Source organism: Petromyzon marinus, unplaced genomic scaffold (genome assembly GCF_048934315.1).
Source record: "Petromyzon marinus isolate PM22_M1 ecotype Great Lakes invasive population unplaced genomic scaffold, UKy_Petmar_22M1.pri1.0 PM_G_Scaffold_4, whole genome shotgun sequence".
Classification (NCBI taxonomy): domain Eukaryota; kingdom Metazoa; phylum Chordata; class Hyperoartia; order Petromyzontiformes; family Petromyzontidae; genus Petromyzon; species Petromyzon marinus.
In genome coordinates, this window is record NW_027422983.1 from 3,485,726 (window position 1) to 3,557,814 (window position 72,089).

At 50.6% G+C, this 72,089-nt stretch overlaps 2 protein-coding genes and 1 long non-coding RNA gene across 3 annotated transcripts in view; all 3 read left to right on the top strand.

Moving 5' to 3' along the window:
- The first annotated feature begins 30,810 nt into the window (after nucleotides 1-30,810).
- LOC142916536 (uncharacterized) lies at nucleotides 30,811-39,223 on the top strand. The gene is made up of 4 exons (XR_012936538.1): nucleotides 30,811-30,867; nucleotides 31,159-31,224; nucleotides 34,526-34,570; nucleotides 38,315-39,223. It is a non-coding gene; the product is annotated as an uncharacterized LOC142916536 (long non-coding RNA).
- A 4,198-nt stretch (nucleotides 39,224-43,421) lies between these two features.
- Nucleotides 43,422-55,068, top strand: LOC142916606 (uncharacterized). Its single transcript, XM_076061751.1, has 8 exons — nucleotides 43,422-43,433; nucleotides 43,748-43,813; nucleotides 47,143-47,582; nucleotides 48,160-48,322; nucleotides 49,369-49,521; nucleotides 50,345-50,497; nucleotides 51,237-51,511; nucleotides 54,928-55,068. The coding sequence occupies exons 3-7, from the start codon at nucleotides 47,172-47,174 to the stop codon at nucleotides 51,497-51,499; spliced, it is 1,143 nt and encodes a 380-aa protein (XP_075917866.1). The 5' UTR covers nucleotides 43,422-43,433; nucleotides 43,748-43,813; nucleotides 47,143-47,171; the 3' UTR covers nucleotides 51,500-51,511; nucleotides 54,928-55,068.
- Nucleotides 55,069-69,883: 14,815 nt separating this feature from the next.
- LOC142916607 (protocadherin Fat 1-like) overlaps nucleotides 69,884-72,089 on the top strand; it is an 18,121-nt gene continuing 15,915 nt past the window's right edge. The window contains exons 1-3 of the mRNA XM_076061752.1: nucleotides 69,884-71,243; nucleotides 71,501-71,625; nucleotides 71,758-71,989. Of these exons, the coding sequence (XP_075917867.1) occupies nucleotides 69,992-71,243; nucleotides 71,501-71,625; nucleotides 71,758-71,989 (1,609 nt within the window). The 5' untranslated portion in view covers nucleotides 69,884-69,991. The remainder of the gene's footprint in view (nucleotides 71,244-71,500; nucleotides 71,626-71,757; nucleotides 71,990-72,089) is intronic.

Consider the following 72,089-nt stretch of genomic DNA (forward strand, 5'->3'; position numbering starts at 1 on the left):
ACACACACGGTGCACACACAGTACACACAGTACACACACACAGTACACACACACAGTACACACACGCACAGTACACACACACGCACAGTACACACACATGCACGGTACACACAGACACAAAGTACACACACACGGTGCACACACGCACAGTACACACGCACACACAAACTCACAGTACACACACACGCACAGTACACACACACAATACACACGCACGACACACACGCACGGTACACACGCGCGGCACGCCCACACTCCTTCAGTCACGTGACTAAGGTTGACGCCCCGCCACCGTCTCCCGAGGTGACCTCTTGGCTCTCTCGTCTCTCCTCGACACGTAGATTCATTTCTTACTCTTACCTAGAAACGTCATTGTCTGTCTCTGTGGACGAAACTTGCGAGGAATTGTACTCACAAACTGTGGGGTTTACGTTTCAAATAAAGTGCCCAGATACCACGCGATAAGCCCCGTGGTGAGCCAGTGCTATTCGTATTTCTAATCCGTCAACATGAAAGTAGTTAAATTAACAATTTATTACCAATCTCCATATATATCAAAGGCAAGTTGTGAATGTGTGTCTGTTCAAAATGTTTAGCGTACTTGCCGATACGCACCAAGCTTGAAATTTGCCATGTGGGTAATTTCCAGACTGTACACCATGCAAACATAAAAATACACTTTTGTATATATATTTTTTGGGGGGGGGCCCAAATAATGGATAAGCATGAAAGCACCACGATACATAGGACTTACTTTGATTAGAATCTTGGAATTGATTGTGTACATGTTGAAATTGGTCAATTTGCATTTTGAGCATACTGCTGTTTTAATAAATGTTCATGATTCTGAGAATATAATTGTAATTCTGAGCATCATAATGACCATATTGGAATTGTCATCATGAATGGGAGTTCAATTATTTTTTATAATAGGAATGCGGTTTTGAGCATGACTATTGATATTTCAGACTCATTTATGACAATAGATTCACGATTAAATTGCGATTTTGTTTTGCTCATCAATCAGGATACTGTTAATGATGTGCATGCCCATAAATTGTTGAAATGACTAGAAATGCAAGTTGTGTATACTCTCCAACCCCATTCCTCTACCTACCCATTCCCTTGACGGGCTCCGTGCCCACTTAAACCCATGGCGGTGATGATTCCACCTCTCGCTGTAACAATCAAAGCACGTCCAACTTCTGAATGCAAAGGTGCTGGGTTGGTGCAACGCCAAAACACATCGTCAACGCCGCTCCCAAGCCCGCCCTACGTTAGTTAAAGCGTTATGATCAACAAAATAAAAAGTATAATGGTGCGGCGACTGGAGATGTCACTGTGTGTGGTGCCGGGCCTGCGAGGCCACGGCGGGATGGACACTGTCGTGGGTACACCCCGGACACACGTGGTGTAGCACAGCCCTAGTGGGGGGCTCGGGTGAGCGCTGGTTAAGCGCCGTGGCTCCCGTTGAGAGAGCGAGAGAGCGTCAGCCCAGCCAGGGTTACGTTGGGGGCGTGGTACCTCTGGCTGACCTGGGGACGCGTGACCGGATTATACTGGAGGGGGGCCACCGGCGGAGGGGGGCCAATGGGTGGTCACGTGGTCCGGGAAGAACTCTCGAGAGCTTTCAGGCAAGGGCGAGAGAGTTCTAGAAGGTGGGCGGGGCAAGAGGCGGAGCCAGCCCCATATAAGGGGGGGGGGGCCCTGGGAGGGGCTCGGGGCCCTTACTGTTGGAGAGGCAGCAGATCCACGTCAAGCTTGAAGAAGCCTCCAGCCACGTGGTCCGGGACCCAGCTTTTGGTCCGGACCGGGATAGTGGAGCCGTGTCTAGTTCTGCCGTAGCGTGGTTAGTTGGGTGGTCACCACCCCAGAGTTTGTTGTGTCAATAGCCCTAGAGTGTGTTGTGTTAATAGCCTGGAGTGTGTTGTGTTAATAGCCTGTAGTGTCTTGTGTTAATAGCCCTGTAGTGTGTTGTGTTAATAGCCCTGTAGTGTGTTGTGTTAATAGCCTGGTGTTGTGTTAATAGCCCTGGAGTGTTTGTGTTAATAGCCTGGAATATGTTGTGTTAATAGCCTGGAGTGTGTTGTGTTAATTGCCTGGAGTGTGTTGTGTTACTAGCCTGGAGTGTGTTGTCTTAATAGCCTGGAGTGTGTTGTGTTAATAGCCTGGAGTGTGTTGTGTTAATAGCCTGGAGTGTGTTATGTAAATAGCCTGGAGTGTGTTGTGTTAATAGCCCTGGAGTGTGTTGTGTTAATAGCCCTGGAGTGTGTTGTGTTAATAGCCTGGAGTGTGTTGTGTTAATAGCCTGGAGTGTGTTGTGTTAATAGCCTGGAGTATGTTGTGTTAATAGCCTGGAGTGTGTTGTGTTAATAGCCTGGAGTGTGTTGTGTTATTAGCCTGGAGTGTGTTGTGTAAATAGCCTGGAGTGTGTTGTGTTAATAGCCTGGAGTGTGTTGTGTTAATAGCCTGGAGCTTGTTGTGTTAATAGCCTGGAGTATCTTGTGTAAATAGCCTGGAGTGTGTTGTGTTAATAGCCTGGAGTGTGTTGTGTTAATAGCCTGGAGTATGTTGTGTTAATAGCCTGGAGTATGTTGTGTTAATACTTGGAGTATGTTGTGTTAATAGCCTGGAGTGTGTTGTGTTAATAGCCTGGAGCTTGTTGTGTTAATAGCCTGGAGTGTGTTGTGTTAATAGCCCTGGAGTGTGTTGTGTTAATAGCCTGGAGTGTGTTGTGTTAATAGCCTGGAGTGTGTTGTGTTAATAGCCTGGAGTGTGTTGTGTTAATAGCCTGGAGTGTGTTGTGTTAATAGTTAATAATCGTGTTGCTCCTAAGATGTCTGCGACTCAGTTACACCCCACCTGCTGGTTATACACAACAACAACCGCCATTCGCCACAAGTGTCGGTGACGTCACCACGGCGCTTGTGCCAGGCTAAGTGCACGCACGTTAAGGCAGCATGAAGTATCGAACGCCCGTCATTATGTTCGGGCACACGTATCAGCAGCATTTGCAACAACTGCGGTCCGTGTTTGCCAAAGTGCAGGCAGCCAATCTCAAATTTAAACTTGCAAAAGTGCCACCTCTTGCAAACATCGATGCAGTATTTGGGCCACATCGTTAGCGAGTCCGGGTTAGCCATGGCTCCCGACAAAACGGCGCGCGTGCACACATGGCCAACCCCCAAGTCGGTGGGTGAAGTTCCCAATTTTGTCGGGGTTTCACGTCATTATCACCACTTTGTTCCCCAAGTTCGCGACGATCCCAAAACCGCTCCACACGCTCGCTGCTAAGGGCCAGAGATTTCGGTGGGGGGGGGGGGGGGGGGGGGGTGGGGGGAGGAGGCCGCGTTTGTCGCCTCGCGCGAAGGCCTCGTCAGCGCGCCGACCCCTCGGTGGCCGTTTACCACCGAGTGACCAGCGTGCGTGCTTAATGGGTGCTGGTTGACGTAAGCCATCGTGCGCGAGGTTGCCACGTGCTGTAGTGGCATCTGTCGACGCGCCGCCACCCGAGGCGGATGCACGTAGGTGACGGCACGTTGGGTCTCACGCGCGCTGAATGGGGACGCCTCCAGATGGAGGACGCCTCGCTGTTGAAATTGCTCCACCGCGTTGGTACGAGAGGCAGTAAAAGCAAGCCATCGGGGATGCATGTCCCTAATAGTCCTCCACGAATGACTTTTGATAAGACGGGTTGAAGAGCTGCAGTGTTATTGCACGGTGGTGCCGAATGCTCTGCAGGGTAAACTCACGCGCCGGGTGGTCCCATGAGAAATTAATGCACCTCGGAATCCGTGAAACCTTGCTGACACTAAAGCGTTGAATTCTATTGGCCCTTGGTGACGGACAAAGTATACCACATGGTAAAAGGTTGTACTGATTGCACACCCCGCAAGCCACCAACGAGGCAGGCCCAGCCTCCGTTACGATCTATCACGGTGTCTCATATCAATGAGCTCATCGCACTGGACATTCTCGGGCCGTTCCCTGCCACTCAGAGGGGAAACAAATGTATCCTGGTCGGGGTAGAATACCTGTTCCGGGGGCCGGTGGCATCGCCTCTGCCAGACCAGCCAGCCGCATCCATTGCGGACACGTTCTTGCACGGCTACGTCATGGACAAGGGGGCTCCTGAACAACTTCCTGCAGACCAGGGGCGGAATTGTTCTTCTCGATTGTTACGGGAGGTGTGCAACTCCCTGGGTGCAAAAACAAATCAGGACCCTGCCCCACCATCCTCAGACGGACGGGGTGGCGGAGCGCTTCCACAGAACCCATACGTCCACGTTGTGCCAACGGATCAATGAGGCGAACTGGGGTTTGCACATTCCCGGTGTCCTGCCCACTATATAGCATGGCCCATTAATGCCTCAACAGGATTCTCCCCGTTTTACCTCGTGTATGGGAGGGAGAATGAGCCACCCATGCAAGCTCAGCCGGGCATGGATTTGGGAGGGAAGAGAGCCGTCATGCCCATGCAGGCCACACTCGGGCGTTTGACGGAGGCGTGGGAGGCGTCTCGGGGGAATTCGGCCAAACGGCAGGCCGCAAACGAGAAGCCGGTGGGACCGCGGGAGGTCCAGGACCCCGTGGACCGCTGGGGCTAAGGCATGGCCGCAGTTTCCCCGTGTGCCCTTGGGTACATCGCCTAAATTACACCGAGCGTGGCAGGGCCCTGTCGAGGTGATCGAGGCCAAGGGGCCGCAGCGTGTCCGTACGCAGGTCGCTTGCCGCCGCTGGTTTGTGCCTCCGTCGTGGTTAAAGCCCCCCCCTACATCCCGCCACATGTAGACGGTTCGTCTCCGGCTCCAGAGCGGCGGGTGTCTGATGCGTCCGACGTGCCGGGGCGGGTGAGCCCGGAAGTTGTGCTTCAGGAGGATTCTGCTGCGTCGCCCGCAGGATCCCATCACTCCCTGTGATGGACCACGTGTGGAGGCCGGGTTGCCATCTTCTCCTCCAAGGCAGGGGCTGCGCCCATTAGGCCATCTGCGTAATGTCCCAGTGGTCCCCAGTGCGCAAGTTCCTGCTCGAGATGGGGGGACTGGCGGCGATGGCTCGTGCAAAGAGTTGCTTCGGTCCGCTGGACCGCTCCCTCCTGTCATTCAATTGTGTTCCCACGCCATCTGGCGGGTGGTCGCAGCCGCGAGCCGGGCCGTGGCTTCTGGTTGATCCGTCGGAAATTGTTACGCTTCCCTCGCGGTTCAGGGGTTAATCGTTAAAAGGGTTTTTGTTTCGAACGTTCGGTAGCCCTCCCTGTTAGGTAAATTGCGTTAGCGCACATTCCTGTTAGTGTTACCCCTCCTTACGGTGAGGGAAAAAAAGTATTTGATCCCCCTGCTGATTTTGTACGTTTGCCCACTGACAAAGAAATGATCAGTCTATAATTTTAATGGTAGGTTTATTTGAACAGTGAGAGACAGAATAACAACAAAATCCAGAAAACGCATGTCAAAAATTTATTTGCATTTTAATAAGGGAAATAAGTATTTGACCCCTCTGCAAAACATGACTTAGTACTTGGTTGCAAAACCCTTGTTGGCAATCACAGAGGTCAGACGTTTCTTGTAGTTGGCCACCAGTTTTGCATGTTCGGTCGACCTTTTGAAGACAGAATATTTGAAACTCAAAATAGTTTTTAGCAACCACCAAATAATTTCCTCTGAACCTTAACCTGAACATCAAGTCGAGCGTTGGGGTTATGCTCCCTAGGTTTTACGTAAAACTCCATATCGGCAATCTAGTTCTACCCTCCACACATTTTGCACTGCTTTTAATCAACGCGCGCCCAGCGACAATCGGCGCGTTCAGCAAAGGCAACTTCAAACGTGACGTTAAAACAATCGCCGTCAACAAATGATAACCGTCGAACGACGATGAAGGGTGTCAGTTCAATCCCTGGTCGGGGGTCGACTCGGCCCGCCATCGTCACCGTCGTCGACACCTCCCGGCCGTCGCGAAGCGAGCACCACTTTCTGCGAGTGAAGTCAACCAGCCCCACCGTAGGAACGAGGCGGCCTTCGTGTCCACAACGAACACGGCCGTGCGTGTGCACGTCGTTCACCCCTCTCCCGCTCCGGCCCCCTCACCGGCTCGCAACGGCGGCGACCGCCGACGGCGGCGGCCATGCGACATCCGAGGCGACCGAACGCAAAGAGGCGGAAACCTCCTCAGGGTTCCACGCGGAGACCTGGGGACACTTGGAGGCATTCAATCAAGATTCTAGGTTTTCGTGACTGCAGGGGAGCCACACCCTTTGGTTCTTTCGGTAAAAGTCATCACGTAGGTATAAAGTCAGGTAGGTATAAAATAAAGTAAATTAAATCACGTGACGTTTCGGGTGCAACACGACAAGCGTCCGTCATCAGGTGGGACAACCACAGCAAGAGACAGTTGCTGAAGTGGGCAAAAGGGTTGCCGTGACAAGAGGCTACGTAGGTGAGAGAGGGAGGAGGAGCCAGGGAGGAGAGATAGAGAGGGGGGTGTGGGGGGTAGGGGAGTGGAGTGCTGCTAGAGGGATTAGGAAACTAGCAAGGAAATGCCGGGGGGGGGGGGGTGGGGGGGGAGTGAGCGGGTCAGGGAGTGGGAGGCTGAATAAACTGGAGATGCGGATATGAAGGCAACACCATAAAGCAGTTAAGGTTTTACCTGGTTAATAACATCCTTCCAATGATTGCTCAATTTGTATCCATCTTCTCAGTTGAAGTTATGTCTATGTTTAGATATCTGGATGGCTTCATGAACAAACCTTTGATAGTGGTTTGCAGAGTACCTTGGTCTTGGAAAAAAACTAAATCATGAGAGCCCACAGCGTTATAGCAATGGTCAGCCACGGCGGAGGTATTGGTTCTGCCGTGTTTCAGATCTGACTTGTGCTCGCGAACACGGTCCGAGATATGTCGTTTCGTTTCCCCAATGTAACAGCCACCACAGGTGCAACTTAGTTTGAAGACTCGAGGATATTGCATGTCAGGAATGACATCCTTCACCGATGGGATTAGATCACGGATTTTGTGTACTGTACTGAATCGGACCTGGATCTTGTGTTTAAGATTTTGGAAATATTTTTGGTAACGCCTGCTATGTATGGTAACGTCATGGTGTTGATCGGCGTCTCAGGGGGTTGTTTCTCCATGGTTGGAGAAACAGCTTTGCGAATAATACGGTCCGAGTACCCATTCCCTCATCAAAACACTACACCATAGGGCCCACTGTATTTCTGACCAACACCACCTAGCCAGTGAACTGGAACACGTACACCAGGCCCTCAAGATGAATGGGTACTCGCAAAGCTGTTTCTCCAACCGTGTTTCTCCAATCATGTTTCTCCAACCATGGAGCAACAACCCCCTGAGACGCCGATCAAAACCATCACGTTATCATACATAGCAGGCGTTACCAAAAAGTTTTCCAAAATCTTAAACAAACACAAGATCCAGGTCCAATTCAGTACAGCACACAAAATCCGTGATCTAATCCCATCGGTAAAGGATGTCATTCCTGACATGCAATATCCTGGAGTCTACAAACGAAGTTGCACCTGTGGTGGCTGTTACATTGGGGAAACGAAACGACATATCTCGGACCGTGTTCGCGAGCACAAGTCAGATCTGAAACACGGCCGTGGCTGACCATTGCTATAACGCTGTGGGCTCTCATGATTTCGTTTTTTCCGAGACCACGGTACTCTGCAAACCTTCAGGCTACTATCAAAGGTTTGTTCATGAAGCCGTCCAGATATATAAACTAAGACGTAACTTCAACCGAGAAGATGGATACAAATTGAGCAATCATTGGAAGGATGTTGCCTTCATATCCGCATCTCCAGTTTCTTCAGCCTCAGACTCCCAGCCCCGCCCACTCCCCCCCCCCCCCGGCATTTCATTGCTAGTTTCTTAATCCCTCTAGCAGCACTCCACTCCCCCTACCCCATGCCCCCCTCTCTCTATCTCTCCTCCCTGGCTCCTCCCCCCCTCTCTTACCTACATAGCCTCTTGTCACGGCAACCCGTTTGCCCACTTCAGCAATTGTCTCTTGCTGTGGTTGTCCCACCTGATGACGGACGCTTGTTGTGTTGCGCCCAAAACGTCACGTGATTTAATTTATTTTATTTTATACCTACCTACGTGATGACTTTACCGAAAGAACTTGGAGACATCACGACACCAAACAGCACGGTGCGAAGCCGAGACGCTTGGAGCGAGCCGCACACCTACACCCCCTCCCTCCCCCCCATGGTGAACTGGCCTCACCCATGTCAGAGTGAACCCCCTACCTCCCCCCCATGGTGAACTGGCCTCTCCCATGTCAGAGTGAACCCCCTCCCTCACCCAGTGCCCGCCCCTCCTGACCCCCCCCTCCCGGAATGACGATTCCATCTCGGCGTCACGACCTGTCTCAGTCGGTCCATCCACTCACCCACCCTCCCACCCCTCTCCCTGCCCCCTCCTCCCTCGGCTCTCCCTCCTCCCCCCGCTCCACCCCCCGCCTCCCTCCCCGATCTTCTCTGCGCCTCCCCCCTCGCCCGTCCCCCCACCCCTCCCTCCGCTCCCCCCGCCCCTCCTCTCGCCGCCTCCTCTCTCACCCCCCCTCCCCCCGCTCTGCTCCTCCCCCCCCCTCTCCCCCCCCCCGCCCCGCCATGCCCCCCCCGGCGGCCGTCCACGCCTCCTCCGCCGGGTTGAAGTAAACGTTGACCCCCCGCCTCTCGGCGAACCTCTGGTTCATCGCATGCTGCTCCCTCAGGAAAGCGTCGTGCTCCCTCGCCTCCCTCGCCCGCTCCGCCGCGTCCCTCTGCCTCGCTCGTTCGCTCCTCTCCCGCCTCGATTCCCCGCGGCCCGTGGCTCCGCCGGCGCCCTCCGGGTGCCGGCCCTCCCTGGCCAGTGGCCGCCCCCTGTCGGGGACAATCAGCTGCCTCAGCCTGGCCGAAATGTCGGTGATCCTTCTCGGGTCTCCTCCTCCTCCGCCTCCTCCGCCTCCTCCGCCTCCGCCTCGGCCCCTGTCCATGGCCGGCGGTTGTCACCGCTCGGATTCTCGCTCGGCCCTCCTGTGCTGTCACAAGCAGTGGGTCTCTGTGAGTGTGGGTCTCTGTGGGTCTCTGTGAGTGTGGGTCTCGGTGGGTCTCTGTGAGTATGGTTCTCTATGAGGGTGGGTCTCTGTGAGGGTGGGTCTCTGTGGGTCTCTGTGAGTATGGGTCTCTGTGGGTCTCTGTGAGTATGGGTCTCTGTGGGGCTCTGTGGGTCTCTGTGAGTGTGGGTCTCTGTGGGTCTCTGTGAGTGTGGGTCTCTGTGGGTCTTTCTGCGTGTGGGTCTCTGTGGGTCTCTGTGGGTCTCTGTGAGTGTGGGTCTCTGTGGGTCTCTGTGAGTGTGGGTCTCTGTGGGTCTCTGTGAGTAGGGGTCTCTGTGAGTGTGGTTCTCTGTGAGTATGGGTCTCTGTGGGTCTCTGTGAGTGTGGGTCTCTGTGGGTCTCTGTGAGTATGGGTCTCTGTGAGTGTGGGTCTCTGTGAGTATGGGTCTCTGTGGGTCTCTGTGAGTGTGGGTCTCTGTGAGTATGGGTCTCTGTGAGTATGGGTCTCTGTGAGTATGGGTCTCTGTGGGTCTCTATGAGTATGGGTCTCTGTGAGAATGGGTCTCTGTGAGTGTGGTTCTCTGTGAGTATGGGTCTCTGTGGGTCTCTATGAGTATGGGTCTCTATGAGTGTGGTTCTCTGTGAGTATGGGTCTCTGTGAGTATGGGTCTCTATGAGTATGGGTCTCTATAAGTGTGGGTCTCTGTGAGTATAGGTCTCTGTGAGTGTGGTTTTCTCTGAGTCTCTATGAGTATGGGTCTCTATGAGTATGGGTCTCTGTGAGTATGGGTCTCTGTGGGTCTCTATGAGTATGAGTCTCTGTGAGTATGGGTCTCTGTGGGTCTCTGTGAGTATGGGTCTCTGTGGGTGTGGTTCTCTGTGAGCATGGTTCTCTGTGAGTATGGGTCTCTGTGGGTCTCTATGAGTATGGGTCTCTATGAGTGTGGTTCTCTGTGAGTATGGGTCTCTGTGAGTATGGGTCTCTATGAGTATGGGTCTCTATAAGTGTGGGTCTCTGTGAGTATGGGTCTCTGTGAGTGTGGTTCTCTGTGAGTCTCTATGAGTATGGGTCTCTATGAGTATGGGTCTCTGTGAGTATGGGTCTCTGTGAGTATGGGTCACTGTGGGTCTCTATGAGTATGGGTCTCTGTGAGTTTGGTTCTCTGTGAGTATGGGTCTCTGTGAGTGTGGTTCTCTGTGAGTCTCTATGAGTATGGGTCTCTATGAGTATGGGTCTCTGTGAGTGTGGGTCTCTGTGGGTCTCTGTGAGTGTGGGTCTCGGTGGGTCTCTGTGAGTATGGTTCTCTATGAGGGTGGGTCTCTGTGAGGGTGGGTCTCTGTGGGTCTCTGTGAGTATGGGTCTCTGTGGGTCTCTGTGAGTATGGGTCTCTGTGGGGCTCTGTGGGTCTCTGTGAGTGTGGGTCTCTGTGGGTCTCTGTGAGTGTGGGTCTCTGTGGGTCTTTCTGCGTGTGGGTCTCTGTGGGTCTCTGTGGGTCTCTGTGAGTGTGGGTCTCTGTGGGTCTCTGTGAGTGTGGGTCTCTGTGGGTCTCTGTGAGTAGGGGTCTCTGTGAGTGTGGTTCTCTGTGAGTATGGGTCTCTGTGGGTCTCTGTGAGTGTGGGTCTCTGTGGGTCTCTGTGAGTATGGGTCTCTGTGAGTGTGGGTCTCTGTGAGTATGGGTCTCTGTGGGTCTCTGTGAGTGTGGGTCTCTGTGAGTATGGGTCTCTGTGAGTATGGGTCTCTGTGAGTATGGGTCTCTGTGGGTCTCTATGAGTATGGGTCTCTGTGAGAATGGGTCTCTGTGAGTGTGGTTCTCTGTGAGTATGGGTCTCTGTGGGTCTCTATGAGTATGGGTCTCTATGAGTGTGGTTCTCTGTGAGTATGGGTCTCTGTGAGTATGGGTCTCTATGAGTATGGGTCTCTATAAGTGTGGGTCTCTGTGAGTATAGGTCTCTGTGAGTGTGGTTTTCTCTGAGTCTCTATGAGTATGGGTCTCTATGAGTATGGGTCTCTGTGAGTATGGGTCTCTGTGGGTCTCTATGAGTATGGGTCTCTGTGAGTATGGGTCTCTGTGGGTCTCTGTGAGTATGGGTCTCTGTGGGTGTGGTTCTCTGTGAGCATGGTTCTCTGTGAGTATGGGTCTCTGTGGGTCTCTATGAGTATGGGTCTCTATGAGTGTGGTTCTCTGTGAGTATGGGTCTCTGTGAGTATGGGTCTCTATGAGTATGGGTCTCTATAAGTGTGGGTCTCTGTGAGTATGGGTCTCTGTGAGTGTGGTTCTCTGTGAGTCTCTATGAGTATGGGTCTCTATGAGTATGGGTCTCTGTGAGTATGGGTCTCTGTGAGTATGGGTCACTGTGGGTCTCTATGAGTATGGGTCTCTGTGAGTTTGGTTCTCTGTGAGTATGGGTCTCTGTGAGTGTGGTTCTCTGTGAGTCTCTATGAGTATGGGTCTCTATGAGTATGGGTCTCTGTGAGTATGGGTCTCTATGGGTCTCTATGAGTATGGGTCTCTGTGAGTTTGGTTCTCTGTGAGTTTGGTTCTCTGTGAGTATGGGTCTCTGTGAGTATGGGTCTCTGTGGGTCTCTGTGAGTATGGGTCTCTGTAGGTGTGGTTCTCTGTGAGTATGGGTCTCTATGGGTCTCACTCAGTGTGGGACCTTACCTGGTCAAATTAAAATGCTTGTGAGGTGATGTGTGATGATGATGGTTGGCTTGGATCACACGGCCTACGCGGAGGGTGGGGGGATGCGTGACATCATCAGGTGACATCACAGATGTGACGTCACCGCTCACTTGCCGTGACTAATATTAATATATACAAAAGTCTATTTTTATACTTGTTGCATTGTGTACAGTCTGGAAGCTACCCAGGTGCCAAATTTCAAGTTTGTTGCATCTTGGAAAGTAAGCTAAACATTTCGAACAGACACACATATTCACAAATTTCCCTTTTATACATCATAAACTGTATATTATGTGTGTATATATAAACTGTATATTACGTGTGTATAAACTGTATATTATGTGTGTGTATATAAACTGTATATTATGTTTATATATAAACTGTATATTATGTGTATGTATAAACTGTATATTATGTGTGTATATAAACTGTATATTAAGTGTATATAAACTGTATATTATGTGTGTATATAAACTGTATATTATGTGTGTATATAAACTGTATATTACGTGTATATAAACTGTATATTATGTGTGCATATAAACTGTATATTAAGTGTATATAAACTGTATATTATGTGTATATATAAACTGTATATTGTGTGTATATAAACTGTATATTACGTGTGTGTATGAACTCTATATTATGTGTATATGAACTGTATATTACGTGTGTATATAAACTGTATATTATGTGTATATATAAACTGTATATTATGTGTATATAAACTGTATATTATGTGTATACAATCTGAATATTATGTGTATATAAACTGTATATTATGTGTATATAAACTGTATATTATGTGTATGTATAAACTGTATATTATGTGTATATATAAACTGTATATTATGTGTGTATATAAACTATATTACGTGTATATAAACTGTATATTGTGTGTATATAAACTGTATATTATGTGTGTATATAAACTATATTACGTGTGTATATAAACTGTATATTATGTGTGTATATAAACTGTATATTATGTGTGTATATAAACTGTATATTATGTGTGTATATAAACTGCATATTACGTGTGTATATAAACTGTATATTATGTGTATGTATAAACTGTATATTATGTGTATATATAAACTGCATATTATGTGTGTATATAAACTGTATATTATGTGTGTATATAAACTGTATATTACGTGTGTTTATAAACTGTATATTATGTGTATGTATAAACTGTATATTATGTGTATATATAAACTGCATATTACGTGTGTATATAAACTGTATATTATGTGTGTATATAAACTGTATATTACGTGTGTTTATAAACTGTATATTATGTGTGTATAAACTGTATATTACGTGTGTATATAAACTGTATATTGACGATGACGACGATGCCACGTGTCTACTGATGACGATGATGATGATGCCACGTGTCTACTGATGACGACGATGCCACGTGTCTACTGGTGACGACGATGATGACGATGCCACGTGTCTACTGATGATGACGATGCCACGTGTCTACTGATGACGACAATGATGATGATGATGATGACGATGCCACATGTCTACTGATGACGATGATGACGATGCCACGTGTCTACTGGTGACGACAATGATGACGATGATGACGATGCCACGTGTCTACTTATGACGATGATGATGCCACGTGTCTACTGATGATGACGATGCCACGTGTCTACTGATGACGACGATGATGACGATGCCACGTGTCTACTGATGATGACGATGCCACGTGTCTACTGACGATGATGACGATGCCACGTGTCTACTGATGATGATGATGACGATGCCACGTGCCTACTGATGACGACGATGATGACGATGCCACGCGTCTACTGGTGACGACGATGATGACGATGCCACGTGTCTACTGATGATGACGATGCCACGTGTCTACTGATGACGACAATGATGACGATGATGACGATGCCACGTGTCTACTGGTGACGACAATGATGACGATGATGACGATGCCACGTGTCTACTGATGACGACGATGATGATGCCACGTGTCTACTGATGATGACGATGCCACGTGTCTACTGATGACGACGATGATGACGATGCCACGTGTCTACTGATGATGACGATGCCACGTGTCTACTGACGATGATGACGATGCCACGTGTCTACTGATGATGATGATGACGATGCCACGTGCCTACTGATGACGACGATGATGACGATGCCACGCGTCTACTGGTGACGACGATGATGACGATGCTACGTGTCTACTGATGATGACGATGCCACGTGTCTACTGATGATGACGATGCCACGTGTCTACTGATGACGACGATGATGATGCCACGTGTCTACTGATGATGACGATGCCACGTGTCTACTGATGACGACGATGATGACGATGCCACGTGTCTACTGATGATGACGATGCCACGTGTCTACTGACGATGATGACGATGCCACGTGTCTACTGATGATGATGATGACGATGCCACGTGCCTACTGATGACGACGATGATGACGATGCCACGCGTCTACTGGTGACGACGATGATGACGATGCCACGTGTCTACTGATGATGACGATGCCACGTGTCTACTGATGACGACAATGATGACGATGATGACGATGCCACGTGTCTACTGGTGACGACAATGATGACGATGATGACGATGCCACGTGTCTACTGATGACGACGATGATGATGCCACGTGTCTACTGATGATGACGATGCCACGTGTCTACTGATGACGACGATGATGACGATGCCACGTGTCTACTGATGATGACGATGCCACGTGTCTACTGACGATGATGACGATGCCACGTGTCTACTGATGATGATGATGACGATGCCACGTGCCTACTGATGACGACGATGATGACGATGCCACGCGTCTACTGGTGACGACGATGATGACGATGCTACGTGTCTACTGATGATGACGATGCCACGTGTCTACTGATGATGACGATGCCACGTGTCTACTGACGATGATGATGACGATGCCACGTGTCTACTGATGATGATGACGATGCCACGTGCCTACTGATGACGACGATGATGACGATGCCACGTGTCTACTGATGACGACGATGATGACGATGCCACGTGTCTACTGATGATGACGATGACGATGCCACGTGTCTACTGATGACGATGATGACGATGCCACGTGTCTACTGATGATGACGATGTCACATGTCTACTGATGACGACGATGACGACGATGCCACGTGTCTACTGATGACGACGATGACGATGCCACGTGTCTACCTGATGACGACGATGATGACGATGCCACGTGTCTACTGATGATGACGATGATGACGATGCCACGTGTCTACCTGATGACGACGATGATGACGATACCACGTGTCTACTGATGACGACGATGATGACGATGCCACGTGTCTACTGATGATGACGATGCCACGTGTCTACTGACGACGATGATGACGGTGCCACGTGTCTACTGATGACGACGATGACGATGCCACGTGTCTACTGACGACGATGATGACGGTGCCACGTGTCTACCTGATGACGACGATGATGACGATGCCACGTGTCTACTGATAATGACGATGACGATGCCACGTGTCTACTGACAACGATGATGACGGTGCCACGTGTCTACTGATGACGACGATGATGACGATGCCACGTGTCTACTGATGATGACGATGACGATGCCACGTGTCTACTGACGACGATGATGACGATGCCACGTGTCTACTGATGACGACGATGATGACGAACGCCGACGAACGGCGGCAGTCGCCCGACTCGGCACAGGGACTCACCAAACGTGGCGGCAGTCTTAGCGACGCTTTGCACGCGGCAACTTCTTCACGCAAACAGCCACCCCGTCTACAACACGCGGCAGGGGCAGCGATCAAGCGGGCAGCAGCAGTCAGTCAGTCTCTCTCTGTGTGTCTCTCTCTGTCTATCCCTGTGTGTCTCTCTGTGTGTCTCTCTCTGTCTATCCCTCTCTCTGTCTCTGTTTCTATCCCTGTCTCTCTCTCTCTGTCTATCCCCGTCTCTCTCTCTGTGTGTGTCTCTCTCTGTGTCTATCCCTGTGTGTCTCTCTGTGTGTCTCTCTCTGTCTATCCCTCTCTCTGTCTGTGTCTCTCTCTGTGTCTATCCCTGTCTCTCTCTCTCTCTCTATCCCCGTCTCTCTCTCTCTCTGTTTCTCTCTCTGTCTATCCCTGTGTGTCTCTCTGTGTGTCTCTCTCTCTGTCTATCCCTCTCTCTGTCTGTGTCTCTCTCTGTCTCTGTGTCTATCCCTGTCTGTCTGTCTATCCCTGTGTGTCTCGGTGTCTCTGTCTCTATCTGTGTCTCTGTCTGTGTCTTTTGTGTTTTTCTCTGTGTCTCTCTCTCTGTGTCTCTCTCTCTGTCTATCTCTCTCCGTCTCTGTCTCTCTCTCTGTCTGTCTCTCTGTGTCTCTCTGTCTATCTCTGTGTTTCTCTCTCTGTCTGTCTCTCTGTTTCTCTCTGTCTATCTCTCTGTGTCTCTCTCTGTCTATCTCTCTGTGTCTCTCTCTGTCTATCTCTGTCTCTCTCCGTCTCTCTGTTTCTCTTTGTCTGTCTCCCTGTGTCTCTGTCTCTCTCTGTTTCTCTCTGTCTGTCTCCCTGTGTCTCTGTCTCTCTCTGTTTCTCTCTATCCGTCTCTCTGTGTCTCTCTATCTATCTCTGTCTCTCGCTGTTTCTCTCTGTCTCTCTGTGTCTCTCTCTTTGTGTCTATCTCTGTGTCTCTGTCTCTCTGTGTCTCTCTCTCTCTGTGTCTCTCTCTCTGTCTCTCTCTGTGTGTCTCTCTCTGTGTCTGTGTGTCTCTGTCTCTCTCTGTGTGTCTCTCTCTGTGTGTGTGTCTCTCTCTCTGTGTGTCTCTCTGTGTGTCTCTCTGTGTGTCTCTCTGTGTGTCTCTCTCTGTGTGTCTCTCTCTGTGTGTCTCTGTGTCTGTCTGTGTGTCTCTCTGTGTGTCTCTGTCTGTGTGTCTCTCTCTCTCTGTGTCTGTCTGTGTCTCTCTCTCTGTGTCTCTGTCTGTGTGTTTCTCTCTCTGTCTGTCTGTGTCTCTCTCTGTGTCTCTCTGTGTGTCTCTGTGTCTCTCTGTGTGTCTCTGTGTCTCTCTCTGTCTCTCTCTGTGTCTCTCTCTGTGTGTCTCTCTGTCTCTCTCTCTGTGTCTCTCTCTGTGTCTCTCTCTCTGTGTCTCTCTGTCTCTCTGTGTCTCTCTCTCTGTGTGTCTCTCTCTGTGTGTCTCTCTCTGTGTCTCTCTGTGTGTCTCTGTGTGTCTCTCTCTGTCTCTCTCTCTGTGTCTCTCTCTGTGTCTCTCTGTCTCTCTGTGTCTCTCTCTGTGTGTCTCTCTCTCTGTGTCTCTCTCTGTGTGTCTCTCTCTCTGTGTCTCTCTCTGTCTCTCTGTGTCTCTCTCTGTGTCTCTCTCCTTGTGTCTCTCTCTCTGTGTCTCTCTGTCTCTCTGTGTCTCTCTCTCTGTGTCTCTCTCTCTGTCTCTCTCTGTCTATCTCTGTGTCTCTCTCTGTGTCTGTCTGTGTGTCTATCTGTGTGTCTCTCTGTCTGTGTCTCTCTGTCTGTCTCTCTCTGTGTGTCTCTCTGTGTCTCTGTGTGTCTCTCTCTGTGTGTCTCTCTCTGTGTCTCTCTCTGTGTCTGTCTGTGTGTCTCTCTGTGTCTCTCTGTCTCTCTCTGTTTCTCTCTCTGTGTTGAACTTCGCACTCAGATCGTCAGCGAGGCGACTGCGACCCGAGCGATTAGCTCGGGTCGCATTGGGGCGGGGGGAGGGGCCAACCAGCGAGGCAACGCCGCGATTGGACAGAGGGAGGAGGAGGGGGAGGGGCCTCTATCACTTCCCCAACGAGGCAAAGATTGTGAATATTAATTCACGTTTTGGGGAAATGGCAATTCTTCGTACAGCAGAGAGATCTCTCCAGAATTATTTAAGACAATATTTGGGCATTGAGGCTTTATTCATGACAGAGAGCAATATCCCTTCTTTATTAGAGATGTCTTTGCGGTTAAAGTAAACAATTAAACGAAACTATATATACTTTTTATTTTACCAGGAAAAGCTGTAGTAGTGTACAGGCCCTTTTCACAAGCGACCTGGCCAGAAATGATAGCTCAGCTAAATGTCTTCTTACGCGGAAATTGACAGAAGCCGAATATCTTCTTTGGTTCTTTCGGTAAAGTCACCACGTAGAATGAGAATAAAATTATAAATTGATAAAATAAAATAACACAATACAATTCTCACGACGTTTCGGCCACAACACAAGCGACCTTCAGGTGAAGGGACGAGACTGTCTGGCCGAAACGTCGTGATAATTTTATTGCGTTATTTTATTTTATCAATTTATTATTTTATTCTCATTCTACGTGGTGACTTTACCGAAAGAACCAAAGAAGATGAATCCTTGCAGTCACGAAAGCTTTAAATCGACAATTTAACCTTAAAAAACCTTCGGCGCAAGCCCTTGAAACTTACCTACAAGCAAGGGGTCCACTGAGCTGTTAGCTTCTCTTCTTTTAGGAGCGACCTGTCCACAAATGATCGCCCCCCCAAGCAAGCGGCGTGTTGTCGCGTGGACAATGTCGGCAGCCAAACGACGTGAATGCGCCGTGGTGATGTTGACTTTAAATGTGGGGCGAAAAAACCGGAGGGCCCGGAGAGAAATCCACGCGACCATGGGGAGAGACGCAAACTCCAAATATACAGCAGCAGCAGCAGGCGTCAGGGTCGGGATCGAACCCACTACCTCCTGTAGACCAGGCGACGTAGTTAACATCTCGTGTGTGACACGTGTCTCAACACACACGCGAGTGAGGACACACACACGGAATACACACACACACTGGGGAACAAACACACACATAAAACACACACACACGGAACACACACACGGGACACACACGGAACACACACACGGAACACACACACGGGACACACACACGGGACACACACACGACACACACACACAGAACACACACGGAACACACACACGGGACACACACACGTAACACACACACGGAACACACACACACGGAACACACACACGGAACACACACACCAAACACACACACGTAACACACACACGGAACACACACACGTAACACACACACGGAACACACACACGGAACACACACACGGAACACACACACGGAACACACACACGGAACACACACACACGTAACACACACACACGTAACACACACACGGAACACACACACCGAACACACACACATAACACACACACACACGGAACACACACACGGGACACACACACACGGAACACACACACACCGAACACACACACGGAACACACACACGGGACACACACACACAAAACACACACACGTAACACACACACACCGAACACACACACGGAACACACACACGGAACACACACACGTAACACACACACGGAACACACACACCGAACACACACACGTAACACACACACACGGAACACACACACGGAACACACACACGGAACACACACACACACGGAACACACACACGGAACACACACACGGAACACACACACGGAACACACACACACGTAACACACACACACGTAACACACACACGGAACACACACACCGAACACACACACGTAACACACACACGGAACACACACACGGGACACACACACACGGAACACACACACACCGAACACACACACGGAACACACACACGGGACACACACACACCAAACACACACACGTAACACACACACACCGAACACACACACGGAACACACACACGGAACACACACACCAAACACACACACGTAACACACACACACCGAACACACACACGGAACACACACACCGAACACACACACGTAACACACACACATGGAACACACACACGGAACACACACACGGAACACACACACACACGGAACACACACACGGAACACACACACGGAACACACACACGGAACACGACTGGGTGAGTGGGTGAGTGTGTGGGTGGGTGAGTGTGTAGGTGAGTATGTGAGCGACTGGGCGAGTGATTGGGTGAGTGAGTGTATGAGTGGTTGGGTGAGTGGGTGGGTGAGTGTGTTTCTGGGTGAGTGTGTGGGTGGGTGAGTGGGTGGGTGAGCATGTGAGTGAGTGAGCGACTGGGTGAGTGGGTAGTGAGTGTGTGGGTGAGTGTGTGAGCAACTGGGTGAGTATGTGAGCGACTGGGTGAGTGAGTGTGTGTGTGAGTGAGCTACTGGGTGAGTGGGTGGGTGTGTGAGTGTGTGAGGTGAGTGTGTGAGCGACTGGGTGAGTGTGTGAGTGAGTGAGCGACTGGGTGAGTATATGGGTGGGTGAGTGTGTGGGTAGGTGAGTGTGTAGGTGAGTATGTGAGAGACTGGGCGAGGGATTGGGTGAGTGAGTGTATGAGTGGTTGGGTGAGTGGGTGGGTGGGTTAGTGTGTGAGTTTCTGGGTGAGTGTGTGGGTGGGTGAGTGGCTGAGTGAGTGGGCGAGTAAGGTAGCGAGTGGGTGGGTGAGTGGGTGAGAGTGTGGGTGGGTGAGTGTGTGAGCAACTGGGTAAGTGAATGTGTGTGGGTGGGTGAGCGTGTGAGTGAGTGAGCGACTGGGTGAGTGGGTAGTGAGTGTGTGGGTGAGTGTGTGAGCGAGTGTGTGAGCAACTGGGTGAGTATGTGAGCGATTGGGTGAGTGAGTGTGTGTGAGTGAGCGACTGGGTGAGTGGGTGGGTGTGTGAGTAAGTGTGTGAGGTGAGTGTGTGAGCGACTGGGTAAGTGAGTGTGTGTCTGTGAGTGGGTAGGTGAGCGTGTGAGTGAGTGAGCGACTGGGTGAGTGGGTAGTGAGTGTGAGTGCCGGACGGGTAACTCTGTCGTGGACAGTGCTGTGGGGGGAGGTCCAATTTCGATTGGCTCCTCCCCTCATGGCATCTGTGTCCACCACAGGGGCTAAACGGGGGCTCTGGACGGGTGCGAGGGGCTGGTAACCCCTCCACCTTCAATTAATTACCACTAAACCACGAGTTAAACTGAAATATGTAACTAATAAGCTTGTGCCGGAGGCCCCGGGGGCCAGGCGTCTATGACGTCTCCTGGCCAAACCCCAATTGGCGGAGCCAGGAGATTGAATATCTACCCTCGGGGCTCCTCCATAAACAACGAAAAACCACTACGGGTGGCCACGTGGAATGTTCGAACGCTCACTGCGGAGGAGAGGCTGCCACTCCTCTGTCGGGAGGTGGACCGGTACCGCCTGGATCTATGTGACATTCCGGAGGTCCGGTGGACCGGTTCTGGCTCCTGCCACCATGAGGGGTGGACAGTCCTCTACTCGGGGCAGCAGACTGCCAAACAACAGGGTGTGGCTCTTTTGAACAAAAGAATGAAGGGGGCGTGGGAGCATGGCGGTGAGGTGTGGGAAGCTGTAAGCCCCAGGCTACTTTGGGCTCGCCTTCCCATCAACCGGAGGCGAGGAATGGTGGTCGTGGTTACTTATGCCCCCACCGAAGATGAACATCCGTGGAGGGATGCAGGCAAAGCCGATGAGTCAGATGCCTTCTATGACCTCCTGTCACAGGTGCTGGCTAAAGTGGCCCCTCGGGATAGAGTCATCATGTTGGGTGACTTCAATGCCCGAGTTGGTCATGATGCTGGCACCTGGTCTGGAGTGATTGGAGGGCATGGACCAGATCAGCTCAATAACAACGGTAGGAGGCTGCTATATTTTTGTGCAGCCCATGGGCTTGTAATTACCAACACGCTGTTCCGGCATCGGCGCATTCACACAACATCATGGATGCATGCCGGGTCCAAGCAAGAACATCTGCTGGACTACATAGTGACGGACCAGCGGATGCGAGCCCATGTCCTTGACACCAGGACCTACCGTGGAGCTTATCTGCCCTCTGACCATCGACTAGTCATCTGTAAGATGCGCCTGCCATTCTTCTACTCCGGTGGTGGGTGTACACCCAGGACCCCATTCCAACCTAAAGTGGCCTGATCTCAGTTATCTGATGAAAGTTGCAAGCGAGAATTTAATCATTGCTTGTGGCTGGGATTGGCATCGTCCCCGACTCCTCCTGATGTCGAGGGTAAATGGGCGAGGTTTAGGACTGTGACTCATGCAGCTGCAATGGCTGCTTTGGGCACGCGGTCCAGACCTCCCCAGAGACCCTGGCTGACAGAGGAGGTGTTCAGGATGGTTGAGAAAAAGCGACAGGCCCACTGTCATTGGCTACAGAATCCCACGTCAGAGAATGAGGAGGCTTACCGCAGCCTTCGCTCGGAGGTTCGGAGAGCCGTGAGGCGCTGCAAGGATGGGTAGTGGTCACGGGTTGCTGAGGAGATGGAGTCTGCCTCAGTGGCCCGTGATCACAAATCTCTATTTAACTCCATCAAAAAAGTAACCTGCAGCGCCACACCTATTACCATTATTAGGGGAAAAAATGGTGATCCAATCTCCGACCCCCAGGAACAGGTTTGCAGATTTGCTGAGCATTTCTGTGAGGTCCTGGGGGAGGGAAAATCCCTCAGCCAGGAAAACATCGTGGCACAAAGTGAGGATGACCCTGCTGAGGCTGCGGTGCCTCAAATATTGGAAGAAGTCACCCCCTGTGAGTAGCTGGCTGAGGTGCCATCTGTTGAGGAAGTACTGAGGGCGATCCGGAGTCTGAGACCCGGAAAGGCAGCGGGCAGAGATGATCTCCCAAGCGAAATGCTGAGGGAGGGTGGCGTTTGTGCACTGACTGCCCTATATGACATCATAACAACAGTCTGGACCACTGGACGGGTTCCGCAGGATTGGAAGGATGCCCTGGTGGTCCCCCTTTTTAAGAAGGGGGACCACCGGCGGGCAAGGCTGCAATGGCTGGGTCATGTAGCCCGCATGCCCAGCCACTGCATGCCGAAACAGCTTTTGTTCGGCCGGATCGAGGGGGCTAAACGGGCGCGGCCCGGGCTAGAGAAGAGATGGAGTGATGTGGTACGGGAGGACGTGGAGCTGAGTGGACTTGCCGATGACTGGTACCAGCGGTGTCAAGATCGGCCTCTGTGGAGGAGGCTCGTGAAGGACGCTACTGGGCAGTTGGAGGTAGTCGCCCTCCAACAACAACGGAGGGTGGAGGAATGACGCTCACCACAACGAGCGGAGCGCCGGGTGGCTAAAGCACAGCAGGTTGGCACAGTAGGGGGCACAGGTGGTGCATCAGCCAGTCATCTCAGTCAGTCGACCCATGGCACCTGGGTCTGCCCCGTGACCTGTCAGCGGGCGTTCGACACTTCACGTGGCCTCAGGGTGCACATAGCCTGGCACAAGCGTCGTGGTGACGTCACCGCCACTGAGTGGTGAATGGCGGTTGTTGTTGTTGAGGTGAGTGTGTGAGCGACTGGGTGAGTGTGTAAGTGAGTGAGCGACTGGGTGAGTGTGTGGGTGGGTGAGTGTGTGGGTGAGTGGTTGGGTGAGTGGGTGGGTGAGTGTGTGAGTTTCTGGGTGAGTGTGTGGGTGGGTGAATGTGTGAGCGACTGCGTGAGTGATTGGGTGAGTGAGTGGGTGGGTGAGAGAGAGTGAGTGGCTGAGTGAGTGGGCATGTGGGTGAGTGAATGGGTGAGTGGGTAAGTGAGTGGGTGGGTGAGTGTGTGAGCGACTCGGTGAGTGAGTGCGTGGGTGGATCAGTGAGTGGATGAGTGAGGAGGGGCACTGCGGGGTGGGGGAGTGTACAGGGGGTGAGGGGTAATGATTATTATACAGGGCGGTACTAAAGTCAGGACACAGTTTCTTGGGTTTATCTTTAAGTTTATTGTGATTTTGCGAGTTTATATAGGTAGCTCTGCTTAAACGCGTCTCTCTCTCCATCCGTCTCCACTCTCTCTCTTCCTCTCTTCACTGCTTGCCTGTAGGTTTGGGCCGAGCGAGTTCCTGCCGGGGATTTGGCTCTTCAGGAGTTGATTCCCCCCGTGGCTTTGTCGCCACGAGGCGACCGCGCGGAGTGTCAAGGGCTCCACCGGGCCCCAAGCCGCTGCCCCAGCACCACCGTAGCAGCCAAACCACCGGTGCTCGGCATGGCCTCTATGAAGGTCTTGCTGGACCTCATGTTGAGCACGGGGTACAACATTGTCCAGGAGAACGGACAGAGGAAGTTCGGACCGCCACCCGACTGGCAGGGGCCCCCTCCCGCCCATGGCTGCGAGGTGTTTCTGGTGAGGATCCCGCGCGACCTCTACGAGGACGAGCTGGTGCCCGTGCTGGAGACGGTGGGGAAGCTCTACCAGCTCCGCCTCATGATGGAGCATAGCGGAGAGACCCGCGGCTATGCGTTCGCTACCTACGCGACGCTCGCCCAAGCCACGGATGCCGTCAAGAAACTCGACAAATTCGAGATCCGTCCCGGACGCCGCATTGCAGTCTGCTTCAGCATGGACAATCGCCGCCTCTTCATTGGGGGGCTGCCAGAGGACAAGAAGCGAGCGGAGGTGATGATGGCGATGAGCGGTGCCACAGAGGGCGTGGCGGATGTCAAGATGAGCGTCTGTCGCTGGGACAAAACCCTCAACCGAGGCTACGCGTTCATCGAGTACGGGAGCCATCGCGCGGCCGCCATGGCCAGGAAGAAGCTCCTTCGAATCAACTTCCGGCCATGGGGCCGGACCATCAAGGTGGGCTGGGCCATCCCAGAGTGGGACACGGTGGCTGCGGCCGCAGCAACGGAAGACGCAGAGGAGGAGGCGGCGGTGCCAGACCTGCCGGAGCCGGAGTGCACGGCCACCGGCAAAGCCGCACACAGCCTGTTTGAGGGCTGGGGGGCACGTACGTGGCTGTGGTGGGTACCTCTCCACCTGCGGCCTATGCCCATTGCTCTCGAGGCGCTGCCGGAGGCGGCCATGCTGTCGTGGGAGGTGCGGCTGTGGATGCTGTGCCAGACCGCCGGCGTCAGCTACCCAATCTTCGAGCTGCACGCTCACTCGGAGCCCGGGACACCCGTGGGCCTCCTCTATAAGGTGTCGATTCCCGGGATGGGAAAAGGCACCGGCATCTTCCCCGCATTTCTGAGCTCCAGCGAGGAGGGAGCACGGGAGGTGGCGTGTCAGCACGCCTACAACATCCTCACCAAGGCGAATCCTCTGAGAATGTGCCCAGCCCCTGCCGCGACACCACCTCCCAGCCGCCTCTTCCAGGATCCTTGAAGAAAAAACTAATTCATGCGTTTGACATGTCAACGCCATTTCGTTTTGAAAATGTAGCGGAGAAAAATATATTTTGTTCACATCGCATTCTGTTTTGTCAATAATCTCTGTAACGTGCGCCTGCTCTGCAAGGCATGCATTAACCCCTTTCTGTCTCAATTTCATTCCCAGCATGCAATTCTCCAAGCCTCAGATTTTATAACATATTTCGCACAACTTTAATCCTGGTAAATATATTATTTTCTTTAAAAACACGAGCATTATATTTAGTCTATTGCATGGCTAAAGTATTCTAAGTAAAAATATAAATTGTATTAAACCAATATTTGATCATCGCTATGATAAATATATTTCTACCCTACAATATACAAATCTACATTGTGCTAATGTTTCAATTCTACTTTTATTAACTTACAAATATAGTGTCTAGGACACATTTTCAAAGAAATATTTTCATGTACCAAGACAATATTTGCAAGTGCCCACATAAAAAAAACTTGCAGACTGCATACGTAGCTACGACAACAGAATCCTTGAAGAAAAAACGAATTCAGGTGTTTGACATTTCGTTTTATACAGGAGAAAAATATATATTGTGCACATCGCATTCTGATGTCAAAACATTTGATTCTTTATAAAATTGAAAAACCCTTGAACAACTTTGCTGCACACGGAGATGTCCGTGCACCGCCTCGTTTCCACAGCTTCTATCCCGGTGCCATTTGTATTTCATGCACATACCGCTGTTAAGAGTTTGATGTTTTATTGATTTTCAATTTAGGTGTTTTTTTCCTGTAATGATTTTTTGTTATTTTTTTAGTGGAAATAAAGTCCTGAAAAGTCTCTTCCTCTCTCTCTCTCCACTCTCTCGGCCGAGTCTCTGCCACTTCTGGTTCTGAGTGTCGCATGCTTGGGATCCTTCTTTCCCTCTATGGATTTAATTTGATATGCTGATTTACACGCCAACATATTTCAGACTTCCCTGTTTTGTTAGGGTATTATCCTGATCATTACCAACGTTCCCACGGCCAGGCACTTTCGAGTAACTTATTACCTTTTACCACAGCATCATAATATCATTTTCCTGGATCATCGCCTTCATAGCTTTGATCAATCACCAATGGTTTACTGGTTCATTTTTGTATTTACTTATGCCACCCTAAACTTGGTTCGAAGCTTTCGTGACTGCAGGAATTAATCTTTGTTTTTCTAGGTAAAGTCACGTATAAATAAGAAATAACAAAACAACATAATTATGTTTTGTTATTTCTTATTTATATGTGACTTTATCGAAAAAAACAAAGATTAATTTATGTCACCCTCTTTCCCCGTGGGACCATGTGGTGTGAAGTTGTGTCGCACATAAACAGAATCTGTTCACATCACGATTTTCCGTATTTGACTGTCAGTTGCCATCCCAGGGGGCAATATGCACATTTGTCGACTCGGCGAATCGACATGATTTCGGGCTCCGTTGGGTCGCCCCTTTTGTGCTTTTGCGCGAGCCGGATTTCAACGCAATTCCCGATCCGTTGTGGTGCCACGGTCTCGGAGCAACTCTGCCGGCGCCTCGACTCCCCCGTGGCCCCCCACACCGAGCACGCACCTGCAGCGCCCGCACATAGCGTCCTGGCGGGGGATTGCCCGTCACGACGGGTTTTCATCCGAAGGGTCTCTAGGATGAAAGTCCCGCGGTTTCCCGGTGCCAGGAGAATGGCCGACCCTCGCGGAGCAAGTCACATTGCGGCGCCCCTGAGTTGGCTTCAAATTGTTTGGGCGCGCGAAGGTTCGCCGTGTCGGCGGCGACGAGTCGCGCGCGACGCTCCCCGCCTTCTCGAGCCGCTCGCGGCATCCGTGCGACGCCGGCGAGCGCCGCTACGAGGCGGCGATAGGCAAAGTTCCCTTTCGTCTTCGTCCCTCCGACTCTCACGGCGTCCGCGCGACGCCGTGAGCACGGCCGCGAGGTACGTGATGGGGCCTGCGAGCATTTGCGGACTTGGGTAGCGGTAGACCTAGGGTCGGCTCGTAGAATATTCCCTCCGGGCGGTGCGGGGTTTGCGCCACGAATAAAAGTTAGCAGAGAGCATCGGTGTGGTGCGCGTGTGATTCCCGTGTGGAGCGGCTCCGTGGGCGGATGCGCGGCGAGAGCGAGGGCGGAGCCGCGGCCGGAGCTCGCGCGTTGAGATCATCGCCCGTCGGCGTGGACGCGAGTGGGCCGCCGCGTGCTGCGTCAGCGTCAGCCGTAGTGGGCGCGCGGCGTGCACGGACGCGCGTTGAGATAATCGCCCGCAGGTGCGAGACCGTTCGGGCCCTGTGTTAACGACGGCTGCGGTGCGCGCGGATGCTCGTGGAGGTAATCGCTCGCCGGTGCAGGCGCTAGCGTGCCGCTGTCCGCTGCGTTAGCGATAGCCGCGGTGTGCGCAGGGGTGCGTGGGTTTACTCCGTGCCGCCGTGAGCCAGCAGCACGAGTCTGTCCCTCGGAGAGGGCGCTAGCGCGGGGGGCCCGATCGCTCGGTTGGCGGGGGCCCGGCGGGAGCCGACCGACGCGGTGGAGGAGGCGGCGGAAGGGGCGGACGTCGCGCCCCACCTGCCCAGCGAGGGCGGTGGGGTGGACGTCGGCCCCCACACCGCCATGGCCCTGTACACGTTAAAGTATTGAGTACAAACTCAAGGAGCGGGGAAAATGGTAATGTTGCTTGGATTTTATTTTAATATCATTGCAACTGTATAGTTTTGATATGTTTTATTGAAAAAACATTCACGTGCATTGGCATGTCCCTCTGTCTCAAACATTAATAATGTATCATCTGCAAATGTCCTTTAGCAATGTAAATGTTTGTTCAACATTGGTATGCAGCTTGAAGAATGACGGAGTCTTATAACTGAAGACACTTCGGATTTTCAATCAAAATTTACAAATAATCCACTCTACCATAAACATGCTACATTCCAGCTAAAGTATAGTAGTATATTACTGTAAAGTAGTATGGTGTATAGCACAGATATTTTGTACAAATCCAGTGAGATGGGAGTGCTGCTTTGATGCATTACGCTTGGATCGGATCTCATGGGTTTAATTCAGGCTAACCCCTAAGGGTACAATTTTATTTTTACAGTTTCAATCGGACCAAGTACCTGGGGAGGTTTATTCCAAGTCAACATGGCTTAAAATCTGCCATGCTGAAATAAAATAGCTGGACGTTATGGCTTCTGACGTGAGTGCAGGACTCGCTATCCATGCCAAGGTGCAGAGGCTCATTTGGGCGACCAAAGGAATTCCGAATGCATGTTACAATCACGTTAATTTCAGATGACTGGATTCATTGGTAGAGTGCTCCAACTTGGGCAGAGATTTCTGGCTGGAAAGTGATGTTGTTAAAACGTTTGTCTCGCAGTTTTAAAGGTTGCAATTTCAAAATACAGTTTGCGCATCAGAGCTCAATACATTGAGTACTACTCTGTGTGAGGTTAACAGTCATCCAATGGAGAGACTGGGCTACGCCATATAAATGTGGAATTTATATCAGTTGACAGGTCAAACGTACTCTTTGTCTTTTTTGGTCACTTTATTATTATAGGCTAGTGGTGTTTGTGTGTTTTAATCACAGAGATGGGGGGGGGGGGCATTGCACCTCGCTACACTCATCCACTGCTGATCCAGTCATGACCAAAAGTGATTGCTGATTTTAAAACCGTCGTCTCGGTTGAATTTGTGTCTGTGTCTGTATATATGGATGGCTTCGTGAACGAATCTTTGTGGATAGCCAGTCGGCTTGCAAAGTACCATCGTCTTCGAGAAATCAATTTCATGTGAACCTGTTTTATATGAGCCTTTTCCTCATCAAGACTCTGCACCATAGAGCCCAATGCATATCCGACCAGGAACACATAGCCAGTGAACTCAAGCATGTACACCAAGCTCTTAAGGCTAATGGTTACTCCGACTACACAATCCGCAAAGCTATCACTCCAACCATGAAGAAGGACCCTCTTGAGGAGCCTTTCAAAACCATCACTTTACCCTACATTGCGGGGATAACAAAAAATATCTCCAAAATCTTGAATATACACAAGATCCAGGTCCGTTTCAACACATTACATAAAATCCGTGATCTAGTTCCATCTGTAAAAGATGTGATTCCGGACATACAGTACCCTGGCGTCTATAAACTAAGTTGCCTTTGTGGTAGTAGTTACATTGGAGAAACCAAACGACATGTCTCGGACCGCATTCGTGAACACGTAGCAGACCTAAAACACGGTAGGACCAACACCTCGGCCATGGCAGATCACTGTTATAATTCAGTAGGCTCACATGACATTGACTTCTCCAAGACGGAGGTTCTTTGCAATCCATCTGGCTACCATGAGAGATTCGTTCATGAGGCTATCCACATATACAAGCACAGAGACAATTTCAACCGAGAGGAAGGAATTCTGGCTTAGCAATCATTGGAAGGATTTGATAAACCATTTCGGGTCTTAATTGATTGTTCACGCTTACGGTGGCTTTCAGACAGCATACATTAATTTTTCGTCTCCCCCCTCCTCTTTTCAAAACATAGATGGACTCGTCCTTCTAAATAAACTGCCAAATCACTCTCCGTGGAGCTAACGTTAATAAATAAATACAAACCGCCACTTCTTTCAAATGTTTCTTGCCGTTGGTGTTCACACCTGATGATGACTGCTTGTGTTACAGTCGAAACGTCGTGAGAATTTTATTATTTTATATAGTTTTTATTGTTTCCCTTCAACGTGACTTTACCGAAAGAACCAAGAATATAATTCATTGTGTGTTATGTTCGTGTTACATTTTAAACAGATAATGTTTATGTTTGCGGGACCTCTTTGGCCCAGAATTAAAATGGTGACATAGAAAGGGACGTGGCGTGAACACGTACACACACTCAGTGTACACACACAGAGTGTACACACACAGTGTAAACACACACAGTGTACACACACAGTGTACACACACTGCACACACACAGTGTACACACACAGTACACACACACAGTGTACACACACACAGAGTGTATACACAGTGTAAACACACACAGTATACACACAGTGTACACACACCGTGTAAACACACAGTACAAACACACACAGTGTAAACACACACAGTGTACACACACACATTGTACACACACACAGTATACACACACACAGTGTGCACACACACAGTGTATACACATAGTGTACACACACAGTGTACACACACACAGTGTACACACACAGTGTACGCACACAGTGTACGCACACAGACACAGTGTATACACACACAGTGTACACACACAGTGTACACACACACATTGTACACACACACACAGTGTACACACACAGTGTATACACACATTGTACACACACACAGTGTACACACACACACAGTGTACACACACACAGTGTACACACAGTGTGTGTGTACACACACACTGTGTGTACACACACAATGTATACACAATAATGTCCACGTTGTTGCTGAGTTCACCCACCCAAGGGAGGGGGCAATGGAAAATGAATCTAAATCAACTTAAACTCCATCCCTGCTCTGTGACGTCACCACTCAGCATGACCTCATCGGCATGAAGTGCCAGCGGGAGGTGTACCTCGCTAGGGACGTCATGTCACCAAGGTATTCACACTCTCCCAACCCCGTCCACGGCGTGAGCGTGACGTCACCTCCGCTTGGGTCACTGCCGATATCAATCCAGTGGCAATCCTTATTTGGGCAAAGCTACGCCCAGTGACTGGCGGTTCATTAACAATGTATTTGTTGAAGCCGTCGAGAGTTTATTGCGACGGGTTCAACAGCCACGCCCCATCCCTCGACAAATGGGCCGGGCTCATTAACATAATTTATTCAGTTACAGAGCCGCTCATTGTGGGAGGGACGTGTCCCTTACCCCGGAGGTGACGTCATGTTACCTGCTTACCCGCGTGATGTCGCGAGGTAACAGGAGGCTGCCGATCCGCGCTTGCACTGAAATCCGAGGTGAGAAATTCTCATCGTTGTGGTGGTGGTTGTTGTTGTTTACCAAGGTAGAGCCTCTCTCTCTCGTAGGGATGTCAGTTGAGTAGCAGCGAGCATTGGAATCGATGTCCAGGTTGGAACTTTACAACGCGGGGCCTAGCCACGCGGGGCCTTGCCTCCTGCCCTCGCCTGATTGCATTCACTTTAATTATCTCGCTTAAGTTTAATTTGTCTTCACCCGGCTCGCCACTTTGTAACTTTTTTTTATTGTAAATATTTACGCAGTTTTTATTTTCGTTCTTTTGTTACCAGGCCAAGCCCGCTTGAGCTGCTATACCGCTCTTGTTATCAGAAGCGATCTGCCCACAACAACACAAGGTGAGGCTTTGTCAACGTGTGTGAATGTTTTGACTTAAAACTTTGGTGACTGCAGGAATTCATTTTCTTGGTTCTTTCGGTAAAGTCACGTAGATAGAAAATAAAATAAAAATAACAGATAATAATTTTTCTTTTTTACAATGAAGCAAAAACCCCACGACGTTTCTATGGCAACATTAATGTTGAAGATGTGAGGGCTTACAGGAATATTTATGACATTTGCCCTCTCAATGCGTGCCATGACAGTGCTGTTTGCACAGTCACACATAGTCACTGTAAGATGATTTTCTTGGTCGTGTTTTTGTTTTGTTGCTTGTTGTGGTTGCACCCGATTCAAGAGCCGAATGGCTCACGGGACTATAACCAAAATAAATCAAACTGAAAATCAAAAAACTGAAACCGCGTGATGAATTTGGGAAAGTTTTTCACTGCATCTCCAAATATATATAAAAGGCAAAGTTGTGATTGTGTGTGTTGTCTGTTCAAAATGTTTAGCGTACTTCCCGACATGCAACAAACTGGAAATTTGCCATGTGGGTACTTTCCAGACTGTACACCGTGCAAACATTATACAAATACACTTTTGTGTTTTAAGGGGGGCGGGGGAGCTCAATAATGTATAGATTTTTTGCACGGCAAGTGAGCTGTGACGTCACATCTGTCACGTGCCCCTCGCACGTGGAAGCGTCACGCATTGTAGTGTAGCGGTTAGCGTTGTCTGTGTGTGTGTGTCTGTGTGTGTGTCTGTGTGTGTGTGTCTGTGTGTGTGTGTGTGGCCCGTGATCACAAATCTCTATTTAACTCCATCAAAAAAGTAACCTGCAGCGCCACACCTATTACCATCATTATGGGAAAAAACGGTGATCCAATCTCTGACCCCCAGGAACAGGTTCGCAGATTTGCTGAGCATTTCTGTGAGGTCCTGGGGGAGAGAAAATCCCTCAGCCAGGAAAACATCGTGGCATAAAGTGAGGATGACCCTGCTGAGGCTGCGGTGCCTCAAATATTGGAAGAAGTCACCCCCTGTGAGTGGCTGGCTGAGGTGCCATCTGCTGAGGAAGTATTGAAGGCGATCCGGAGTCTGAGACCAGGAAAGGCAGCGGGCAGAGATGATCTCCCAAGCGAAATGCTGAGGGAGGGTGGGGTTTGTGCACAGACTGCCCTATATGACATCATAACAACAGTCTGGACCACTGGACGGGTTCCGCAGGATTGGAAGGATGCCCTGGTGGTCCCCCTTTTTAAGAAGGGGGACCGCACAGACTGTAACAACTACAGGGGCATCTCACTCCTCAGTGTGCCGGGAAAGGTCCTGGCAAGGATTATTCAGCATCGCCTTGCCAGGCACGCTGAGGAGAGGCTTGCGGAGCCCCAATGCGGTTTCAGGAAAGGGCGGTCCTGCACAGATGCCATATTTTCTGTCCGTCTGCTACAGCAGAGGTGTAGGGAATTCCAACAAGACCTACATCTCTGCTTTATTGACCTGGTCAAGGCCTATGATACCATCAGTAGGCCTGGGCTCTGGGTCGTTCTTCGTGCTTTTGGAGTACCTGACCCTCTGCTCACGATCATTAAGGACCTTCATGATGGTGAGCGGGCCCGGGTAAAACTACGTGGCCGGGAGTCAGAGCCATTCCCTGTACACCTTGGGGTGCGACAGGGATGTCCTCTGGCTCCCACATTATTTAACATCTATTTTGACCACGTAGTTCGTGAAGCCTTCAATAGCTGTACCGGGGGAATCTCCATATGGTACAGATATAATGGGAGGCTAATCGATGCCCGGGTGCGGTCAAGGGATGGCTCCCTATTGCTCAACCACGTTATGTATGCTGAAGATTTGGTAATAGCTGCTCAGTCAGAGGAGGAGTTGGAGACGCTGCTGCTGAGACTGGAGCGTGCCACTAAGAGGTGGGGCCTTACCATCAGCCCCACCAAAACTAAGCACCTGCCTGGGTATTTTGTTCCATCGGACACTCCACCCCCACAACTCCCAATCGGTGATGGGGCAGTTGTGGAGAGAGTGGAGAGTTTTCCATATCTGGGCAGTGTGCTTATGACTGGCTCCAGTTTAACAGCAGAGGTCTCACTCCGAATCAGTCGAGCGGCAATATCTTTTCATCGGTTGCATAACGCTGTGTGGAAGCTACCTGGTCTGTCGCTCCGCACTAAGCTTCAGGTCTTCTCGGCCACGGTCATTCCCTCCCTTCTCTACGCTTGCGAAACGTGGACCCCCCTAATGGAGCATCTTTGCCGGTTAGAAACATTTAGGCTGGCCTGCCTACGATCTATCCTGGGTTTAACCAGACTGGATTGTGTGAGGATCTCACAAATCCTTGAAAGATCTGGGCAGGGTCCCATCGGTGAGCTCCTCCGGCAGGCAAGGCTGCGATGGCTGGGTCATGTAGCCCGCATGCCCAGCCACCGCATGCCGAAACAGCTTTTGTTTGGCGGGATTGAGGGGGCTAAGCGGGTGCGGCACGGGCTAGAGAAGAGATGGAGTGATGTGGTACAGGAGGACGTGGAGCTGAGTGGACTTGGCGATGACTGGTACCAGCGGTGTCAAGATCGGCCTCTGTGGAGGAGGCTCGTGAAGGATGCTACTGGGCAGTTGGAGGCAGTCGCCCTCCAACAACAACGGAGGGCGGAGGAGCGACGCTCAGAACAACGAGCGGAGCGCCGGGTGGCTAAAGCACAGCAGGTTGGCACAGTAGGGGGCACAGGTGGTGCATCAGCCAGTCATCTCAGTCAGTCGACCCGTGGCACCTGGGTCTGCCCCGTGACCTCCTGCCAGCGGGCGTTCGACACTTCACGTGGCCTCACGGTGCACATAGCCTGGCAAAAGCGTCGTGGTGACGTCACCGCCACTTAGTGGCGAATGGCGGTTGTTGTTGTGTGTGTGTCTGTGTGTGTGTGTCTGTGTGTGTGTCTGTGTGTGTGTGGAAGCGTAACGCATTGTAGTGTAGTGGTTAGCGCTACGCCGCGCTACGAACCCGGTGACCCGAGTTCGATTCCCGCTCACGGCCACCACCGGCGACGATTATTTGAACCGCTTCTGGGCCTCCCCTAGGTCGACTCAGCCTCAAACGAGTAACTGTTGCGATGTAAACATCGCCACTGGGGAGACAAAGGCGGCCGGACGTGGTGGATCCAAGTCCCGGGCGAAGCCGGGTAGTACAGCTAGTCGTGAATACATGAATGAATATAGACGTGTAAGTCACGTGTGACTGTATATATTAATTCCTCCATGGCTCGATACTGACGTGTAGATGGTGTGGATATTCTTATTTTCTGTCTGCAGCTGACGCTGGTCTGATGGAGCAAAGGCACTCAGCACAGCAGCTCGGTACGACAAGTCAACAATGCGACCAGCGTGCATACAGCACGGATCGGACTGGAAATTTGACACAGCACCAGAGAACTCACACAGGAGAGGTGCACTGTGTGTGACAAGGCATTTGCATGGCCATCAGTTCTTGAGACCCACCAGAGAACACACACAGGAGAGAAACCCTTCAAGTGCGCTGTGTGTGGGAAGGCATTTTAATGGTCATCTGCTCTTAAAACACACCAGAGAACACACACGGGAGAGAAACCCTTCAGGTGCAGTGTGTGTGGGAAGACATTTTCAGGTTCATTTGCTCTTAAAACACACCAGAGAACACACACAGGAGAGAAACCCTTCAAGTGCAGTGTGTGTGGGAAGGCATTTTTCACATTCATCTACTCTTAAAACACACCAGAGAATACACACGGGAGAGAAACCCTTCAAGTGCAGTGTGTGTGGGAAGGCATTTTCAGATTCATCTCATCTTCAAAGACACCAGAGAACACACACAGGAGAGAAACCCTTCAAGTGCAGTGTGTGTGGGAAGACATCTTCAAAGACACCAGAGAACACACACAGGAGAGAAACCCTTCAAGTGCAGTGTGTGTGGGAAGACATTTTCAGATTCATTTGCTCTTAAAACACACCAGAGAACACACACGGGAGAGAAACCCTTCAAGTGCAGTGTGTGTGGAAAGGTATTTTCACAGTCATTTGCTCTTTAAAAACACCAGAGAACACACACGGGAAAGAAACCCTTCAAATGCACTGTGTGTGGGAAGGCATTTTCAGATTCATCTCATCTTCAAAGACACCAGAGAACACACACGGGAGAGAAACCCTTCCAGTGCAGTGTGTGTGACAAGGCATTTGCATGGCCATCAGTTCTTAAGACCCACCAGAGAACTCACACAGGAGAGAAACCCTTCAGGTGCAGTGTGTGTGGGAAGGCATTTTCACGGTCATCTGCTCTTAAAATACACCAGAGAACACACACAGGAGAGAAACCCTTCAGGTGCATTTTGTGTGGGATGATGTTTGCACAGTCATCAAATCTTCAAGTACACGAGAGAACACACACGGGAGAGAAACCCTTCAAGTGCACTCTGTGCGGGAAGGCGTTTTCACAGTCACCACATCTTAAAGTACACCAGATAACACACACGGGAGAGAACCCCTTCAAGTGCAGTGTGTGTGTGAAGGCATTTTCACGGTCATCTGCTCTTAAAACACACCAGAGAACACACACAGGAGAGAAACCCTTCAGGTGCAGTGTGTGTGGGAAGACATTTTCAGATTCATCTACTCTTAAAAAACACCAGCGAACGCACACGGAAGAGAAACCCTTCAAGTGCACTTTGTGTGGGAAGACATTTTCACAGTCATCTACTCTTAAAACACACCAGAGAACACACACGGGAGAGAAACCCTTCAGGTGCAGTGTGTGTGGGAAGGCATGTGTGCGTGTACACTGTGTGTGTACACTGTGTGTGCACACACAGTGTACACACACAGTGACACAGTGACGCACACACAGTGACAGTGTACACACACAGTGACACACACACAGTGACACAGTGACACAACAACAACCGCCATTTGCTAAGTGGCGGTGACGTCACCACGACGCTTGTGCCAAGCACAGTGACACACAGTGACACAGTGACACACACATACACACAGTGTACACACACACACAGTGTACACACACACAGTGTACACACACAGTGTACACACACAGTGTATACACAATGTACACAATGTACACACACAGTGTACACACACAGTGTACACACACACAGTGTACACACACAATTTATACACACAGTGTACACATACGCAGTGTACACACACAGTGTATACACATAGTGTACACACACACAGCGTACACACATAGGGTACACACACAGTGTACACACAGTGTACACACACAGTGTACACACAGTGACACACGCACAGTGTATACACACAGTGTACACACACACAGTGTATACACACACAGTGTACACAAACAGTGTACACACACAGTGTACACATAGACACCTGGGAGCCAGAAATCTTTCTGATGGGTCAAATACTCATTTCACTCATTAAAAAGCAAATCAATTTATAACATTTTTGACATGCGTTTCTCTGGATTTTTGTTGTTATTCTGTCTCTCACTGTTCAAATAAATCTACCATTAAAATTATAGACTGATCATTTCTTTGTCAGTGGGCAAACGTACAAAATCAGCAGGGGATCAAAATATATTTTTTATTGTTTCCATTCTACGTGGTGACTTTACCGAAATAACCAAGAAGATGAATCCCTGCAGTCACGAAAGCTTTAAATAGAAATTTGAATTGCAAGTGCTTTGAGTGTGTGCACGTGCCGTGTGGAAAAAAAATGTACGATACGCTTATGGTGGATATGATTAGGTAATATCGTAGTGTCGCCATATCGCGATAACTGTCGGAGTTAAATGTTGTACAATTCTGCAAGAGCGTTCCCAACTTTGATCGCGTTGTGTGAACGGCATCATTTGGAACGAACCAACTTACCGCTTTAAATAGGGGGGGGGGGTCGCAGAGGCGGTAATATTTTTTAAATATATAAATATATACATCTACAACAGCAATACAATGACGGAGCGACCGTGACTATCACAGTAGATAATTCAGCATGTATTGTTTGAGTAAATACGATTCAAATTATGCGATGGAAGTGAAAGTATAAGATTGATAGTTTGAGCGTCAACCCTTGGCTGGGAGTGGTAGCTCCCAAGTGCCAATGGCTGACGCCTCTAGCCCGGCTCCCCAGGACGCTTCGAAACTGTTCGGAACATAACGACTCCCCACCCCCACCCCCATCCACCCTAAACTTGCACGAACAATTCCTCTCGCCCCTTAAAACTCTGAGCAGGATTGAACTCACGCGAACCGGTAAGTGGGTGTTTTGGTTTTAAAATTTTGACTACAAAAAAAATCCGGTGTTGTGTGACCCCCGTTGCGGCGGTGACACCGCAGGCTGTGGTTGCTCCCCGCCGGGGAAGGCGTCTCCTTCTCGGTAGGCAATCCAGGCCATTCAGGCCCTCCCTGGCGTCTCGGGCCTAGTCTGTCACAAAGAAAATAAATAATTATACATGCTTTGTGGAACTGTTTTCACAGTAAGATACACAGGCAGCAGTCGTAAGAATAAAGGCTGAAATACAATCGTCAGTCACAGAGGTGTTATGAAAAAGGGCCATTGCCCGATTATGCACTACAGTATTTACTTTTAAGGGCAGTGTTATTGGTAAATATGTAGGGGTTTTTTTCTCTCGTGATATACCCGTCTTTGTGTTTGTCCTCATGCTTTGGGTTTCGGGCTGTTCCACGCGAGTTTGAAGCCTTTGGTTAAACGAGGTAACACAACGACGGGTCAAGTTATCTCTTGATGCATCACAGCTGTCATAACCCGTACGGTTTACCCCGTATTCTTGTACAGAGACATTGAGTTTTCATGCCCATACGTGTGACAGCCGTTTCAATACGGGCAAAAAAACATGCTTTGGTAACATAATATTGTCTATTTGTGTTTCTACATTGTGATGGGACTCCGTAGGACGAACGTTGATATTTATAAAGACACGTGGTGGCCGATACGGTCTGAATTGATCTGTAATAAGGTAGGGGCACTGATAGGGGGTTGACAGCTACGTGGTGGTGAGTGTACTCGAAGTGAATCTCTATTTGTGTGTTTCTCTCTTGTGATGGGACTTTGTTGTTGTTGTTGTTTTAGGTGGCTGCGGGACTGTGCAACGTTGGTGAGCGGCATAGGAGCGGTGGGGGCAACATCCATTGTAGAGTACAATGTCACTACGCTCCCACGTCTGCGCTACCCTCCTCCACCAAGCCGCCACACGGACGAGCGTGGTGAAGTATGGTCAAATCACGACCCGGGGCGGCGTGGGGAGACCCTCGTCCGGCAATGGATTAACAAATTGGCTCTTACTGTTTATCTCCATATATATAAAAATATGTAAAGTTGTGATTGTGTGTGTTGTCTGTTCAAAATGTTGAGCCTACTTCCCGACATGCAACAAACTGGAAATTTGCCATGTGGGTACTTTCCAGACTGTACACCGTGCAAACATTATACAAATACACTTTTCTGTTTTTGGGGGGGGGGAGCTCAATAATGTATAGATTTTTTGCACGGCAAGTGAGCTGTGACGTCAAATCTGTCACGTGACCCTCGCACGTGGAAGCGTAACGCGTTGTAGTGTAGTGGTTAGCGTTGTCTGTGTGTGTGTGTCTGTGTGTGTGTGTCTGTGTGTGTCTGTGTGTGTGTGTGTCTGTGTGTTTTTTGTGTGTTGTGGGGAGTGATAGTGTAGCGGTTAGCGCGCTGCGCTATGAACCCGGCGACACGGGTTCGATTCCCGCTCATGGCCAACACCAGTGACGATTATCTGAACCGGTCCCGGGCCTCCCCTAGGTCGACTCAGCCTCAAATGAGTATCTGGTGCGGTGTGTAAACATCGCCACTAGGGAGACAAAGGCGGTCGGGCGTGGTGCTGGCCACCCACCCCCTCGTGTACCGTTCCGGCCTTCATAGGTGCTCGCTAACAGCACTTGCCCCTGCAGTTTATTAAGGCTACATGGGGGATCTTTGTTTTATCTTTTGTGTGTCTGTGTGTGTGTCTGTGTGTGTGTCTGTGTGTGTGTGTCTGTGTGTGTGTGTAAGCATAACGCATTGTAGTGTAGTGGTTAGCGCTACGCCGCGCTACGAACCCGGTGACCCGAGTTCGATTCCCGCTCACGGCCACCACCGGCGACGATTATTTGAACCGCTTCTGGGCCTCTCCTAGGTCGACTCAGCCTCAAACGAGTAACTGCTGTGGTGTGAACATTGCCACTGGGGAGACAAAGGCGCCCGGACGTGGTGGATCCAAGTCCCGGGCGAAGCCGGGTAGTACAGCTAGTCATGAATATATGAATGAATATAGACGTGTAAGTCACGTGTGACTGTTTATATTCATTTCTCCATGGCTCGTTACTGACGTGTAGATGGTGTGGATATTCTTATTTTCTGTCTGCAGCTGACGCTGGTCTGATGGAGCAAAGGCAGTCAGCGCAGCAGCTCGGTACGACAAGTCAACAATGTGACCAGCGTGCATACAGCACGGATCGGACTGGAAATTTGACACAGCACCAGAGAACTCGCACAGAAGAGAAACCCTTCAAGTGCACTGTGTGTGACAAAGCATTTGCATGGTCATCAGTTCTTGAGACGCACCAGAGAACACACACAGGAGAGAAACCCTTTAAGTGCAGTGTGTTTGGGAAGACATTTTCACAGTCATCTGCTCTTAAAACACACCAGAGAACACACACGGGAGTGAAACCCTTCAGGTGCACGATGTGTGGGAAGGCGTTTGCACATTCATCTCTTGTAGAACACCAGAGAGCACACACGGGAGAGAAACCCTTCAAGTGCAGTGTGTGTGGGAAGGCGTTTTCACGGTCATCTGTTGTTAAAAAACACCAGAGAACACACACAGGAGAGAAACCCTTCAGGTGCATTTTGTGCGGGATGATGTTTGCACATTCATCAAATCTTCAAGTACACGAGAGAACACACACGGGAGAGAAACCCTTCAAGTGCACTCTGTGCGGGAAGGCGTTTTCACAGTCACCACATCTTAAAGCACACCAGAGAACACATACAGGAAAGAAACCCTTCAGGTGCACTCTGCGGGTAGGCGTTTGCACATTCATAAAATCTTCAAGTACACCAGAGAACACAGAAGCATCAGAAGATCTGCAAGGAGTGGAGTCTGAAATCAGCTTGTGAAAGTCAAAGTGCCACAATAAGCCCATCCCTCATGAAACACGAACCGGAAGAAAATCCCAGCTTGGACACTTTTAAAGGTATCGAGGTGAAATATGAAGAGGTGATGGTGAAGAGGGAAGAAGTGATGGTGAATAGCGAAGAAGTGAAGGTGAAATGTGAAGATGAAGATTCAACTCCAAAATGGGACCTTCACATTGATGGAGGCAACGTGAAGCAGGAGGAGAATTCTGACTGTGAGGCAGAGCGAGGCAACTCCCAGCAGTTTGTGGAAGTGGAGGTGTGGGTGGACTTCCTCCGAGACAATCCAAAGTCAAGTGGAGACCCAGTAGATGTGTAAGCCAGAGATGATGTCGCTACAATAGACCTTTGTCACAGGCCTTTAATGACAAGAACGTGAAGTTGGACACTCAGTTTCTAGGTTCAACCTGCAGAGTAAGAGCGGCCAGTCTCTGTGGGCCCGTGGGTTGGGTAGATCTCTGACCAGGAGCGAGAGCAAAGAAGCCCCCAAGCATTCACTATTTTATAATAATTGCATTTGCTCGGTGCTTAATCGCCTCGGCAACTGGGAGTTTTGTATCTCGTCTGAAACACTCGAAGAGCATCCCCAAGTAGCAGCTGCCCCTGTGTGGCACAGGGTGGTGGCCCTGCACCGGCCTTCATTTATTATTTTTTCTGCCTGAGGACGACCGCTTGTGTTACGATCGAAAAGTCGTGATCTATTATTTTGTCTACCTACGTGACTTTACTGAAAGAACCAAAGAGTATGTGAACAAGAGGCTGTCAGTAGGAGGCGATGATTGATGTTTCATCTCAGTTGTGTAATTTGTCGCTAATGTTTAGAATTCGCCAGCATGCAATGGCCTCGTTTTGAATGACACAAAAGTATGTTTTACATCCACTGTTAAGTAGACCGTGCATATTTATTTTTTCAAATAGCTTCTTAATCAGATGTTATCTGATGCAGTACATTTCACTGCAGTAATTAAATTTTGTTAAAATGCCTGTCAATAATTCAGAATGAACACTTGTCTGATTTTGTGTGTACATGCATCATTTTATTTATAAGGGTCAAACATTGAATAAGTTACGTTAGGACAAAGTGTGTGTGTGTGTTTTGGAAGTAACCTGTACAGAGAACTCAGGTGAGACCCGTTGTTCTTGTGATACAGGTCATGAAGCATCTGGAGCAACTCATTGTCTTTGACATAGGAAGCACACTCGGATCATTCATCAGTTACAAGGCATACCACCTTAAAGTTACACGTAGAGGAGATACATTCTCTATAACACGAATTATAATTTTGTATTACGTGTTGACGTAGATTTTGTCGAACTAGGACATGAAATGCTCCTTGCTGATTCACGTCTGGATGTTCACGACCAAGGGCTGTAGCAAGCCTGACCGCCGGCGGCGCCCCTCACAACCATTTGCAGCCTTGGGCCAGGAAAGTCACGAAAAAAATTGCACACGAACGACGCCTCCACGCAAGCTCCCGATGCTCCGTCTTGAAGTTTTAAAGTGAAACAACTTTGAATTGTGTTATGTCTTGAATTGTATAATTGTATTTCTTCATTAAAAGCTTATTCATTGAAAAGGACATTTCGTGTGAATGTTCTCTCGTCGTAATTAGACGATGGCCTTGCCGGGGGTTGGGTTCGATGCGGACTTTCACCTGTTTGGGATTGCGGGATCGAGATGAGGCGACACGGAGCTGCTGGCCGTCTGCAGGTCGATTCCAACGTAATCGAACGTCTGTCCCTGCGCCTCCGTCGTTGGTACAGGGGGTGCGTGTCTCCGTTGTGGAGTTTCTGGATAATGTTTGGAATTAACACAATTTTGACCGTTACACCAACATGACCTGTGCGTTGTGAATGACGCAATGTGGTGAATGTTTCTGGGGTAGCCAGGTGTGCCTGTCGGATTTTAACCTTGAACCTCTGCAATAAATAGAGAATGTGCTACCATATTCCTGGTTCTTTCGGTAAAGTCACATAAATAGAAAACAAAAAAACAAGAAAATTGGAAAATAAATTGATGAAAAGATGCCCATTGGTCGACTGAGATGACTGTGCCCCCCACAGTGTACACACACAGTGTACACACACAGTGCACAGACACACAGTGCACAGACACACAGTGCACACACACTGCACACACACAGTGTGTGTACACACACAGTGTACACACACTGTGTGTGTACACACACACAGTGTACACACACTGTACATTCACAGTGTACACGTACACACACAGTGTGTACGTGTACACACACACAGTGCACACACAGCGTGTACGTACACAGTGTGTACACACAGTGTACACAATAGTTTCAGTTTATATATTTTGGTATACCCCTGTGAGCCATTCGGCTCTTGAATCAAGTGCAACCACAACAAACACAAAAACGAACAAGAAACACATCTTAAAGTGACTACTTTGTGTGACTGCAAACAGAAAATCCATGAATAAAAAACAGCAAAATATTCCTGAAAAAAGCACCGTACACCAACGCTGTGTGCTAAAAAATCCCAGTGGGATGCAATGTCCACGTTGTTGTTGCTGAGTTCAAGGGAGGGAGCAATGGAAAATGAATCTAAATCAACTTAAACTCCAATCCCGCTCTGTGACGTCACCACTCAGCATCACCTCATCGGCGTGAAACGCCAGGGGGAGGTGTACCTCGCCAGTGTCGTCATGTCACCAAGGTATTCACCCCACCCCGTCTACCGCGCCCTTGAGCGTGACGTCACCTCTGCCTGGGTCAACTTCCGTTATCTGTTCAAGTACAATCCTTATTTGGGCAAAGCTACGCCCGGTGACTGGTGGCTCATTAACATAATGTATTCGTGAAGGCCGTCGCGAGTTTATTGCGACGGGTTTCAGCACCCACGCCCCATCCCTCCACGTATGGGCCGGACTCATTAAAATAATTTATTTAAATTAAGACCCGCTCGTTGTGGGAGGGGAGTGTCTTGTACCACTCAAGTGACGTCACCTCCTGCTGCCGCGTGACGTCACGAGGTAACAGGAATCTGCCGCTCCGCACGTGAACTGAAATCCGAGGTGAGAAATTCTCATCGCGGTTGTGGTGGTGGTGATGGTTGTGGTGGTTGTGGTGGTTGTTGTTTACCAAGGTAGAGCCTCGCTCTCTCTCGCTCGTAGGGATGTCAGTTGAGTAGCAGTGAGCATGGGAATCGATGTCCAGGTTGGAACTTTACAACGCGGGGCCTAGCCACGCGGGGCCTTGCCTCCTGCCCTCGCCTGATTGCGTTTACTTTAATTATCTCGCTAAAGTTTAATTTGTCTTCACCCGACTCGCCACTTTGTAACCTTGTTTTATTGTAAATATTCACGCAGTTTTTATTTTTTTTCACCAGGCCAAGCCCGCTTGAGCTGCTATACCGCTTTTGTTATCAGAAGCAACCTGCCCACAACAACACAAGGTGAGGCTTTGTCAACAGCGTGGTGGTGTTCACTCTAGACACGTGGTGGTGTTCACTCTAGACGCGTGGCGGTGTTCACTCTAGACACGTGGTGGTGTTCACTCTAGACGTGTGGTGGTGTTCACTCTAGACGCGTGGCGGTGTTCACTCTAGATGCGTGGCGGTGTTCACTCTAGATGCGTGGTGGGGTTCACTCTTGACTCGGGGTGGTGTTCACCCTAGACGCGTGGCAGTGTTCACTCTATACACGTGGCGGTGTTTACTCTAGACACTTGGTGGTGTTCACTCTAGACGATTGGTGGTGTTCACTCTACATGTGTAGTGGTGTTCACTCTAGACACGTGGCGGTGTTCACTCTAGATGCGTGGTGGTGTTCACTCTAGACACGTGGTGGTGTTCACTCTAGACATGTGGCGGTGTTCACTCTAGACACGTGGCGGTGTTCACTCTAGACGCTTGGTGGTGTTCACTCTAGACGCGTGGCGGTGTTCATTCTCTACATGTCGAGGGGAGACCGGGGAATCGGGAAGGAAATCCACACAACCACGGGGAGAGAGAGAGAAACGCAGCCTCGGCTGTGTTGATTAATCCTCAATTAACTACTTGGTGGAGTGAGGAAGCATTAATACTGAGCAGGTGAAGGTGGCCAGGCGTGGGTCTGGACACACCACCACCTGTGAACCATGCCAGTGTGTGACAGTGGTGGAGCCAGTGGGGGGTGGGGTGGCACGTGCCCCCCCAACGATCCGATTGAAATCCCTCATTTTGATAGGATCATTGGGGTTTATTGGTAACGAGCTTCACTACCCAGCTTCGCCCGGGACTTGGGTTCTTGTCTTTGGTTAACTTCGCATTCCCTTCTATTTCACTGAAAAACCCTGGAAAAAATTGATGCTTGCAAGAAAGAAAAAAGCCGAAACAAATCAATTTTAGATTTAAAGCTTTCGTGACTGCTAGGATCCATACTCTTTGGTTCTATTGGGTAAAGTCACGTAGGTGAAAATAAAATAACAAAAAATCACGACGTTTCGGCCACAACACAAGCGGCCTTCATCAGGTGAAGGGACGAGACTGTCTGGAGGACAGCGCTGGAGTGGGAGAAGCCACGCTTAGAACACGACCTTTAAGCTGTGTGAGAAGAAAACACAAAGCGCCTTGACAAAGGAATTAGCATTGAAATGGCTCATTGAAATAGCTAAGTTAAAGTATACACATCCGCAGAGGTACCCCTTGACAAAGGAATTAGCATAGAATCTAGCATTGAAATAGCTGAGTGATTAGCTTGTAACTGGTCACAGATATAGCTATGTCAGTGGTTCTTAACCTTGTTGGAGGTACCGAACCCCACCAGTTTCATATGCGCATTCACCGAACCCCTCTTTAGTGAAAAATAAAATGTGATTTTTTTCAAATTCAAGACATAGATATGTTTTTTACTGGTACACAAAATGAGCCGTGCATGAACATTACCTTGTTCAAAGAAAAAAACCAACACAATGCATAAACTCACAACAAATTACATACCTGGAAATCAATGTGACTTCTGCTGTTGCCTTTGAGAGATCAGTTCAGATATGCGTGGCTTCACCTTGGCAAGTGCCACTCTCATGTCATTTTCACAGCAAAGTCTGTTCCTTTTCTTCGTTTTTATGTCCAGCATCCTCGAAAAGGATTGCTCACAAAGATATGTTGTAACAAATGGTATAAAAAAATCCAGGGCTTTCTTAGCAATAACTGGATACTTGTTCATTTGTCGACACCAAAACGTTGAGAGCGTTGTTGTTCTGAAGAGTTGCTGTTGAACCTGGCTCTGCTGAATTTCAATGATTTCGTCGAGGAATTCATCATTGACATCTGCTGTTTCAACAGCAAACGTGAACGGCTGTCTCACCCATGCTGGATATGACTCTCTTGTAGGGAAATATCCGTCGAGAGACTTTGCAAGCTCATCTAAGTGTGTGGCAATTGTTTGCTTCAGTTCCGTGGATACAGAAATATCTCCGATTCCAGACACATCTTCGATCTTACTTGCACAGTCGTCCAGAAGCGGGAAGTTTGCGAAGTTATTGTTCTCTGTTCGTCGTTTCCATAACGGTAGCTTTTTTTGAAAAGCCTTCAGGTGTTCTTCCGCTTCCATGATATTGACTCCACCACCCTGTATCTGCTGATTGAGATGATTGAGAGCTGCGAATATATCAGCCATGTACGCTAAAATGAGAATGAACTCAGGATTTTTGAAGCAATCTGCATGGCAGTGTTGGTGCTCTTGCAAAAACAGGGCTAATTCCACACGCATGGCAAAAACACGATTCAGCACCTGTCCCCGGGATAACCACCGAATATTAGAATGGAGCAGAAGTACCTCAAATTCAGAGCCCATTTCTTTACACAGCTCACTGAAGATGCGGTGCCTCAGAGCACTTTTTCGCACATAGTTCACACATTCCACCACAGTTTTTAATACTTCTGCCATTTTTGGAGGTAAGGTTTTTGTTGCCAACGCATGCCTGTGCAGAATACAATGCGTCACAATGATGTGTGGTGCATCGGCCTTTACTAGCGCACCAAAACCAGACTTTCTTCCCAGCATGACTGGAGCTCCGTCCGTACAAACTGCAGAAACCATATCCCATGAAAGATTGTTGTCTCTGAAGAAGTCATCCACAAGCTTCTTCACATCGGCTGCCTTCGTTGTTGTAAGAGGCTTACAAAATAAAAACTCTTCTTTTATCATGTCGTCTTTCACATAGCGTACAAAAACAGCAAGCTGGCTTAGATCAGAAACGTCTGTGGTTTCGTCGAGTTGAAGGCTGAATTTTGCCGGGCTTGAAATCAGATCCGCGACTACTTGAGCCAAGATGTCTTCTATTCTGTCACTGACGGTGTCATTTGAAAGGGGAATTTGGGATAATTTACCTTCGGCCGCTGTTCCGAGTATCAGATTCGCCATCTTTAATGCAGCTGGTTTCACAAGTGTTTCACCAATGGTGTGTGGCTTGCCCTGCTTTGCGATCAGGTAAGCAACTTCGTACGATGCTGTCAGGATCGGTTTGCTGCGCTGTGAACCTGGCGACCCAGGTTCGATTCCCGCTCACGGCCAACACCGGTGACCATTGTCTGAACCGGTCCTGGGGCTCCCCTAGGTCGACTCAGCCTGAAATGAGTACCCGGTGCGGTGTGTCAACATCGCCACTGGGTCGACAAAGGCGGTCGGGCGTGGTGCTGGCCACCCACCCCCTCGTGTGCCGTTCCGGCCTTCATAGGTGCTGCTCGCTGACAGCACTTGCCCCTACAGTCTGCGAAGGCTACACGGGGGATCTTTGTCTCAGCTGTGCTCAGTGCTCCGACGGTCACCTTGATGCTCCACAAGAAAGTGACGGTGGACGAGGCTGGCGGCGAGGAGGAGTGCCGTGTTGAGGATGACGATGACGGTGACAGTGAAGGCCGCGGCGGTGACGATGACCACGACGATGACGGTGACCGCGGCGGTGACGATGACCACGACGATTACGATGACCGCGACGATGACGGTGACCACGATGACGATGACCGCGACGATGATGACCACGACGATGACGATGACCGCGACGATGACGATTACCGCGACGTTGACGGTCACCACGACGACCGCGACGAGGGAGAGGCGGAGTGGTGGGAGCTCTCCGTGGGGGTCTCCATGAGGAGTGGGTGGAGGAGGAGGATGGAGCGGCATGACGTGCTGTACCACCTGCAGGCGGAGGTCTCGACGAGGGGGGGCACAACCAGCACGGTGAGAGTGGGTCGGTGAGTGGGTGGGTGGGTGGGTGAGTGAGTGGGTGGGTGGGTGAATGGGTGAGTGGGTGAGTGGTTGAGTGAGTGAGTGGGTGGGTGAATGGGTGAGTGGGTGAGTGAGTGAGTGAGTGGGTGGGTGAGTGGGTGGGTGGGTGAATGGGTGAGTGAGTGAGTGGGTGAGTGAGTGGGTGGGTGAGTGAGTGAGTGGTTGAGTCGGTGGGTGGGTGGGTGGGTGAATGGGTGAGTGAGTGAGTGAGTGGTTGAGTCGGTGGGTGGGTGAGTGAGTGGGTGAGTGGGTGGGTGAGTGGGTGAGTGAGTGAGTGAGTGGGTGGGTGAGTGGGTGGGTGGGTGAGTGGGTGAGTGAGTGAGTGAGTGGGTGGGTGAGTGGGTGGGTGGGTGGATGAGTGAGTGGGTGGGTGAGTGGGTGGGTGATTGGGTGGGTGATTGGGTGGGTGAGTGGTTGAGTAGTAGTAGCATGATAATGCTACTACTACTGATGAAAATGATGATGCTGCTGCTACTGATGATGCTACTGATGATGATGATGGTACTGATTATGATGATGCGTCTGCTAGGAGCGCTTTGTGGGATGTCGCTACCGCCACACGGTACCTCCGCTTAGAGGCGCTGCTGAGTACTGCATCCGTGTGAGAATCGTAGCTGACTACCCCCGGTGGAAGACAGGGGAGTGGTCTCCAATGTCCTGTGTCTCCTTCCCTCCACCACACAGCGCTATGGGTGAGTGGGTGCGTGGGTGGGTGAGTGGGTGGGTGTGTGAGTGGGTGAGTGAGTGGTTGAGTGGCTGGGTGAGTGAGTGGTTGAGTGAGTGAGTGGATAGGTGAGTGGTTGAGTGAGTGGGTGGGTGAGTGAATGAGGTGTGTGGGTGAGTGAGTAGGTGAGTGGGTGAGTGAGTGGGTGAGTGGGTGGGTGAGTGAGTGGTTGAGTGAGTAGGTGGGTGAGTGGGTGGGTGAGTGAGTGGGTGAGTGAGTGGGTGTGTGATTGGGTGGGTTAGTGGTTGAATAAGTGGGTGGGTGGGCGAGTGAGTGAGTGGGTGAGTGGTTGAGTGAGTGAGTGGGTGAGTGGGTGGGCGAGTGGTTGAGTGAGTGGGTGGGTGAGTGAATGAGTAGGTGTGGGGGTGAGTGGGTGTGTGAATAGGTGAGTGGGTGAGTGGGTGGTTGAGTGAGTGGATGAGTGGGTGGGTGAGTGAGTGGATGAGTGAGTGGATGAGTGGGTGGGTGAGTGAGTGGATGAGTGAGTGGGTGGGTGAGTGAGTGAGTGAGTGGGTGAGTGAGTGGGCGAGTGGTTGAGTGAGTGGGTGGGTGAGTGAATAAGTAGGTGTGTGGGTGAGTGGGTGAGTGAGTAGGTGAATGGGTGGGTGAGTGGGTGGGTGAGTGAGTGGTTGACTGAGTGGGTGGGTGAGTGGGTGGGTGGGTGAGTGAGTGAGTGGTTGACTGAGTCGGTGGGTGAGTGAGTGGGTGAGTGGTTGGGTGAGTGACTGGTTGACTGAGTGGGTGAGTGAGTGGGTGGGTGAGTGAGTGGGTGAGTGAGTGTGTGATTGGGTGAGTTGGTGGGTGAGTGGGTGGGCGAGTGGTTGAGTGAGTGGGTGGGTGAGTGAATGAGGTGTGTGAGTAGGTGAGTGGGTGGGTGAGTGAGTGAGTGGGTGGGTGAGTGAGTGAGTGAGTGGGTGAGTGAGTGAGTGTGTGAGTGAGTGGGTGGGTGAGTGGGTGGGTGAGTGGGTGGGTGAGTGAGTGGGTGGGTGTCTCTCTCCCCATGTGTCTCCCAAGCAGGTCCTCCGATCTCAGTGTGGGCCACGGGAGACGCGGTGTCCGAGGGAGACACGGCCACGCTACGCTGCGGCGTGTCGCAAAATCCAGACTCAGACCCAATTCAGTGGAGCAACCCTCACGGGCAGACACTCTACTTCCAGACCGTCAAGGGTGAGCGGCAAGCACTCTCTCTGTGTCTCTCTCTCTGTCTCTCTCTCTGTCCCTCTGTCTCTCTCTCTGTCTCTCTCTCTGTCCCTCTGTCTCTCTCTCTCTCTGTCTCTCTCTGTATCTGACCCTCTTTCTCTCTGTGTCTCTCTCTGTCTCTCTCTCTGTCTCTCTCTCTCTGTCTCTCTCTCTGTCTCTCTCTGTCTCTGCTGCTCTCTCTCTCTGTGTCTCTCTCTCGCTGTGTGTGTGTCTCTCTCTCTGTCTCTCTCTCTCTGTGTCTCTATCTCTCTGTCTCTCTCTGTGTCTCTCTCTCGCTGTGTGTCTCTCTCTCTGTGTCTCTCTCTCTGTCTCTCTGTGTCTCTCGCTCGCTGTGTGTCTCTCTCTCTGTGTCTCTCTCTCTCTGTTTCTCTCTGTGTCTCTCGCTCGCTGTGTGTCTCTCTCTCTGTCTCTCTCTGTGTCTCTCCCTCTATCCCAATGTCTCTCTCTCTCTCTGTCTCTCTCTCTGCGTCTCTCTATCCCCATGTCTCTCTCTCTCTCTCTGTCTCTCTCTGTCTCTGTGTCTCTCTGTGTTTGTCTCTCTCTCTCTGTGCCTCTTACTCTATCCCAATGTCTCTGTCTCTCTCTCTGTGTGTGTCTCTCTCTATCCCAATGTCTCTCTCTCTGGCTCTCTCTGTCTATCTCTCTGCGTCTCTCTATCCCCATCTATCTCTGTCTCTGTGTCTCTCTGTGTTTGTCTCTCTCTCTGTGTCTCTCTCTCTGTCTATCTCTCTGTGTCTCTCTCTATCCCCATGTCTCTCTCCCTGTGTCTCCCTGTCTCCCCGTGTTTCAGCCCACACGAACCCGCGTGTCTCTCTGCTGCACTGGAGCTCCACCAGGCTGGACCTCACCATCTCCTGCGTCTCCACGCTGGACCAGGGGGTCTACAGCTGCTCCCTCTTCAGCCTGGGGACCCCCATGGCTTACGCCCTGCTCACCGTCGGTGGTGAGCGACGCTCACCTCACCTCTCTCTCTCTCTACCTCAGACACACACAGAGACACACAGACACACAGACACACACAGACACACACACAGACACACACACAGACACACACACAGACACACATACACAGACAGACACACACACACAGACACACACACATAGACACACACACACAGACACACACACACAGACACACAGACACAGACAGACACACAGACAGAAACACACACAGACACATAGAGAGAGGCACACACACAGACACACACAGATACAGGCACACACACAGATACACACACACACACAGACACAACAACCGCCATTCGCCACTAAGTGGCGGTGACGTCACCACGACGCTTGTGCCAGGCCATGTGCACCCTGAGGCCACGTGAAGTGTCGAACGCCCGCTGGCAGGAGGTCACGGGGCAGACCCAGGTGCCACGGGTCGACTGACTGAGATGACTGGCTGATGCACCACCTGTGCCCCCTACTGTGCCAACCTGCTGTGCTTTAGCCACCCGGCGCTCCGCTCGTTGTTGTGAGCGTCGCTCCTCCGCCCTCCGTTGTTGTTGGATGGAGGGCGACTGCCTCCAACTGCCCAGTAGCAGTGTCCTTCACGAGCCTCCTCCACAGAGACACACACAGACACAGACACACACAGACACACATTTTAAAAGACACACAGACACACAGACAACAACCGCCATTCGCCACTAATTTCCCTTGTCTTCCTGCTCTCGCAGCCACTACCGCCACCACCATCACCACCACCACCCCCACCACCGCCCCCACCACCACCACCACCCCCCCCACCACCACCACCGCCACCACCACCCTGCCCACCTCCTGCACCTCCCCACGCTCGTGCGGGGTGACTGCGGGCGACGCGGCGACGCTCTCCGCCCCCGCCAGCGCCGTGGGCCCCTCCTCCTCCTGCTGCTCCGTGCGCTGGACGGCGACGCTGACGGCGCTGTCCCTGGCGGCCTCCCTGCTCGCGAGTTATTGACGGCCTCGCCCGGTACGCGGGAGGTCAGGGGTTAGATCCCCAGACCCTGATCACGTCTGCTGCTGCTGTATATTTTAGAGTTTGCGGTGTCTCTCATCATCATCACGGTGGCTGCGGAGTTGTTGACTGCCTCGCCTGGTACGCGGGAGGTCGAGGGTTAGATCCCCAGACCCTGATCACGTCTGCTGCTGCTGCTGTATATTTTAGAGTTTGCGGTGTCTCCCATCATCATCATCACGGTGGTTACGGAGTTGTTGACTGCCTCGCCTGCTACGCGGGAGGTCCTGCTGCTACGGCACGAACACAACATTCCCATTCTGTCCACAGTAGAGTTTGTTTTTGTGTTAAGTGGCGTAAATATATAAACGCTGTGTGGTCAAACCCGCCACCGCCTGACAGCCAATTTGTCAGGTTTAGTGTCACGTAAACAAAACGTGCCAATTAGTTACTAGTTTATAATGTAGTGTATAGAGTAGTGTTTGGTGGCGTGTATAGTGTAGTGTATAGTAGTGTATGGTGTAGTGTATAGTAGTGTATAGTGTAGTTTATAGTGTAGTGTATAGAGTAGTGTATGGTGTCGTGTATAGTGTAGTGTATAGTAGTGTATAGAGTAGTGTATGGTGTCGTGTATAGTGTAGTGTATAGTAGTGTATAGTGAAGAGTATAGCAGTGTATAGTGTAGTATATAGTGTAGTGTATAATGTAGAGTATAGTGTAGTGTATAGTAGTGTATAGTGTAGTATACTAGTTCAACACTATCCGGTTGTGTGTTGGAGAGTAAAACAACTACAACATTTACAATTATAGTTTAGTGTATAGTAGTGTAGTGTATAGTAGTGTAGTGTATAATGTAGTGTATAGTTTAGTGTATAGTATAGTGTAGTGTATAGTATAGTGTAGTATATAGTAGTGCATAGTGTAGTGGAAATTGTGTGGTATAGTAGTGTATAGTGCAATGTACAGTGTAGTGTATAGTAGTTTATAGTGTAGTGTGTAGTGTAGTTTACAGTGTAGTGTATAGTTTAGTTTATAGTGTAGTGTATAGTGTACTGTTTTGTAGTGTGTAGTCTCTAGTGTAAAGTGTAGAGTATAGTGTAGTGTATAGTGTAGTTTATAGTGTAGTGTACAGTGTAGTTTATAGTGTGTAGTGTATAGTGGTTGAGTAGTGTAGTGTATAGTGTAGTTTTTAGTGTAGTGTATAGTGGAGTGTATAGTGTAGTTTATAGTGTAGTGTACCTCCGAGCCAGAGGACATCCCTGTCATACCCAAAAGTGTACAGGGAATGGCTCCGACTCCTGGCCACGTAGTTTTGCCCGGGCCCGCTCACCATCATGAAGGTCCTTAATAATCGTGAGCAGAGGGTCAGGGACTCTGAAAGCACGAAGAACAATCCAGAGCCCAGGCCTACTGATGGTATCATAGGCCTTGACAAGGCCAATAAAGCAGAGATGTAGGTCTTGTTGGAATTCCCTACACCTCTGCTGTAGCAGGCGGACAAAATATGGCATCTTTGCAGGACCGCCCTTTCCTCAAACAGCATTGGGGCTCCGCAAGCCTCTCCTCAGCATGCCTATCGAAGCGATGTTGAATAATCCTTGAGATGCCCCTGTAGTTGTTACAGTCTGTGCGGTCCCCCTTCTTAAAGAGGGGGACCACCAGGGCATCCTTCCAATCCTGCGGAACCCGTCCAGTGGTCCAGACTGTTGTTAAGATGTCATGTAGGGCAGTCTGTGCACAAAGGCCACCCTCCCTCAGCATTTCGCTTGGGAGATCATCTCTGCCCGCTGCCTTTCCTGGTCTCAGGCTCTGGATCGCCTTCAGTACTTCCTCAACAGATGGCACCTCAGCCAGCCACTCACAGAGGGTGACTTCTTACAATATTTTAGGCATCACAGCCTCAGCAGGGTTATCCCCACTTGTCCCACATTTTCCAGGCTGAGAGATTTCCCCTCCCCCAGGGCCTCACAGAAATGCTCAGCAAATCTGCAAACCTGTTCCTGGGGGTCGGAGATTGGATCACCGTTCTTTCCCCTAATGATGGTAATAGGTATGGCGCTGCAGGTTACTTTTTTGATGGAGTTAAAGAGCGATTTGTGATCGCGGGCCATTGAGGCAGACTCCATCTCCTCAGCAACCCACAACCACCTCCCATCATTGCAGCGCCTAACGGCTCTCCGTACCTCCAAGCGAAGGCTGTGGTAAGCCTCCTCAATCTACGACATGGGATGTTGTAGCCAATGAGATTGGGCCTGTCGCTTTTTCTCAGCCAGTCTGAACACCTCCTCTGTCAGCCTGGGTCTCTGGGGAGGTCTGGACCGTTTTCCCAAATCAGCCATTGCAGCTGCATGAGCCACAGTCCTAAACGCCGCCTATTTCCCCTCGACATCAGGAGGAGTGGGGGACGATGCCAACCCCAGCCACAAGCGATGATGACATTTTCACTTGCAGCTTTCATCAGCTAGCTGAGACCATGCCACCTTAGGTTGGAATGGGGTCCTGGGTGTACACCCACTACCGGAGTGGAAAAATGGCAGGTGCATCTTACAGATGACTAGTCGATGGTCAGTGGGCAGATCAGCTCCACGGTGGGTCCTGGTGTCAAGGACATGGGCTCGCATCCGCTGGTCCGTCACTATGTAGTCCAGCAGATGTTCTTGCTTGGACCTGGCATGCATCCATGATGTTGTGTGGATGCGCCGATGCCGGAACAGCGTGTTGGTAATTACAAGCCCATTGGCTGCACAAAAATCAAGCAACCTCCTACCGTTGTTATTGAGCTGATCTGGTCCATGCCTTCCAATCACTCCAGACCAGGTGCCAGCATCATGACCAACTCGGGCATTGAAGTCACCCAACAAGATGACTCTATCCCGAGGGGCCACTTTAGCTAGCACCTGTGACAGGAGGTCATAGAAGGCATCTGACTCATTGGCCTTGCCTGCATCCCTCCAGATGTTCATCTTCGGTGGGGGCATAAGTAACTACGACCACCACTCCTCGCCTCTGGTTGATGGGAAGGCGAGCCCAAAGTAGCCTGAGGCTTACAGCTTCTCACACCTCACCGCCACGCTCCCACGCCCCCTTCATTCTTGCGTTCAGAAGAAAAGCCACACCCTGTTCTTTGGCAGTCTCCTGCCCCGAGTAGAGGACTGTCCACCCCTCATGGTAGCAGGAGCCAGAACCGGTCCACCGGACCTCCTGAATGCCACAGAGATCCAGGCGGTGCCGGTCCAGCTCCTGACAGAGGAGTGGCAGCCTCTCCTCCGCAGTGAGCGTTCGAACATTCCACGTGGCCATCCGCAGTGTTTTTTTGTTGTTTCTGTAGGTGACCCGAGGTAGGTACGTATCACCACCTTCATCACCACCTCCACCCTCATGCTAGCTAGCTACGGCGTGTCACCCTTGCCTACTTTCTCTGCTCCCTCCAGTGGCTTCGAGAGTGGCGTGCTGGCCAGGGGTCGCCACGACGACGACGACGATGGCGACGATGGCACCGTGGGGATGATGGAGCAGCACGAGGTGGAGGAGGAGGTGGAGGAGGTGTAACTGGAGGAGGAGGTGTAACTGGAGGAGGTGGAGGAGGTGTAACTGGAGGAGGTGGAGGAGGAGGTGAAGGTGGTGTAGGAGGTGGTGGAGGAGGAGTTGGAGGAGGAGGTGTAGGAGGTGGTGTAGAAGGTGGTGGAGGAGGAGGAGGAGGAGGTAGAGGAGGAGGAGGTGAAGGTGGTGTAGGAGGTGGTGGAGGAGGTGGAGGAGGAGGTGTAGGAGGTGGTGGAGGAGGAGGTGGAGGAGGAGGTGGAGGAGGAGGAGGTGAAGGTGGTGTAGGAGGTGGTGGAGGAGGAGGTGTAACTGGAGGAGGTGTAACTGGAGGAAGTGGAGGAGGAGGTGAAGGTGGTGTAGGAGGTTGTGGAGGAGGAGGTGGAGGAGGAGATGTAGGAGGTGGTGTGGGAGGTGGTGGAGGAGGAGGTGGAGGAGGAGGAGGTGGAGGAGGTGAAGGTGGTGTAGGAGGTGGTGGAGGAGGTGGAGGAGGAGGTGTAGGAGGTGGTGGAGGAGGAGGTGGAGGAGGAGGTGGAGGAGGAGGAGGTGAAGGTGGTGTAGGAGGAGGTGGAGGAGTAACTGGAGGAGGTGGAGGAGGAGGAGGTGTAGCAGGTGTAACTGGAGGAGGTGTAACTGGAGGAGGTGGAGAAGGAGGTGGAGGAGGTGTAACTGGAGGAGGTGGAGGAGGAGGTGAAGGTGGTGTAGGAGGTGGTGGAGGAGGAGGTGTAACTGGAGGAGGTGTAACTGGAGGAAGTGGAGGTGGAGGTGAAGGTGGTGTAGGAGGTTGTGGAGGAGGAGGTGGAGGAGGAGGTGTAGGAGGTGGTGTGGGAGGTGGTGGAGGTGGAGGAGGAGGAGGTGGAGGAGGAGGAGGTGAAGGTGGTGTAGGAGGTGGTGGAGGAGGTGGAGGAGGAGGTGTAGGAGGTGGTGGAGGAGGAGGTGGAGGAGGAGGTGGAGGAGGAGGAGGTGAAGGTGGTGTAGGAGGAGGTGGAGGAGGAGGTGTAACTGGAGGAGGTGGAGGAGGTGTAACTGGAGGAGGTGTAACTGGAGGAGGTGGAGGAGGAGGTGGAGGAGGAGGTGGAGGAGGTGTAACTGGAGGAGGTGGAGGAGGTGTAACTGGAGGAGGTGGAGGAGGTGTAACTGGAGGAGGTGGAGGAGGAGGTGAAGGTGGTGTAGGAGGTGGTGGAGGAGGAGGTGGAGGAGGATGAGGAGGTGTAACTGGAGGAGGTGGAGGAGGTGTAGCAGGTCTAACTGGAGGAGGTGGAGGAGGAGGTGGAGGAGGTGTAACTGGAGGAGGTGGAGGTGAAGGTGGTGTAGGAGGTCGTGGAGGAGGAGATGTAACTGGAGGAGGTGTAACTGGAGGAGGTGGAGGAGGAGGTGTAGCAGGTGTAACTGGAGGAGGTGTAACTGGAGGAGGTGGAGGAGGTGTAACTGGAGGAGGTGGAGGAGGTGGAGGAGGTGTAGGAGGAGTCTGATGGGGACATCTCCTGGTGATGTCTCTCCCCCCGCGGCCTCCATGGGCGCCACTGTCGGCTCACACCGCTGGCGAGGCCTCTCGGTCTCCGTGTGTGTGCAGCGTGCGCATTAGTGGTGTTGTTGTTGTCATTATTGTTGATGTTGATGTTTCGATTTAAAGCTTTCGTGACTGCAAGGATTCATCTTGTTTGGTTCTTTCGGTAAAGTCACGTAGATTGATAATAAAATAATGCTAAATTCTCCTGTTTGATTTGTACTAGGTGCCTCTGTGGATGTGTAAGCTTTGACTTTTACATTGCCATTTCTATGACCAGTCACAAGCTAATCACTCAGCTATTTCAATGCTAAATTCTCCTGTTTGATTTGTACTAGGTGCCTCTATGGATGTGTAAGCTTTGACTTTTACATTGCCATTTCTATGACCAGTCACAAGCTAATCACTCAGTTATTTCAATGCTAAATTCTCCTGTTTGATTTGTACTAGGTGCCTCTGTGGATGTGTAGGCTTTGACTTTAACATAGCTATTTCTATGACCAGTCACAAGATAATCACTCAGTTATTTCAATGCTAAATTCTCCTGTTTGATTTGTACTAGGTGCCTCTGTGGATGTGTAGGCTTTGACTTTAACATAGTTATTTCTATGACCAGTCACAAGCTAATCACGCAGCTATTTCAGTGCTAAATTCTCCTGTTTGATTTGTACTAGGTGCCTCTGTGGATGTGTAGGCTTTGACTTTAACATAGCTATTTCTATGACCAGTCACAAGCTAATCACGCAGCTATTTCAATGCTAAATTATCCGAACCAAACATTGAACTAATTTTCAATGGTACAGTATATTTTATCAAGTATTGGCATCCCAAACTTTCGCAGCAGCTTAAATTCCCTTTTCACACCATCAATATCTAAATTCCCCCTGGTCTGCACATGTTCACCCCCTCTACACCGTTCATCGTGCTAAGTCCGCCAATTAAATGCAAATTTTTATGCTAATTCCTTTGTCAAGGCGCTCTGTTTCTTCTCACACAGCTTAAAGGTCGCGGTCTGAGCTTGGCTGTGTTCGCTCCAGCGCTGTCCTCCAGACAGTCTCGTCCCTTCACCTGATGAAGGCCACTTGTGTTGTGGCTGAAACGTCGTGATAATTTTATTGTGTTATTTTTTTTATTAATTTATTATTTTATTCTCATTCTACGTGGTGACTTTACCGAAATAACCAAAGAAGATGCACCTCTTAACCCCGTCATCTCATCAATTCCCGGATGCTCTTAGTTTTGAGTATCCTGCGGTGGTCTGAAGCGTTTACTGTGATAAAAATTGGGAGTGTTTCAAAGCAGTCCGCAACCTCGAATAGTGCAGCTCGGAATAATGGAGGACTTCGCGTTCATATTGTGTTGCTTTCTGGAGCCGAGGACATGATTACGAGGCGCAGGACCAGCAAAACGGTGTCGTCCAGCGGTGTGGAATAAAAGTGTGTTGCCTCCTACTCTTTAGTGCCTCAGAAGTGACTCACTGCCTCTGGTACCACAAGTACACAGTATATATTCCCCGACAGTACACAGTATATATTCCCCGACAGTACACAGTATATATTCCCCGACAGTACACAGTATATATGCCCCAACAGTACACAGTATATATGCCCCAACAGTACACAGTATATATTCCCCGACAGTACACAGTATATATTCCCCAACAGTACACAGTATATATTCCCCGACAGTACACAGTATATATGCCCCAACAGTACACAGTATATATGCCCCAACAGTACACAGTATATATGCCCCAACAGTATACAGTATATATTCCCCGACAGTACACAGTATATATTCCCCGACAGTACACAGTATATATGCCCCAACAGTACACAGTATATATTCCCCAACAGTACACAGTATATATTCCCCAACAGTACACAGTATATATTCCCCAACAGTACACAGTATATATTCCCCGACAGTACACAGTATATATTCCCCGACAGTACACAGTATATATGCCCCAACAGTACACAGTATATATTCCCCAACAGTACACAGTATATATTCCCCAACAGTACACAGTATATATTCCCCAACAGTACACAGTATATATTCCCCAACAGTACACAGTATATATTCCCCAACAGTACACAGTATATATGCCCCAACAGTACACAGTATATATTCCCCGACAGTACACAGTATATATGCCCCAACAGTACACAGTATATATTCCCCGACAGTACACAGTATATATTCCCCAACAGTACACAGTATATATTCCCCGACAGTACACAGTATATATGCCCCAACAGTACACAGTATATATTCCCCAACAGTACACAGTATATATTCCCCGACAGTACACAGTATATATGCCCCAACAGTACACAGTATATATGCCCCAACAGTACACAGTATATATTCCCCAACAGTACACAGTATATATTCCCCAACAGTACACAGTATATATGCCCCAACAGTACACAGTATATATTCCCCAACAGTACACAGTATATATTCCCCAACAGTACACAGTATATATGCCCCAAAAGTACACAGTATATATTCCCCGACAGTACACAGTATATATGCCCCAACAGTACACAGTATATATTCCCCGACAGTACACAGTATATATTCCCCAACAGTACACAGTATATATTCCCCGACAGTACACAGTATATATGCCCCAACAGTACACAGTATATATTCCCCAACAGTACACAGTATATATTCCCCGACAGTACACAGTATATATGCCCCAACAGTACACAGTATATATTCCCCAACAGTACACAGTATATATGCCCCAACAGTACACAGTATATATTCCCCGACAGTACACAGTATATATGCCCCAACAGAACACAGTATATATGCCCCAACAGTACACAGTATATATTCCCCGACAGTACACAGTATATATGCCCCAACAGTACACAGTATATATTCCCCAACAGTACACAGTATATATTCCCCGACAGTACACAGTATATATGCCCCAACAGTACACAGTATATATTCCCCAACAGTACACAGTATATATGCCCCAACAGTACACAGTATATATTCCCCGACAGTACACAGTATATATGCCCCAACAGAACACAGTATATATGCCCCAACAGTACACAGTATATATTCCCCGACAGTACACAGTATATATGCCCCAACAGTACACAGTATATATTCCCCGACAGTACACAGTATATATTCCCCAACAGTACACAGTATATATTCCCCGACAGTACACAGTATATATGCCCCAACAGTACACAGTATATATTCCCCAACAGTACACAGTATATATTCCCCGACAGTACACAGTATATATGCCCCAACAGTACACAGTATATATGCCCCAACAGTACACAGTATATATTCCCCAACAGTACACAGTATATATTCCCCAACAGTACACAGTATATATGCCCCAACAGTACACAGTATATATTCCCCAACAGTACACAGTATATATTCCCCGACAGTACACAGTATATATTCCCCAACAGTACACAGTATATATTCCCCAACAGTACACAGTATATATGCCCCAACAGTACACAGTATATATTCCCCGACAGTACACAGTATATATTCCCCAACAGTACACAGTATATATGCCCCAACAGTACACAGTATATATTCCCCAACAGTACACAGTATATATTCCCCAACAGTACACAGTATATATGCCCCAACAGTACACAGTATATATTCCCCAACAGTACACAGTATATATTCCCCGACAGTACACAGTATATATTCCCCAACAGTACACAGTATATATTCCCCAACAGTACACAGTATATATGCCCCAACAGTACACAGTATATATTCCCCGACAGTACACAGTATATATTCCCCAACAGTACACAGTATATATGCCCCAACAGTACACAGTATATATGCCCCAACAGTACACAGTATATATTCCCCAACAGTACACAGTATATATTCCCCGACAGTACACAGTATATATGCCCCAACAGTACACAGTATATATGCCCCAACAGTACACAGTATATATTCCCCGACAGTACACAGTATATATGCCCCAACAGTACACAGTATATATGCCCCAACAGTACACAGTATATATTCCCCAACAGTACACAGTATATATTCCCCAACAGTACACAGTATATATGCCCCGACAGTACACAGTATATATTCCCCGACAGTATACAGTATATATTCCCCAACAGTACACAGTATATATGCCCCAACAGTATATAAAAATGAGGCAAAAGTTGAATGTAGAATGTCGATGTTGACGCGGAGGAAGACGCCGTGGTGTCTTCGGACGTGGAATACGCCGGGGAGGTGATTCCCCAGACAGCCCCGGGGCACCCCGGGGAATAATCCCTAGGGGCCGCTCCCGGCGGAGCAGCTGGAGGAACAATTACGATAATAAATATTACCCGACACATTCTGTTCTTCTTTGGTTCTTTCGGTAAAGTCACCACCACGTAGAATGAGAATAAAATAATAAAATAAAACATTAAAATTATCACGACGTTTCGGCCACAACACAAGTAGCCGTCCTCGGGTGAAGAAACAGGACTGTCCAGAAAACAGCGCTTTTATTCTCATTCTACGTGGTGACTTTACCGAAAAAACCAAAGAAGATGAATCCTTGCAGTCACGAAAGCTTTAAATCGAAACATTCCGTTCTGTTCCCGTTCACAGCGATTTCGAGCACTCTGCTGAATTTCTAACGGCAAGTGCTTGATATTGTTGCGTACGAGAATCAGATGCGTCCACTCGAAGCGATTTTATCAGATTGACGAATCTATTGTTATCTGTACCGTGTGTGCATCTGGTGATACCGATGTCGATTAGGACAGGGGTGATCCATTCATAAAGCGATATGTAAGCTGCTGTTTGGAAGAGCGCAACCGATTCGAGAAGGAATCGACAACTGGAATCGAAATCTCCGCCACCCAGAGTCGTGAGTATTTATCGAGGCCGCACGAGCAAATCCGACGAGCCGTGAAGCTCTTTGTGACGGGTCTCGCATTTAAAGGCGCCGCTGCCAACGTGGCCTCCCTGTTTGGATCTCTCGTTTGTTGTTGGGGGATTATCAAGAGGCATCGAGGGTCTTGTTTACTGTTGTTAGTGTCACCCCCCCCCATCTCCCCCCCCCCCACGTCTCCCCTCTCCCCCATCTCCCCCCCCATGTCCCCCCCCATGTCCCCCCACCACGTCTCCCCCCCCCCATCTCCACCCCCCCACGTCTCCCTCCCCCCACGTCTCCCTCCCCCCACGTCTCCCCCCCCCCACGTCTCCCCCCCCCCCCACGTCTCCCTCCCCCCACGTCTCCCTCCCCCCACGTCTCCCCCCCCACGGCTCCCCCCCCCACGTCTCCCCCCCCCCACGTCTCCCTCCCCCACGTCTCCCCCCCCCCCTCACGGCGTCCTCTGGTCGAGCACCAATTGGGACGAGGCTCAAAAGAAAGCCGTCCCTGGTGTGGACCAATCAGTTTCAAGGACGATGCATCATCATATTATCATGGTGCGTGTTTTGTTTGTATTTTGACCACAAGTATTGTGGTTAATGCAGCAACATGATTCCCTGTAAAAAAAAGGTTTGAGTTTTGTTGCTGGAAAAAAAATTGGGAAACCCCTATTATTATATTATTATTACATTATTATATTTTATTATTATATTTTGGTACTGGCAAAAAGGAGTTCTAATGATGTGAATCTTCCTGCCGTAGCGATTTTCTGACGTTTTACAAAGCCGGCCTTGCGTTGTGATCACAGCTGATGCTGCGTGCTCGTCATTCCGAACATCAAAGGCACGCACGTGCCACAATTAATGATAATTAGTGATAATTAGTGATAATTAATTGTGGCTGTTCCCCAACAATATAATTATTGATTTACAACCGGTGGCGAGCCATTGGGGGGTGGAGTGGCACGTGTCCACCCCCCCTCAATGATCCCATCGAAATCCCTCATTTCGATTGGATCATTGGGGTTTATTAGCGTAATTATAATCACTTAAGTAATTATACTGTGCCCCAACAGTACACAGTATATATTCCCCGACAGGTGTGGCGCTGCTACGAGTCATCTGGGAGATGAAACGAGGACACGCAGCGAGAGGTCCCAGGCCAGACAGACACACTACAACACGTTTAGAGACCCACACACACTACAACACGTTTAGAGACTCACACACACACTACAACACGTTTAGAGACCCACACACACACTACAACACGTTTAGAGACCCACACACACACTACAACACGTTTAGAGACCCACACACACTACAACACGTTTAGAGACCCACACACACACTACAACACGTTTAGAGACCCACACACACTACAACACGTTTAGAGACCCACACACACACTACACCACGTTTAGAGACCCACACACACTACAACACGTTTAGAGACCCACACACACACTACAACACGTTTAGAGACCCACACACACACTACAACACGTTTAGAGACCCACACACACACTACAACACGTTTAGAGACCCACACACACACTACAACACGTTTAGAGACCCACACACACCACAGCACGTTTAGAGACCCACACACACACTACAACACGTTTAGAGACCCACACACACACTACAACAAGTTTAGAGACCCACACACACACTACAACACGTTTAGAGACCCACACACACTACAGCACGTTTAGAGACCCACACACACTACAACACGTTTAGAGACCCACACACATACTACAACACGTTTAGAGACCCACACACACTACAACACGTTTAGAGACCCACACACACACTACAACACGTTTAGAGACCCACACAACACACTACAACACGTTTAGAGACCCACACACACTACAACACGTTTAGAGACCCACACACACTACAACACGTTTAGAGACCCACACACACTACAACACGTTTAGAGACTCACACACACACTACAACACGTTTAGAGACCCACACAACACACTACAACACGTTTAGAGACCCACACACACTACAACACGTTTAGAGACCCACACACACTACAACACGTTTAGAGACCCACACACACTACAACACGTTTAGAGACCCACACACACACTACAACACGTTTAGAGACCCACACACACTGCAACAAATTTAGAGACCCACACACACACTACAACACGTTTAGAGACCCACACACACACTACAACACGTTTAGAGACCCACACACACACTACAACACGTTTAGAGACCCACACACACACTACAACACGTTTAGAGACCCACACACACTACAACACGTTTAGAGACCCACACACACACTACAACACGTTTAGAGACCCACACACACACTACAACACGTTTAGAGACCCACACACACACTACAACACGTTTAGAGACCCACACACGCTACAACAAGTTTAGAGACCCACACACACACTACACGTTTAGAGACCCACACACACACTACAACAAGTTTAGAGACCCACACACACACTACAACACGTTTAGAGACCCACACACACTACAACACGTTTAGAGACCCACACACACTACAACACGTTTAGAGACCCACACACACACACTACAACACGTTTAGAGACCCACACACACACTACAACACGTTTAGAGACCCACACACACACTACAACACGTTTAGAGACCCACACACGCTACAACAAGTTTAGAGACCCACACACACACTACACGTTTAGAGACCCACACACACACTACAACAAGTTTAGAGACCCACACACACACTACAACACGTTTAGAGACCCACACACACTACAACACGTTTAGAGACCCACACACACACTACAACACGTTTAGAGACCCACACACACACACTACAACACGTTTAGAGACCCACACACACACTACAACACGTTTAGAGACCCACACACACACTACAACACGTTTAGAGACCCACACACACACTACAACACGTTATTAGGGGCAGCGCTGTCACCAACCCCTCAGCGTGCCGCCGTCTCCATCCTGTGCTGCTGCTAACGGCCACACGTGGTGCTGTCCGCTCTCACCACCCTGCAGGCAAGTGGCAATGTAACTTTCACCACTAACTATCACTAACTACTATCACCACTAGCTACTACCACCACGACAGCCACCACTACTATTACTACCACCACGACTATCACTAGTACCACCACTACTGCCAGCACTACTACCACTGCTACTGCATTCGACGATGTGTCTACTACAGGGGATGTGCGGTCTCTATATATGTAATGTGTATGTGGTCTCTATATCATGGTAACAATGTGTGTTCATATTCTTGGTTCTTTCGTTAAAGTCGCGTAGACGCAAAATAAAATATATTTCACGACGTTTCGATCGCAACACAAGCGATTGTCATCAGGCGAAACAGAACCCAGCAGTATAGAACAGCTGAACTAGGAAGAACACAGCGAGAACGCTGCTACCACAACGGGTTGTATATGTCAGCTGTGTCAATGGGCGAGATTATGGGGAGAGAGATTAGTGAGAGATGAGCGTGTCAAAGTCAATGAGCTTCCGTCGCCGCATGAGAGCACACCGTCGCCTGCACACAGCGGTAGCGTTAACGGGGGATTGGCACTGTCGATGGGAGAGAGGGAGAGCGATTGGGGGAGATTACCAAGCGAACGTCAAGTCTGTGGTGCACAAACTGGCCAGGCCTGCGCTGTGAGAGGCAAGCGCGTCAACCACCGCAGTAGTGGCCGTGCCAGGTGAGACACGCGCCCATCGAACGGTAAGAACCATTGATGCATCGAGGCAAAGGGAGCAGAGGTGGCGATGTTAGTGAGAACCCCAGCCCGTTAATGCAAAGTGCATCCCACAGGGCAATGAAACTCAGTCGGAGGTAACGGCCAAACGGCAGGAAGGTTGGAAGCATCACAGCAAGTTATTACTTTACCCGGTTCATAACGTCCTTCCAATGATTGCTCGGCTTATGCCCATCTCCTCGGTTGAAATTGTTTGTGTTTATATATCTGGACGGCTTGATGGACAAATCTCGATGGTGGCCCAAAGGTTTGCGGAGTATCTTGGTCTCGGAAAACACAATATCGTGCAAGCCCACAGCATTATAACAATGAACAGCCACGGCAGAGGTATTGGTTCTGCAGTGTTTCAAATCTGCCTTGTGTTCGCGAACACGGTCCGAGACACGTCGTTTCGTTTCCCCAATGTCACTGCTGCTGCAGACACAACTTGGTTTGTAGACACCCGGGTATTGCATGTCAGGAATGACATCCTTAACAGATGTGATCAATCACGGATTTTGTGTATTGTATTGATTCGTACCTGGATCTTGTGTATGTTTAAGATTTTGGAAATCTTTTTGGTAACACCTGCTATGTATGGCAAGGTGATGGTTTTGACTGGGTGCTCAGATGGTTGTCTCCCCATGGTTTGGGATACAGCTTTGTGGATTGTGCGGCCTGAATATCCATTCATCTTGAGGGCCTTGTGTACGTGCTCCGGCTCACTGGCTCGGTGATGTTGGTCGGAGATGCAGTGTTGCCCTACAGTGTAGTGATTTGATGGGGGAATTCTTCTGGGCCGGATGGTGTTGGGAATCAGGCTTTAGAAAGGAACCCGTGTGGGTGGCTTTCCTGCAGATGCAATGTCCCAATGAGCCATCAGGCCTCTCCTCGATCAAAACATCCAGGAATGGTAGCTTATCGTCATTCTCCACTTCCATGGTGAATCTGATGGATGGGTGTATGGAAATTATGTGTTTGAAAAAATGGTTCAGTGCTGGCAGGCCATGCGGCCAAATGACGAAAGTGTCATCTACGTATCTCTTCCACAAGGAAGGACGTAGGGTGGATGGCTGGATGGCATCTGTTTCAAATTTCTCATTGAAAACATTTGGTACCACTGATCAGGGAGAACCCATGGGGGTACCTTCATTTTGTTTGTAGAATATGTGTGTGTGTGGGGGGTCTCTCTATAATAATAATGTGTGGTGTGTGTGTGTGGTCTCTATATAAATAATAATGTGTGGTCTCTATCATAATGTGTGGTGTGTGTGGTCTCTATACAGGTGGTCCCCGACTTACGACGGTCCGACTTACGATATTTAGATGTTATGTGGGGGCTAGTGCCCCTCTCCCCACTCCCCATTACGTGGGGGCTGATCTCACTCACCACGAGCGGGGGGGGGGGGCGCCACGTCTAATGGGTGGGGGCTGGTACCCCCCTCCCCCTCAACGCGCGGGGGGGGGGTGTTTGCCTCCCCCACCCCCGTCCCCTCCGCGTTTGTGTCTCTCGGAACCGACATAGCTAGCGGCTGGCCCAGCCCGCCTAGGGGTTGATTAGGCGCCGCGTGATTCCCCGCCTAGGGGTTGATTAGGCGCCGCGTGATTCCCCCACTCCGTGTGGCCTAACCGCGTGGATGACGTAATGGTTTGACTGGCCGGCTGTTTAGAGTTAATTAATTACTTCTGCTAAGCCATTGTGTCAACAAGCCAACGGTGCTCGGAATCAATAATTAATTACTCTCTGCGCGCTACGCTCGCGGGCGCGTTCAAGCGTCCCTCTAATTAATTATTTATTTGTGCGCGTGCGCGTCTTGCCTATGCCGATTAAAGTCACCCACACACCGTCGTTGCGCCGACTGCTGTCCCACCGCTCTTCACAGACGCACACATGGCACCACGCGTCACAGCGTCAGTCTGTGCTGAGATTTATTTCCCGGAGCGAATAGTGAACCCCCGTTTATGGCCCCCTCCAGCCAGCACCCTTCCTCCTATCACTTACCCGTCGCAGAGTGCGTCTATCCCCCAAGCTCGAGCTGACTGAATTGGCCCCCCTTTCCCGTACCCACTCACCTCTTCAGCTGCCCGATGGGGGCTGGGGAAGATGCTCGCCTCGGGGACTTTTTCTGGCCAACCGTTTCCAGCTCCACCCTGCAGGCGTCGCACGGACGCTGAGGACGGCTGGTCTCTCCCGCCGCTCCAGAAGAACTCTGATTCAATCCGCCCCTCCGGCCCCCTTATGTCTCCAAAGCCCCTTAATCCCCGGGTCACATGACGTCATCCTGCGCATCCAATCGAATCCTCTTTGCGGCCGCTTTGAGCGCTCTGGCCGTTGGGTGGGGGGGGGTCGCGTCATCCCCCCCCCTTCCCATTGTCTCTGTGCCTGCGTTCCTCGCCGTTGACTCATCGATGATCCCCTCGTTCCCTCCAACTTAAGTCAACTTCTTATCTGCCTAGGGGCTTTTCCCTCCCACCCCACTGTTTACCCTGCCGCTGGGTACTGGCTGAAGGTCCCACCCCCCCGTGCTGTGTATGCTTCATCGCGGCCGGCCTGTAAAGCTCTATGCCCCCTTCTTGAGGGGGGGCGCCATATAATCCGGTCTGGGGGGCTCGGCCAATTTCCTGGTCCGGGGAAACCGTGGAACATCCCTGCTAGTGGGGTCCTCGGGTGAAAACCCATCGCACCAGGTGATCCCTCCTCGCGACCCTACGGGGGTGCATGCGGGTGTTTAGTGGGGCGTGCGTGCGTTCGTGGGATGGGAAGGGGGGTGCGAGGAGAGGGTAGAGCCGGCGGAGTTGCTCCGCTGTGGTGGCACCACAGTTACGATGGCGATAGCAATATGACAAAATAGCAAAATATTTTTAATTTTGCGCGGCAGGCAAACGCAGCAGCGTGCTACGAGGTACGAGACTGTAACTTGATCATCGCCATCCTTCTCTTCCAACAACTAAGTTAATGTGGCCATCAACAACCTAACATCGTTCAAGTGTGCAGACGACGGACAGAATCTTGGTGAGTCCAGTACAATATGATACGTTACGATACGTTCAATGCGTGTATGATAACATAGCTTTAGCGATTTCATTTTAGGGTTACTACGATACATACGTTTAATGCATGTTAAAAGTTTTTATAGCAGATAGGATTGTTTCCTGAAAACACTTTCCATGAAATTGCAGTTCACATAGGTAGGCTAAGAATTTACCTTGTTTTTTACTTTGAATTTTACTGTGCAATACAGTATTGTAATTAACAAATACATACAGTATATAGTTTATACAGTACGATACTGTAAATTGCTCTGTTTTGCTAAACTATCACCATTCTTTAAGACTCCTGGGTAGGCTAAGGCCATTTTCGCCTTACGTGGTAACGCATCTCCATCGTAAGTCGGGGACTACCTGTATATATAATAATGTGGTGTGTGTGGTCTATATGGGGAGCGGTAGTGTAGCGGTTGGCACGCTGCGCTATGAACCCAGCGACCCGGGTTCGATTCCCGCTCACGGCCAACACAATCAGTGACGATTATCTAAACCGATCCTGGGCCTCCCCTAGGTCGACTCAGCCTCAAATGAGTACCTGTTGCGGTGTGTAAACATCGCCACTGGGGAGACAAAGGCGGTCGGGCGTGGTTGCTGGCCACCCACCCCCTCGTGTATCGTTACCGGTCTTCGTAGGTGCTCGCAAACAGCACTTGCCCCTACAGTCTGTTAAGGCTACACGGGGGGGTCTTTGTCTCTCTAACCTATACAATTAATTTTATCGTCTGTCTGTGTCCGTCTGTGCACGCGTGCTTGCGAGGGATTTGGCTACCAAACCGTGGGGTTCACGTGAGAAATGTTTCTGCCAGGAAGCACGCCGTGGGCAAGCGCTGTGCCGTCTTCCCGTCACTCGCATTCAAAAGAGTTAAAGTTGAGTTGTGTTGGCGATTTCCCTTTAAATATTTAGTTAGGTTTGCGGCTATTTATTTATTTATTTCCCCACGCGCCTCGGCCCGGAGACAACGTCATCAGCTGCGCGCACGTGCACAACGCTCGCACGGTTGGCCCCTGCAAGCTCTCACGCACCATCGACGGAGGCGTGCGTCCTTTTTTATTCGCCTGCACACTCTACAAGGCAAGTCGCACACATTGGTATCGTAAGCATTTATATAATTACACTTTGCACCGCTGGCAGGGGTTGCCCCTAGCAATGCACACACGATCGGCACACATTTTCATTCGCGTTAAAAATGCAACAAAAACGCACACAACACGCTGAGGTTGAATGTCCTCTTCTCCCCACTCCACACCAATGCGTCCTGTTACTACTATGGAGCCCCTAGATATTATTATTACTGCGCTTAGATAGTATTATTGTAGCGTGGCCGGGGGAGCGGCCCAGCCCACACCCTACCAAGGTGAGTGGGTCTCTCTGGTCTCGCAGTGGGTGGGTTTCTGTGGATCTCTGTGCCTGTAGAAACGTGCCTTTTCAAGTATTTGGCTGCTGCTGTAATTATAAATGTCCATGAGGTGACGACGACGATGATGAGCCACTTTGTTGAGCTATCGTTCACGACAGCCAATTCGCTTCTCAAAAAGCACTACCCGGTAGCTCAGCGGGGCGCCTTACCTGGCAAAAAAAATAGTTTGGTTTGTGTTTGGTCTTGATCTGACATGTTAGAGGAGGAGGACCGACACCCCATTGGGAGTGCCAGACTTTGGCGTCGCCCACCTCTCCGACCGCGGCTCCGTGTCGTCGGCGGCTCTCGGGCGCAGAGCCTGACGCCCGACACGATGGCCTCGGCGCTCCTCCCGCTGCTGCTCCTGCTGCTGCTGCCGCTGTGCGGGAAATGCCTCGAGGGCCAACGGGGCCGGCCGAAGCCCGCCCTGCGCTTCACCAGCTTGTCCTACAAAGCCACCGTCTACGAAAACTCCGCGCCCGGGACGTACGTGGAGAGCCACGACAAGATGGGGATCCACGTCGGCCGCTCGGCCCCCGGGGCCCGGTACGCCGTCGTGTCCGGGGACGAGGGGGCCGCGTTCGAGGCGGAGGGGCTCGTCGTGGGCGACTTTTGGTTCCTGCGCGTCCGCACGAGGGGCGTGCCGTTGGACCGCGAGGAGCGCCACGGCTACACGCTGGGGGTGAAGGCGTTCTCCGAGAACAGCCGCGGTTCGGCGTCCGCCACGGTCTTCGTCCAGGTGCTGGACCGCAACGACCTGAATCCGCTGTTTTCGGCTTTGTCGTACGCCGCGAGCGTCGCCAACGACGCGCCGGCGGGCACCACGGTCCTACGTGTCGCCGCCACGGACGCCGACGAGGGCCCCAACGGGCGCTTCAGTTACGCCCTGGAGCAGCGCTCGGACGCCTTCGCCGTGCACCCGGCGAGCGGCGAGGTGACGCTCGCCAGGAGGCTGACGGAGCCCGGCGACGCGGGGCCGCACGAGTTCAAGGTGACGGCCGTCGACGGCGGTGGGCTGAGCGGCTCGGCGCGCGTCGTAGTGAACGTGAGCCGGGCGAACGCCCACGCCCCGCGCGTCGCCGTCGCCGCGACCCGCGCGCCCGCGTGCGGGCCGGCCCCCCTCCGCCTCCGCGTGCCCGAGGACGTCCCGGTGGGGGCCGTCCTCGGCTGGCTCGACGCTGGCGGCCCCGCCGGGGAGGCGCGCTACTCCCTGCGGGGCGAGGACGAGGACGGCGTCATGTTCGCGGTGCACGAGACGAGCGGGGCCCTGCGTCTGGCGCGGCCGTTCGACTTCGAGAGGCGATTCCGCTACGACCTGACGGTGGCCGCGCGCGACGGCGACCCCGGGGGGCCGCCGCCGGCGGTCTGCCGGGCGACGGTGGAGGTGGCGGACGTGGACGAGAACCGCCACGCCCCGCGGTTCACGGAGTTCGCGGCGGCCGCCGCCGTGCGGGAGGACGCCCCCGCGGGGGCCGTCGTCGTCACCGTCGCGGCCGCGGACGAAGACCGGGGGATCGACGGGGAGGTGCGGTACTCCCTCGTGGACGGGTCCGACCTGGGGGTCTTCAGCGTTCATCCGGAGACCGGTAGATCACACCCACTACTGCTATCACTACAACCACCACTACTACAGCTACCACCGCTACCTCCCTCCTCCCTCCCCCCCTCATCCTGCACAGTCACATAGTCACTGTAAGATGTTTTTCTTGTTCGTGTTTTTGTTTGTTTGTTGTGGTTGCACCCGATTCAAGTGCCGAATGGCTCACAGGACTATAACCAAAATAAATAAACTAAAAAAACTAAAAACCCTCGCGGCTAATGACGCCGTGTCCCGCGCCGGCAGGGGCGATCGTCACGGCGCGGCCGCTGGATCGCGAGACGGCGAGCAGCTACTGGCTCGCGGTGCGCGCTACGGATCGCGGACTCGTCCCTCGCTTCGCCACGCTGCACGTCTACGTGGAGGTGCAGGTACGGGAACCCGTGCGCACTTGCGCGCACGCACGCACGTGTGAGTGCGTGCGTTTGCACCGCTGCGTTTTAAAACGACACGATGCGAATGCCGTGCGTCTCTCCCGCCCCCGTCCTGCCGCCCCCCCCCAGGACATGAACGACAACCCCCCACGGGCGTCGCGTCCGTGGTACCGGGCCGAGGTGGCGGAGAACTCCCCAGGGGGCGTCGGGGCAGCGCAAGTTGACGCCTGGGACCCGGACAACGCCGACGCCGCCGCCGACACCGCCGCCGACACCGCCGGGGAGGCGCGGGGCAGGGGCCTCACGTTCAACATCGTCTGCGGAGACCCGCAGGGATTCTTCAGCATAAACACCAGCACAGGTGGGGGCGGTGGTGCTGGGGGTGGAGAGCAAATCCACAACATTTACAACGATAGTGTAGTGTGCAGTGTTGTGTGTAGCGTATAGCAGTTTGCAGCGTA

Coding starts and splice junctions, on each gene's coding strand:
- LOC142916606 (XM_076061751.1), top strand. CDS start 47,172: ATGCTCCACAAGAAAGTGACGGTGGACGAGGCTGGCGGCGAGGAGGAG. Junction 49,522..50,344: donor CTACTTCCAGACCGTCAAGG/GTGAGCGGCAAG, acceptor CCCGTGTTTCAG/CCCACACGAACCCGCGTGTC. Junction 50,498..51,236: donor CGCCCTGCTCACCGTCGGTG/GTGAGCGACGCT, acceptor CTGCTCTCGCAG/CCACTACCGCCACCACCATC.